A 63,319-nucleotide genomic window follows, 5' to 3' on the forward strand; every position below is an offset into this window, starting at 1 on the left:
GTGTTTGGGGCAGTAAGTGGATAAAGCCCCTCCGCATCAGTTATATCGTCCCCTTATGAAGCTCACAACACTCAGCCTTAGCATTACCAATAGAGGTAATTTTTAGAGTGAAGAATAAGTCTTATGTGTCATTTGCCACGTCCTTTCACTCACTTGCCCGCTCAAAATCCAAAAAAAAAAAACACTTTTTCTCTCCTCTATACCCCCATATCATATGATATACTTGTTTTTTAGGATTCTTCCACAAGAATTCAACAATGCCTACTCTCACATTCTCTTCTCTACCTTATATTCTCTCACTTCTTAAAACACCTAAAAATCTCCTATTGTTTATGGTCTTACTAAAGAAAAACGGTATATGAATTTAGAGCATCCACAAATAGAAGTTTTTAGAGGTTGATTTTGGGTGCTTTTTACATGTCATCAGTTTTTACCTACTGTCATATTGTGTACGTCATTTTTATAACTTGTTTTTAGACGAAGTTCTTGGGTAAAACTAGAAAAAATGAGAAGGAGGTGGACCTTTTGCAGGTGGTAGGAGAGGTGGGGGGGGGGGGTAAAATGCGGTGATGATATGACAATGTTTTTGAAATTCCTAATTTGATGTGTTGTTTGTGTGTTTAAAAAGATGATTTATTTAAGACATGTCAACTAACTAGGTGTGTTTTTAGTGTTTTTATATCTCCATTGTGGATGCTCTTAAATACATATTAAACAATTTAATTTTTAGGTGTTTATGTACATAACTAGGAAGATTCCCTACGCGTTGCGCCGGGCTGATGTTATTGACATGCGTACTAGTACAAGTTATCAAATTGTGCAGTGTATCTGCGAGTTGAGGTGAATTCGATGGGTGTCAGGTTACGAAACCAGTAATTACCCCCCCCCCCCCTCCCTCAAAAAAAAATTTGTTAACGCAAAAATATAACAACTTAAAATAACAAAACACGCGTTGAGGTTACGAACCGATGACGCTTCGGTTGATATCTTGTTACGACCCAAAAAATAAAGCAAACCATAAAATCATCCATTTTTAAATACAACAATTTACTATATTTATAATTTTTAAAAATGCGGCGAACAAAAAAACGCACGTTGCAGTTGCGAGCTTATACGAATTCGTTGATTGTGGAATCGAGGGACAAAAAAAGTGATAAGAAACCCACGCGTTGTGTTTGTGAACTAACATGAATTTAGCCGGAATTGACGCTTTCGAGACTAAATCGTACATAGAAAACCATGTGTTGTGGTGGTGAACCGACACAAGTTCGGTTGGTAATTAAAGCAATAAGTTAATTCGTTCACACTCAAAGTACAACAAATTAACATACTTACATAAAAAAAACACGACGAAAATAAAAAATATAGGCGTGTGCCTTGACCTGACGCGGGTTCGTCCAAAATCGCCGGACTAAAATAACTCATGGGAAAAAAACCTTGAGTTGCGACCGCGAGCTAACTCGATTTTGGCCTGAATCATTTGACAATATTAACGATGAAAAAATCCGTATTTTACGACAACAACCCGACACGAAATAAAAAATGTGAAACAAGCTAAAAATCAAATAAGATGTTTGGCGATCAATCACTTGATTGCGTCGCCAAACTTCTTAATTATAATATATAATAATAATAAAGCATATGTACGTAAGACATAAAAAAAATATATAATAAAAAACAAATTAAATGATATATAGTGGTTGCTAAAGAGCTACTATTGAACTCGTGATTCTTTTGTTTTTATAGAAAGCAATTATAAAGTTCTAGAAAAGGATGATGATTTGGTGATTACATTATTGTGACAGTAATAAGATTGAGTGAAGGTTATGGCATCTCACCTGTGCAAATAAAATGAGAAATCTATTAACTTATGTGTCCCACATTACAACATTTTTGGTCACAAGAAAAGTTAATATGTAAGGCTGAGGGGTGTGGAAACCCACGCGTTGTGTTTGTGATAAGAAACCCACGCGTTGTGTTTGTGAACTAACATGAATTTAGCCGGAATTGACGCTTTCGAGACTATAATGTAATCACCAAATCATTTATCACAAACACAACGCGTGGGTTTCTTATCACAAACACAACGCGTGGGTTTCCACACCCCTCAGCCTTACATATTAACTTTTCTTGTGACCAAAAATGTTGTAATGTGGGACACATAAGTTAATAGATTTCTCATTCTATTTGCACAGGTGAGATGCCATAACCTTCACTCAATCTGCCAACCCCTCATTTATTGCACACCACCATCAAACAACAAAAAAAAAAAAACCAATCACACACCACTTCAACTCAGCTTAACTCTAAAACACCCAAATGAAATCCATCATCTTTCTACTATTTTCTTTAATCTTTTTGCACACCCATATCAAATTATCATCTGGGGTTTCAGTTTTAGACACTAATTCAGTGAAAAAAGATGATCTTGACACAATTGAGAAGAATGTTTGGGCAGAAGATGATATGGAGTCTGAAACCAGTAGGAGAGTGTTGTTGATGAGGAAAAGGTATATAAGTTATGAGACTTTAAGGAGGGATGTTGTACCTTGTGGTACACCTGGCTCTTCATATTATAATTGTAGAAGGAATGGAGTTGCAAATCCTTATAATAGAGGATGCCAAATTATTACATTTTGTGCTAGAGATGCTATCAATTCATGATCTTGAATTGTGCATTTTGGTGATGAATGTATATATATATTTTAATTCATGTGTTTTGGGATTATAAAGCATTGTATCATCTTGCTTGTATATCCAATAAAGTTTGTTGTTAGCTTGTCTTGATCATGTTACTGTTAGAGATGTTATTTATTTTATTGTGCTCACTTTTTTGATGATTTGAATGTATGGTACATTGATGATTAAAAGAAAGTAGCTATCTAATGCGCTATGATGGAGATGTGTAATTAAGATGTCTATTTATCTATCGTCAAATCGTCTTGAAACATATAAAACTAATCCACTTTTAAGGCCGTGTGTAGTGAGCGAGATTTGGGCGACAAGTGGGCGAAATCGGAGGGGAACACCGCCCCCCCAGGCGATAAAGGGGCGAAATGGGGGGGGGGGGGGGCGAGAGGGTTTTGTCGCCTCCCAAGAGGAGAGGATTAATATTATATTAAAGGGTGTGTGTGTGATTTATATACATATATATGTGTGTTAATATGTGTGTGTGATATACACACACTAGTTTTGATCCCCCATATTACGGGGGTTGTTTTATATTATTTGTTTCTAATATTTATTTATTTTTTGAATTTTTAGCTTTTTTTATTGTATGAAAGTTAATAATATATTTATGGTTTGATGATAAATTGTTTCACAAATAAATGAGATGTTATAACCCGGTTTAAAAACTATATGAGTTTGATAAGACCAAATACCTGTTTCTTTTTTTACTACGAATTGTGTAAGGCCCCGAACCCGGTAGCCCTACTTTAGCGTCGGATTTACTCATAAACACAGTTCTTCAATCAGAGTTTATTAAAACTTTTCGCGGAATATAAAACATCAATCATTTGTTACAAAACGTTAAACCTTTTCTTTGATACCATAACACAAAACTTTATATTTAAAACATCTTTACTTCTTTCTTCAGATGCCAGCCGTTCAATCCATGACGTGTGTCATCCTCATGCTAACTCTGTAATCAGCTCACCTGCGTGCATACTAAAAGTCAGCTACGCTGAGTGAGTTCTAGTTAATCGAACGCCATACAATACATACACATACATACATATCCGTAGATACATATCCATACTTCACTAGTTACCCTTCTGTTCTACATACACACTTACTACCATACATACACACATATTTATAACCACTAACCTCAGTCTACCGAGAGTACGTTCATAGTCCGCCGTCTATACCTGTACTCAAGGTCGTGAACACGTAAAAGGTCCGCGGTCCTTACCTATGTTCACCCTTTATGGTACGTGCAAGGTCCGCAGTCCTTCCCTATACCATCCTACATCCACAACACGTACAAGGTCCACAGTCCTCCCCTATGTTGCAACCTAAACCATAGCACGTACGAGGTCCGCAGTCCTCCCCTATGCTACCACAATACAACTACAGCACGTATAAGGTCCACAGTCCTTTCCTATGCTGATGCCTATCTATAATACGTATGAGGTCCGCAGTCCTTAACTACGTTGTCGTCTATTATCTGTAACACGTATAAGGCCCACCGTCCCTATCTACGTTTACGTCTATCATCTACTTTACGTATAAGGCCCGCAGTCCTTAACTACGTTTACATCTATCATCTACTTTACGTATAAGGCCCGCAGTCCTTAACTACGCCATCACCAGCCGAGTCTATGTCCGACAAAAGCTAGAGGGATTTGCCATCCTAACTTACTATGTCGAACGTAGAACTCACATACCATTCGTGTACCTGCATACACCTACTTCACATATACAATAATTACATCATAGCATAAGAACACCCTAGGCGTTCTTTACATCATTCATTTAACAACCATACCTCTTGTCGATACGTGCAATATCCGAAGATCGTTCACGCCCCGACAAGTATTCATTTGTAATGTTCATGCATCTTCGATGTATAATATTCGTACCTTTATTTTTGACCTGACAGTACGCGCAATATCCGAAGATCGTTCGCGTACCGACAAGCAACCATTCATATCCATCACATATATCACATATGGCATACACTTATCACTTAGGATAAATGTATTAACAACACATCGAGTATGCACACAGCCCCGAAAACATAACACATAAATGGGGCTAGAAACTCACCTGAATACTGTTACGCTCTCCGTTAATAGTTATTCCCCTCTTGAGCTGCGCACGGCTAACTGTATAATATTTACACGTATCAATTAGCTACTACTACTTATGTTGCGTTTCTATCTTTATATGACCCACAACGAACGGGGGTCCGGGGGCAGCGCCCCTGGTAGCGGGGTTCTAGGGGCGGCAGCCCCTAGCGGGGTCCAAGGGGCAGAGCCCCTGGCTGGGGTTAAGCTGCCAGGTCAGCTTGGAAAAATTTTATTTTCGATAACTGCCTTAACACATTTTCCATTAGGTTTTTAATTTATTTTATAAACGAACTTCACTTCAGGCGAAGTTAAACCTTAGGCGAACTTGGAAACAGCTTGGTTCTGGCTTGATTCGGTCGAATAGGGACACGTTCGATCGAATAGGAACACGTTCGATCGAATAGGAACACGTTCGATCAAACAGGAACACGTTCGATCGAATACAACACGTTCGATCAAACAGGAACACGTTCGATCGAATACAACACTCATTCGATCGAATACAAAACTCATTCGATCGAATGAGTTGGAGACCATTCGGTTGCTTCCCTATTCGGTCGACTGGACTTGTTCGATCTACGCATTCGATCGAATGGACTGATTCGATCGACTGGTTCGATCGAATGAGTCTGATTCGACTCCTTCAAGCTGGGCGACGGAGAAACCCACGGGTTTTCCAGATTTTCCAGATTTTTGACCCAAAATCGAAGTTTTTGACATGGAAATGCTCGGGATTGAAAGGGCTATCGATTCCTAGTACTTTTAAACACAAAAGCTTGCATTTTGACACCAAAACAAGGCGGTTTTTGACCCGAAAACTCAAGTTACGAAAATGGGAGTTTTTGCTCGATTTGAGGTCGGAAATGGTTATGAAAACGGATGATTTTCGAGAGGGACTTACCAAAAACGATTAGGAACAAGATTGTGGACTCGGATTTGTGATTTGAGAACTTTCTCTCTCTAGCTTCTCTCTCTAGAAATGAGAGTGTTTGGGTGGGTGTAAGTGAAGGAAGATGGTGAAAATGGTGGAAGTGTCAAGAACTTTCGTTTATATACTACGGGTTTGGTTAGGCTCGGGTTGGCTTCCTACGGGTTGAGACAGGCCGAGTTCATAAAATAACTAAGCCCAAGACCCGTTCCTTACTCGACATTAAATAACTAAAACGTGAAATTACTAAACATAACTTTCTTTTATTTATCAATATAAAAATTTTAGGATGTTACAAATTGGTTTTTAATTATAAATAATATATATATTTTTTTAAATAAATAATATATTTATTTTTAGTATATCCCTACATTATAAGACTATTATATAAAATATTTGGTGAGATTAGTTTTTAATTTAATGAGATGTTATAACTCGTTTAAGAAATATATTGGTTTGATAAAATACCTGTGAATTCGGGTCAAATTATGAGAAACATCCATTTAAAAATCTAGCAAATCTGGTGACTCCAAAAAATGGGTGAGCGACCACATCATGACACCTAGGATTTTTGGGTTTTCGTTTATATAGATTATATATATATATATATATATATATATATATATATATATATATATATATATATATTGTAGCCCCTACACCATTACACCCCAAAAACAAATTTTCACCCTTTGCTGACTGGGCGTCACGTGTCGCAATTCGCCCCAATTACTACGCATAGCCTAAGAATATACAGGAGATGATAAAGTGGGTCATGTTTGTACATTTCAAAACATTTTTTTATAGTACATGAATATATATACGTAAATAAAACAATGTCGTATTTACGGCTATACAAGTAAAAAACTTGCCTTAGACATATGTATATTGTGATGCAAATGATGAAAAACATGGCATTCTACGGGTGCATGGTAGCATCAGTTGTACACACTGGGTTTGGAGAATGTATTTGATTCGTTTGCAAGGCTACTATATGATAGGTGATTAGTGATTACCAATACCCGATGATCACTCTTCGAGCGGTGGCTTCAAATAATTTGTGTGTCCATAATCACAAATAGGTACATATGTCTAAATAATGAATACAATGAATAATTCAGACGATCCCGCTTTGTGTAGCCATATGTAATGTCTCCATAGTAATAATGGAAAAATAGCAACGAGGGTGGGCCTTCTTGTCTCGCCCCTAAATTGGTTTGAAATTCCTTTATGGGAGTTACATTTATCGGAACCGGAGGCATTGTCGTCGATAAACATAATTGAACATAATCACACCATACACGCAAAAAACCCATTCGAGTTAACACTGAATTCAAAAGTTCTTAGTTTAAAGTGTCGAAAGCTTTCTCAAAATCCACCTTAAAAATCATGCCCCAACTTTTTGTCCATTTTACTAGGGGTGTTCAAACTATTATATCTGAAATTTTTGATAGTGAGTTTCAATACTCGAATCCGTAATTTCATATTCGGATTTTAAATTATGAGAAAATATTAATATTTGATAATTTTATAAAAAAATATTTAATTTTTAAATTTATTTAGGATATTTGTAAATTGTTCTGAAATTTCCGATTTATATTTATTTTCGTTATAATTTATAAAAAATATATCAGATACTTTAGATATTTAACATCCAAAACTTTTCAAAAATGTTTATCGAATTCGAAAAGTCAGACATCTAAAATTCGGATATCCGAATTTCGTATACCTTCGGTTCAAAATTCCGTATCAGGTTACGTTTCGGACTTATTTACATACGTCTACTATTCATCCACGAATGTAACTCAATGATTATTAACATACCGTCTAAAATATTTCAACTTTCCCCGAAAGCATATTCAACTTCACTTGTAACCGAGCTTATTACGTTGCTAGTTGTTAAGCCACTCAACTAGTATATAATGTAATTTATCCAATTCGGTTGGGACAAGGGGGTGCCGTGTTCCTAACATCACTTGATTGACCCATATCTAAATAGCCACAAATACAAACCCACCTCAGGTTGTACCTGATTTTATCTAAAAATACTTGATTTAATTACGACAGTATTTTCAATCTATACAATTTAATTCCCTAGAAAAAACCAACCAACGCGCTCCTTTCTCTCTTCACGAGTTGACGAGTTACCGTTTCTATCTGTCGAATCCCTTGTTTTAAAAGTACCCGATAAACTCGACAAGGCTTCCCGAATCCGCCCCGCGAACTATTTAGTGTCATTTCCCGCTACCAAACACCGCCCAAATAATAACAATAATAATAATAAACCCACCACCAGCAAGGCAGCAACCAGTAAAACCCCGCTTCTTCCATATTGCAGAAACCCTCGTTCAACCACCGTCACTTATCGCCGGCGTAATCGAACTCATTCGACCGATTTAAGCACTCATCATCATATCATATGTCAATTTTCAGTACATAACTAATCAGAAACAAGTAAACCAAACGGAAGGTTGTGAAAATGAGTACGGTAGATAAGATGCTAATTAAAGGTATCCGGAGCTTCGATCCGGAGAACCGCAACGTCATCACTTTCTACAAGCCGTTAACGCTCATCGTCGGTGCTAACGGTGCCGGCAAAACTGTAATCATTTTATTCTTCTTCTCATATTTGTTGTTTACTTATTTAGGTTTAGGTTTTTTAGGTTTTCTCTGATTATTATTGATTCATTAGGTTATAAGATGTTATACTGTATCTATTCAGTTTCATGATGCAGAGTGTTTTGGTTAGTTACTTCCTAGGGTTTATGGATCGAGAATTGGATTTTATTAATGAGAAATATGCTGCCACTGGTCCTACCTCCGTTAAATAAGTTAAAAAAACATTTAACTCTGTTACGTTTTTTCTGAATTTCAAACGGATGTTTTAGGGCTTTTGATCGGAAGGAGGATACGAGTCAAATGATGTAAAACTTACATTGAAAAGGCGCATCAGTTTGGGTGTTTAAACTTTGAATTAACAAACATTAAGTCGTTTGGAGCACCGTTTCTATGTAAGTTTTACATCAATTGACTTGTTTCCTCTTTCCGATCAAAAGCCCTAAGACGTCAGTTTGAGATTCAGAGAAATCTTATCGGAGTTAAGTGTTTTTTCTAAACGGAGGTCCAATGTAAATAAACAGTGTGAAAGGTGGGACTGGTGGTGACAGTTTTCTAAGGTGGGATTATTATCGGCCAACCTCAAAAAGTGGGGATTGATATATCCAGTTTTCCTTTATGGAATGTGATGCTAATCATGATTATTATGCTTAGGTTTTTCTTGATTATTGTTTAATACGGTTAGATGTTATACTGTTTTTATTCAGTTTCATGAGGCTAAATGTTTTGGTTATTTACTTGTTAGGGTTTTTGGAATGCGATGCTAATCATGATTATTTTGTTTTGTAGATTTTACATTTTAGCTGATTATGATTTGGTTTGGCTTACAGACTATTATTGAGTGCTTGAAGCTCTCATGTACTGGTGAATTGCCACCGAATGCTAGGTCTGGTCAGAGTTTTATTCATGATCCCAAGGTCTGTTCCTATCTAATTGTGTTTTGTATACACACACTATTGATTATAACTGGATTTCTTTGTGGTTTTTTCTAAGTTTATTTTCAAATGTTTGTGATGATTTGTGAGGTGCACTGATTGAGTGTCCCAGTTCCCCACTTTTTGGAGTTCCCTATTGAACTCACCCCTACATATAGTACTTCACATGACCGACAATAATTGCACACTCTTTACAGGTAGTCTGCTTGGTTATACAATCTCTAGAAATGTATCAGTGTATCTGAAATTTGGATTGTCTTAAACTTTTTGTTGAGTTTGTTTTCATTGATTTTAGACTTTTTGATCTTATAATAGCTTCGACAAAGTATTACCCAAGATCAAGAAGAATCAGAAAGATTAGGCAGTAAAATGCAGGATTTAGAACAAAATATCCAAAACGTGGATACCAAAATTCGTCAAACGGAAGCTACACTGAAGGAATTGCGTAAGCTTCAGGATAAGGTTGCCACGACGACAGCTGAAAGAAGCACTTTATTCCAGGAGAAAGAAAACCGTTATAAAGATTTAGAAGAAGAGAATGATGGTTTGTAACTTATGCACTTACTCTGGTTTGAGGTGGTGATTTTGACCCATTTGCTTAAAAATAGGCTGATTTGGGTTTATTTTATCTTCTCCAACGGTTCAAATGCGTGACTTAATTAGAAACAGGTCAAGTGAGTTGACCAGGTCAAAAGTCACCGAAAATGTTATCAAGTGCTTAGAACCTCTTTCATCGTTTTATCCAAAATATATAATTATATTTTAAACAATATAGGTTTATAATCTTGTTTGATATGCTGCAATAAAATTACTCATTCTAATTTGTTGTGCATCATGCCCAACCTGCCTAATTTGCCACCTCTAGTCTTAATTTTATTGGCAGTCCCTAATTGTCTCTTTTGGGAGTTCTTTATATTTTCTATGGCTGTTATACTTTTTGTGATTCCGAATAGATACCGATGAAGAATTAAGGGAATGGAACGCCAAGTTCAGTGACAGGATAGCGGTTCTACAAGATAAAATTAACAAATCAAAGAGAGAAATCATGGACATAGATACAAAAAGCTCTATGTCTCAGAATCAAATCAATGATTACATTGCTAAAGTCAGCAAGCTTCAGACTGAAGTTGAAGTATTTATACTTCTTAACACTGATTAATTTTTTTTTATATTCTGTATTTTGTTAGTAACTAGCACTTCTTTTTTGGCCTTAAGAGTTATATGGACTTAAAGAAGGAGAGAGATTTGACAATACAGGAGCTTTACAAGCAACACAATTTGGGGTATCTTCCAAAAGCTCCTTATAGCAATGAAATTGCGTCAAATCATATAAGTCGAATAAAGTCAAGATTGAATGATATTGAACGTGATCTGGTGGAGAAAAAGGTAATTTCTATTTATTTTCTTTGATGAATATACTTTTAAGTAGAAGCAGAATTTTTATCTAACGATATCCCTGAAACATGCATGTTTTACAGCATATCTGAGTTCTCAACTAAAAGACCCCAGTGCCATTTCTTGTGGCACCTGTTTGCTTTTATGCATAAATTTCATTCTGAAAACTTGAGGTGGCAACACGAGTCAACCTTGTTAGGATCAAGACAAGTAGCTTCTTTTCTAGAGGTTGAAATGCGTTGGCCTAGTTGACCCAAAACACATGTCAAAAGTTATTTTATATAAATGACTAGCATGACTTCAAGAGTTTTATTTTTCAATAACAATTCACTTATTTGAGTAAAATGTTTTAAGAAGTTCTATGAATTTAAAATACACTTTGGGCGATGCTAGTCTCGTTTTTTTTACTCTCTCTCTCTCTCTCTCTTTAATCTTAACCAGTTGCCTTATAAGAATTAAAACATAACCCCGTATCAAGTATTTACCTATCCGTAAGTAACCTGGTCAAAATTCCCACTTCTACTTGAAGCACTGTGGATCTCCATTTTCTACAACCAGTTAAATTGCTAGGTGTGCGGCTATCATTATATGGTTTTATCCTTTTCTAGTTGATATAAAACTAGGTGTTTTTGCTTTTAAATGTTAAGAAATGATTTGAAATCGGCCGGAATCGATGGTGTCTTGCATTGCGGTGGCACCCCACACGAATTCGGTTGGTATTGGGTTATTGAACCAAAAGTAAAAGCCAAAAAATAAGTGTAAAAAAAAACTAGCTGCGAACAAAAAAAACCCGCTTTGCGGCTGCGGGTTAACGCAAATTTGGCCAGAATCATTGGATGATATCGACGATAACAAAAAACCGCGCTTTGCGGCAGTGAATTGACACGAATTTGGTTGGTATTGACGGCATCAGCACTTAATCGTAAAAATAGAGTTTGGTTGTTATTGACGATACCGACAGTAAATTGTAGGCTAAAAAGAATTTAACATAAAAAACTGAAGTGTCAACATGAGATTGGTGCCACGCGGACCAATCAAAACCACCATGGAACCAACCAATGGCTTTTAATTATATATAGTAATGGATCTAATCATTTCTCAGAGATCCATGGATGGAGAGCTTAAGGTAGCATGGGATCTCTACACTGAGTCAAGAGACCGATGCAAAAATGTAGAGGCTGACAAGAGTGCTAAATCAAAAATAAAGGTTTGCGTGCAGAGATATACTCTTGAAGTGTTATTTATTCACCAGTATCTGAATTGCACTAAGTTTGTAACTTTATGCAGGTTGGCATAATAAGTCGGAAAAAAAGAAAAAGAAATCGAGCGTGATAATTTGGAGCTTGAAATTTCCGAGCACGATGCACGTCAGATTGATCAGAAAGAAAGGAAGTTGGTAATGCTCCTTATACCATGCAGTACCACTGTTCTTATTGTTTGCGACTTAATTTGAATCTGATCTTTTTCTGGACTTGGTAGGCTAGTGAATGTGAAAAATTGAGTAAGCTGCTTGTTGAAGGAGAATTTGATTCTAAAATACAGAAGAAGTCTACTGAAGTAGATGTTCTTGCAAGAAAAATTAAAGATCTTGGTCGTGAGAAAGATATCATAAATGCAGACTCCCACGAGAGAATTACACTAACTTATAAGAAAGATGAGCTGGAAAGCCTCAAGAAAAAACACAAAAAAATGCAAGTTGAAAATCTTATGTTCTTTATCTCTAGTACAAACTTTTAGCTTTTTCTAGTCCTTGTTCATTGCTAACGTCTTCATTTAAACTTTCAGAATGGATGAACACAAGAATAAAATAAGAGGTGTCTTGAAAGGGAGGCTGCCTCTTGACAAAGATCTGAAGAAAGAAGTCACTCAAGCTTTAAGGTTATGTCTCTTCTATGCAGGTTTTATTATAAACATCTTCATATTATATAACTTTAACATGCATGCATTTTTGTGAGCCAATTTTGGACACAATTATACAGCAAGCCCTCTTAAAACTCTGGTCATATTTGATTTCTGATAAATTTGTCTTGTCTTCTCTCTTTCTCTTTCTAAAAAAAATCTAAGTGGGTAGCGATCATAAGGATGACGTCATGGATTTGTAAAATAACGGGTTTTGTTATTTGAAGTAACCAAACAAGAGTATAATAGTTGATGTAAAGTAGTGCGGATAGGATTCCCTCAAGTGAGTAGTCTTTATTAAGCCTTGAGTTTTTTCATATGATGCGTGGCTATGGTTAATACTTTAGTTATCAGCTGATTTATGATGCTTTAATAAGATCAGTAGTTATATTTTTTTACCTCATTGAATGATAGTAGATTTATATTCTGATCATCACTTTTAGTGCAGCGCAATTACAACCGAGTTTGAGGATTTGAATTCAAAGTCCCGTGAAGCTGACAAAGATGTCAATGCGGTGCAACTAAAATTACAAGAAGTTAATAATAATTTGGCCAAACTTCAAAGGGATAAAGACTGTAAGCCTTTTTATAAGCTTCTACATTTTCTTCTGTTGAGTTGTGTTAAAAGACGAACTGTTAAATTTAACAAATAAGTACTTTAATATTCTTATTCTATCACCTTAAATGTTTCCAATTATATTGCAGCTAGGAGGAGGGTTATTGAATCAAAGCTTCAAACTCTAGATCCGCAGTCTGCCAACATTGACTGTTATATTAAAGTCTTCGATGCGGCTAAAGAAAAAAGAGATGTCCACAAAAGGTTATCTTATCTAGCCTTGCTCATTTGTTTCAACGTGCCAAAGGCAGTTGTGTAACATGTCAAAATGGGGGTTGGCTTGACTCATCAATACTTTTATGTTCGTTTTTTTCTTTCTATAGATGGTTAATGTATTGAAATATGACTACTCGAACTTACTTTCAAAACAATATCTGATTTTCAGTAAATGGATTTTGAAAGTTGAAAACATTTGAAGAACTCTTTGGGTAGGTTTTAACAATTTTGATAACTAAATTTTTACTAATGATCTGTTGGATATAAAATATAACCTGAATCGATCTATTTTAGGTATATATGCTGAAAACTTGTTGGGTTGGGTTGGGTTGACTTGACCATTAATGCCTTTTGTCTATTATTTTTTTTTGGATGTTATAGGTGATTAATGAATTAAATATGACTATAGAAACTGTACTATCAAACCAGTATTTAATCTGGTTCAACCTCAGTAACTAGTTTTGAAGATTGAAGCCATTTGTAGTAAGGTTGGGCTACAAAAATACTATAAAAACATGTCTAACTTCTTCTCTAAGTTGAAATAGATGGTTGACAACAATTCAAATAACACTTTGGTCGCTACTAACCCACTTCTGTATTAATGAACTTTCCGCCTTTGACTTGTAGATAACTTGAATTTACCCATGTTTAAGTGAATCAGTTGTAAATGTAACCTGAACCCATTTGACCAGTTTTTGATTTCACCTAACTTTTTACATTTGGCCTGTTGGAGATAAAATGTAACCTGAAACGACCCATATTCAAGCATGCCAGTTGAAACTTGCCAGGCTTGCTGTTGACTTGACCCTTCAATGCTTTTTTATTTTTGTTTTTATAGATTATTAATGTGTATACATGATTAAAAGTTCGATATTATCAGAGCAATATCTAGGTTGTTTCGTTAAGGGTGATTTTCAATTTGTTTCATAGAGCTTTTTTGTATTATGTTGCTAACTGAATTTACTTAACATTTGTGACAGCAAGTACAACATTGCTGATGGTATGCGACAGATGTTTGATCCTTTTGAAAGAGTTGCTCGTGCACATCATATATGCCCTTGTTGTGAACGTTCTTTTTCTGCTGAAGAAGAAGACGAATTTGTTAAAAAGGTTAATTTCATTACTTACATTGTCGACTATGTTAAATATAAATGATAACGTAGAAATTTTCCACCCAAGTATTAGTAGTTTTCTGTAAGGCCACCTAACTATCAAAGCAATATCTTCATTTATGCAGATTTTGGTGAAAAACTTGTTGAATAGCTGTAAAATGACAAAATGCCCTTCAACTTTAAAGCTTATGACACATATGTACAGTATCATTTATCTTAAATTATACATAAAATCTGGTCAAAACTCGGCCGAAATTGAAAAGTATAAATAAAATCTGGTATGTATGCATATATATATATATATATATAGGGTAAGGATCCTAAGAGAACCCTTTGCAAATAGAGAACTTTGAGAACCATTTTGGACCACTAAAAACACATTTAAAAAAATATTTAAAAAAATTATAAAACAAAAAATAATAAAAATTTTAAAAAAGTAAAAAAACCAAAATTCTTATATTTCATTCCGGTTTCAATAAAAAAATAAAAAAAATTCAAAAAATAATAAAAAAAACGTCGTATTATACACATATGTATAATTTTATATGATATTTAGTTACGTAATATACACATATGTACAGTATCATTTATCTTAAATTATACATATGTGTACAAAAAAAACATGTAAATATACATATATGTATATATTATACATATGTGTATATAATTTAGCTAAACCGAGTTTTTTTTTATGAAACCGGGATGATAAAATAAGAATTTTGGTTTTTTTACTTTTTTGATTTTTGTGTTTTTTTTATTTTATAATTTTTTTTATTTTTGTGTTTTTTATAGTCCAAAATGGTTCTCATAGTTCTCAATTTCAAAAAGGTTCTCTCATGATCCTGATCCAAAATTTTATGGTATTTTTTTGAAAAGAAAATACATCATTTGTTTGTTTTTTATATCATTATATCAACGGTTTATATCTTCTGCAAGTTACATTAAAATGTATTCTAACTTTTAGTTTTATGTTCCGAGGGTGTTGGAGAAATTGTTAGACGTTATTCGGACGGTGGGATAGAAACTAGTGATTAATCGGGTTGGAATTTATATGTAATTTTCAAATACACACAAACACACACACACATATATATACAGGATCAGGATCATAAGAGAACCTTTTTGAAATTGAGAACTATGAGAACCATTTTGGACCACAAAAAACCCAAAAATAAAAAAAATCATAAAATAAAAAAAAACACAAAAATCAAAAAAGTATAAAAACCAAAATTCTTATTTTATCATATCCCGGTTTCATAAAAAAAAACTCGGTTTAGCTAAATTATATACACATATGTATAATATATACATATATGTATATTTACATGTTTTTTTGTACACATGTGTATAATTTAAGATAAATGATACTATACATATGTGTATATTACGTAACTAAAGATCATATAAAATTATACATATGTGTATAATACGACGTTTTTTTTTATTTTTTTATTGAAACCGGAATGAAATATAAGAATTTTGGTTTTTTTTACTTTTTTAAAATTTTTATTATTTTTTGTTTTATGATTTTTTTAAATATTTTTTTAAATGTGTTTTTAGTGGTCCAAAATGGTTCTCAAAGTTCTCAATTTGCAAAAGGTTCTCTTAGGATCCTTACCCTACATTTTAATGTAACTTGCAGAAGATATAAACCGTTGATATAATGATATAAAAAACAAACAAATGATGTATTTTCTTTTCAGAAAAATACCATAAAAATTTTTAAATATGTTAAAACATAGATTTTATTTTTTTATTTTTATTTTTATTTTTTTATCATCCAGCTGTTTTGAGATGGCATCCACATCAAGTTTTAATGTTTTGACTAGTTATTGGAATTACAATTCTGCCTTTGTGTGATAGTAACATGCCAACGACCTATGCATTAATGCCACCCATGTAATGTAACCATCCTATTAATCTTTTCTTTATATACATTATTATTATTAAAAATTTGGTGTTTTAGACTTCTAAGAATTTAAGGCATCAACTTTTATTACTTGACCACTTCTAGCCAATGTCATATCCTTTCATTGGAGAAACCTAACGAGAACGATAAGTTTTAAAAGAGAGTGTTTATACTTTATACTATTTTATACAAATTCACATCGAGTGACTAGATGATGAATTTAAAAAATTATCGATGCGTATTTGGCATTAGGCTAATAACACGCAAAGAACTTAGAAATATATGATTTTTAATCAACCAAAATTTGCTCATACGTTAATATTTAAAATAAAATTACATCATAAAAACATGAAGTTTTTTCTCTTCAATTTAGAGCATGATATTATTATAAGCTTCTTTAATTCAGAAAAATATTATAACTTGTTACGTGATGATCAGAGTGTCTGGGTATTGTCTGTGACACCTTTATAGGTTTTCTAATAAAGAAGCTTTAGGATGCTACTTTTGGTGGTGTTCGTTCTTATCCAGAAGAAGCTTACACTAGGAAGTCAAGTATCAATTAGTTCTTTAAAGTGACAAATATGTTCCTATATTTTTTTATAGACAACTTATTATAAAACATTAAAAGACCTATTTGTTTAAACTTAAACTTGAAACTAAAGACTTTTAAAGTAGGGAACTTGTTTTATAAACAAAAACATATTTAACTACAAAACGACATTGATTTTACCTGCTCCACTTCAGTCACCTCATCACTCCTAAACGTGACAAAACCACATGCAATCATTCGGTATTTAACAAATTTAATTCTCCTTTTAAAATATCATGTTGCATATAAAGAGTACATATTAACCCCTTTCAAATCATATTTAACAAATTTAATTGTCCTTTAATTATATCTCTAAATCCTCACTTTATATTCATGTCTATCACCATACTTTCACTAACATGATTTTAGCACTTGTATCCAAACATTCCTAAAATTATATCTCCTATAAACCAAACACTACATATTAGGGATGGCAAAAAAGCATGTGCCCGACAGGTATACCCGAAACCCGAAATAAATGGGACGGGTATACCTGAAACCCGATGGGTATAGGCCGGGTATGGGATTAGGATTTCACGGGTACAGGCCGAGTATGGGATTAGATGATATCCGGCCCGATTACCCGAAAACACATACTTGTTTACCCGAACTATATACCCGAATTATATACCCGCAAAATTCTTTGTATTTCATAGGTTGTGAAGCATATATATAAAAAAAATTATATACAAATTATAATGATATTATTTATTTATTGTCATGCTATATATGGAGTGTATTATATTTAAATTTGTAATAATTGTTGTATAAATAAGATGTATAAAATAATTATAATGAATAAAAATATGTACTTGAAAGTCCCAACGGGTATACCCGATACCCGACAAATACCCGACAGGTAATGGGCCGGGTATGGAACACGGTTTTACAAACGGGTATGGGCATGGGATTACCGATACCCGGCCCGTTGCCATCCCTACTACATATGATAAGGTAGCATTATATTCTTAAATCAACCAAACCATAAGGTGTAATTAAAATTTCCAAAACACAAGAAATGACCCAAAAAAAACTCGTATACAAAAGACTTTAACGCTAATCAGTTCATAAAGTTCTTTACGAGACGTACAAAATCTATAATCTTGTGTTCAAATCACGAGAATAAACTTTGTTATTGACTTAAAAGCATATTGTACCTAGTACCGGTTATTTCTAGCATCACCAGAATTTTGGTTAGGGCCGCGATTAAACCCATCAGTACGAGGAGCACGTTCGGTGGCAAGACTCACACGAATGCTTCGGCCATTGAGTTCCTAAACAAGCAAGAAAAAAAGCATGAGATGTTAACGTTAAGTGTGATTTGAGTATCTTATTCAAAAAAAGATATAGAAAAGAAATCGGCATCAAGTTTTATAATTAAATGTAACTGTCTATCAGATTTCATTTCTAACCTGGCCATCCATTGCTTTCATAGCCTCGCTTGCGCACTCGTCACTTGTATAGTTCACAAAACCAAATCCCCTTGACCTCCCGGACTCTCGGTCTGTAATAACTCTTGCTGAATAGTAACAATACAGTATTAATACCAGAGTGAGCATGAGTAGATTTGAATCGATTATTGGCTAAAACAAAGCATATAACCGATTTTTTGGTTTTGAACTTTTCATACCCGGTCGGTTTAGGTCACAAGCAGTTCGGCTAATTCAGTTGTTAGAAAAGATGGTCCGGTTAATCCGGTAAACCATTAGTTAAGTCCAATTACTCATTTAACTAATAAATGAGAACAAATGACAACTGTTATGTTACTTTTATAAAAACAAAATTTTTCTAGCAATCACACATTCACATGAACAAAAGTTGATTATTTGTATCCGGTAAAAAAATCGGCTATTCATGCACAGATAGCCATAACAGAACCATAAAAATCAATTATCACAAAAACCATAACGAAAAAATATGTTTCTCCACTAGTTCAATTATTTCGATTATGATTCGGTTAAACAACTTTTCTGCTCACCTAAAATCAAGTACCAAGAACACCGATATCATAATATGAAAAATCTTAAAACAGAGACGCATCATACTTCAGGGTGCAAATGAGCCGAGCCACTCGCAAGCCGAGCTTTTTCGGATCGATTAAAACAGAGATGCATCATACTTCGGATCGATTAAAAGCTCGAAACAAGCCGAGCTTTTTCTAGCTCAAGCTGGGCCCGAGCCTCAAACAAAGCTCGTTTTTAGTTATCGAGCCTAGCTCAAGCCTAGTGCATTATTAAGTCTTACATCTTTTGGAATTCTATGTATTAATTTCACACTGCACTGCCAAGCTTAGGCCAGTACAAGGTTTTTCTTAAAATACATTATAATAATTAAAAACATATTTGACTTAATTGATAAACAATCCGAGCTGGAGCTTTAGAAAAAAAGCTAAAAATGAGCCAAGCTCGAGCTTATTCAGGCTCAGGCTCGGCTCATACACTTAAATTCTGCATATTAGACACCAAATATTAACGGTTCTCAGTTCTCACCTTCAACCACATCGCCAAATCCAGAAAACGCCTCCTTCAAGGAGTAGTCATCAGTCTGATAAGAAAGACCTGCAACATTCACCAGTCATCAAATTTCACAATCACATAAAGAAAAGCGATTCAGCGATCATTATCTGTAGAACAAGAACGTACCACCAACAAAAAGCTTTGATGACATGCATCGGATAGCATTGAACATCGATGGTGTCGTTACTTGCACATTTGATACTCCGTTTTGGGAGATACTTTGCCTCACGAGACTTCCGATCCTGCTGTGGAAAGCCATTATAACCGTTTGAATTTTAATAACCTGCAAATGAAAAGTGAATAATCAAATACAAATCAGATAATTAACAACTATAATCCGTACGGGGTACGGGTTGCAAGTTGTGGTTCAGTTCGATTTCCACCAATAATCATAACCGTAACCGCTAGCTTTGGTTAATCGGTTATGCAGCTCGGTTATGGTTTGGTTTCAGCTAATTTCGGTTAATTAACAAAGCCAAGTTTGATCCAATAACCCTGGCCATAAACGTCGGTTCGGTTATCGGTTAATTTAGACTAACAGTAACAGTTAAGGTTTGGTTAACACGGAACTAGATCATTACACATGCTCAACTATAACACAGTATACAAAACTTTATATAACAGTTAAGCTGCAATCAAATAAAGACGCAATTTGTACATGATCTAACATATGAAGATCAAAAATAATATAAATTTTATACCTTGGATATGATATAAGAGGATCCGGGTTTAAGCGGCTAGGGTTTATGGCACTCTACTTGTTGTTTATATGATAAACCAAAGAGCAAAGTCCCATTTTCGTCCATATAGTTTGATCATTTATGCAAGTTTCATCCAAGGTTTTTTTTTTTTTTTTTATCATCGAGGTTCAAGATTTTTGCCATTTTCATCCGATTCATTTTTCATTGTTAAGTCAGGGTTAAAATAGTCTTATTTTAGAGTCTTTGTTGTTTTATTAATTATTGTACTCCCAGTATCTCAAACCCTTTAATCGGTTGTAATTCTTAGATGTTACCGTCCACATGCCTTCCTCTTTATTTTCTCCGACCATCAAGAACCACCATACCACCCACCCAAAACTTTGGGGGGGGGGGGGGGAGCTTTTAAATTTGCTTATTTGTTTTTTTTTTTTTTTGAAGCTTTTGAATGAGCTTTGTCAAACATCTTTTGTTTTTTAACAAACAAATAAGCAAATAAATAAGTTTTAGAATCTCACACAAACACCCTCTTAATCACATAACACCAACAACCAACAACACCCGTAGTGGTTCAGCACCACCACCACCCCGCCATCTCCTCCCCCCTGCCTTACCATCATCACACGCTTCCAGCTTGATTTTTTTGATCGAAACACACATCACACACCACCATCACATCTTAAAGATTTGTTCTTCTCGGGCGAGGATGATAATTGAGTGGTGGCGATTGTAAGTTAGGTTGTCGATTTGGTGGCGTGGTTGTAAGATCAAATCTTCTCCAATAGTGGACGATAATCGTGAATTTGTCCAAGTATGGTTTGCATAATCTATTCATAAGACCTATATAAATAGTCAGTGCATTCATTAAACCAAACAGACATAACTAGAATAGTCGGTATAAAACGAGTTCGGATTGCATATTTAGGAATGTATTTCTCTTGGATCTCAAACGGTGATACTTATAGCGTAAATCGATTTTCAAATAAAAGCTTGAACCTTGAAGTTGATCAAACAAATCGTCTACCATTGGTAATGGATATCATGTGAGTTTGTCAAGCTTACGACAATCAATGCACATTCTAAAAGTTCCATATTTCTTTTTGACAAATGAGACCAGAGTTCCCCAAGGTGAGTAGCTTGGTACGATTAATCATGTGTCTAACAACTATTGCGGTTGATTAGATAGTTCTTGCATCTCGGACTATGCAATACGATAAGGTAATCGTGCAACATGCACCATATCAATTTGGGGTTATATTTGTCGAGTTAGCAGTAAGCCATGTAAGTCATCTATAAAGATTTCAGAGAATTCCAAGACAATTTCTATGTCCTTGAGTCGACACTCATCCGGCTTATTCTCGATGACATGAGCTAAGAGCGCACGGTAGCCTTTTCCCAAGTATTTGCGAACCTTCAAGCAAGTGACCATTCTTAGAGTTGTTCCTTCACCTTGGATGACTAGTGTTTCTCTATATGGAATCTATAACTTCATATGACATTGACTCTACGTGATTTCTAGATGACCAATCTTTACCTTCAATGGGTAGTAGATCTATTTAACACATAACACTACGTCGTAAAATATAACCCCTTATAATATTTAACACGCGATCGTACGAGTGATTTTCCGAAGAAACAAAAAGGAAGGGGACTAATACTCACGATAATATATATCGAGGGACTAAATTGTACAACGGCACAAAATATATATTCATCAAAAGCGGTTATTATTATTATTATTATTATTTTGTACCGTAACTATACCATAAAACATTAAAACCCTTTAAACCCTAATAATCGTATATTCGTACTTCTTCTTCTCCGTTGCTTCTCTCGCCGGCCATCCGCCGTCCGTCCGTCCGTCGAGTTAGGGTTAACCGGAAGCTCTACGTGATTGTCTCAGTAGGTTTCGATATTGTTATCATTATTATTATTTGTCAATTGGAATAAATTAATTTCTTAGTAGAAGCTGAGTAATCTGTTTTAAGTTACACATTGATTTCAACCGAAGTTAGTTAATAACTGGCCTTAATTTAGTTTGAATTTGTAAAATAATAAGGGGCAGATATGAATTTGGATTGTTTGGAACTAATTTGAGCTGAATTTGAAGCTATTGGATTTGGAAAACCCTAGTTTCGAGTTTTTGAAGTATAATTTGAGTATGTGGATGAATTAGGATGCAAATTGGAGGTGAATTTGTAGTCTGGTTCTGATTAGTTTGTAAAAGTGTAATGCCAGAGTTTAGGATTTGTTTTTTTGTTAATGATATGCAAAGTTTATAAAAATTGGTGCTCTTGTTGGTGACAGATATAATGGCGACACAGTCTCATGCTCAGGCGGTTAAGTCGTTGAACAGTGGAGCTGGAAGAAGACGTTTTGTGGTACGTTTTAACTCTGAACTTAATGTTTGATAACAATGTTACACTAGTTATTGGATATTACAGTTGGAACATATTGTTGCCAAACTTAAATGTACCAATGTGACACGTTTACATTGATCTATCCTTACAGTTCAAGACGTTCTCTCAAAGAATTGAAGAAATTGATGTTGATGTTTTTAGAAGTCTTGATCCCCTCAAGCAAGAACCCTCTGAAGGCTCATCTTTTTTTCGGGACTGCCTTGTTGAATGGAGGGTATGTTAGTCTTTTACTCAAGTTTTTAGATCACTTTTGGTATTGAGGGTGTGTTTGGGATTCTTTATTTTCCTCTCCTTATTACTTATCATGGTTGTATAAGTCCTTTTTGTGTTAATAAAGTGTTTGGAAAGACAAAAGGTCTTTTCCATTTCTTCTTATCAACAAGGCAAAAATAAGGGTTTTCAATAAGTTGGAGTTTGCTAACTTATCTCCTTATAGGATTAGAATACCCATTACACCCTTCCAAGTTTCATTTCACCCATTGCTAACTTATGTCCTTTTTGGTCATTTAAATCAATAAGTTAAACCAAATACTTTTTAAAAAATAACTTATTCTCTTATGTTAATCCAAACACTTTTTTGGAAACTTCTTATTAAAAAGTCATAAGACCTTTTTAACTTATCACAAAAAGGTCTTTTTACCTAAAATAAGGAATCCCAAACACCCCCTGAATTTGGTCTATAAGTTAATGTTTAAATTATTTGACACTTAGCCACTTACATTGGAGGGTACACGTCATGTTGACGTTACAAGTTGTGTATTATGCTTTGGAATCTTATACTAAAAGAGAATATTAACCTTTTACTATGCATCCAGGAGCTTAACACCGCTGAGGATTTTATATCGTTTTATGAGGAAATGCTGCCGTTGGTACAAACATTACCACAGATTATCCTACAAAAGAAGATTATACTTTCAAATCTTCTTTCTAGGTTGGATATGAAAGGGAGATTATCACTTGAACCTATTTTAAGGTATTATATCATTATTACTTTTATCTGGTTTGCATCTCTGTTCTTATATTGCATTGCTGCTACAAATAAGTGTAAATATAAATGCAACTGCACCACGTCCCAGTAACAATGAAAGCTCTACACCACTGTAACCGAACAGCCCAACCTATGTTTCTTGGTTTTTCCATTTGGCTTTTTTGAAAAAAAACCACACCTACTTTTTTTCTATCTCTGCATAGCTTACATTTGATAATCATAACTGTTTACGTGCAGGTTAATAGCAGCGCTATCTAGAGATATATTGGAGGACTTTATACCGTGAGTTTATAACGTTTTAACACCCAACTTTCTTTTATTGTTTTTATCGGGAAACCAACTACATTAGTATTTTTTCCGCCTTATACTTACTCTCTCATCTTGATTTTTTGCAGCTTTTTGCAGGCGGTTGCAGATTCCATGGTTTTGCTTCTCAGTAGTGGCGCTGACAGGGAGTCGGATATAATTGAGCAGGTCTAATAAACAGTAGTTGTTAGTTTTTTCTATTTCATACCCATATGTCTAATAACCAAAAATCTCAAAAGTTTTTATATGTGCAGATTTTTACATCCTGGTCATGCATTCTGATGTATCTACAGAAATATTTAACGAGAGATGTTGCCTATGTCCTGAAGTAAGTAACATGCATTTTGGCTGACTTTTTTTGGTGCAGTTTCATTTTTAATGTTGACCTAATCTGCGTATTAGCATTTCATGTTGAAAGTTTTCTCATTTTATTGCTCATTTTAATTTCTATTTTTATTTTTTAGAGTTACAATAAAGTTAAGGTTCTACCCGAAAGATTACATTCAGGAGTTTATGGCTGAGTCTGTTTCCTTCTTGTTGAGGAATGCACCTACGGACCAGATTAATAAAGGTACATTATAGATATGTAATATGGAACACGCCAAAGTTAATTTTGATTACTAATGTTTATCAAGTGTATCTTACTGTGATACTCTTGTGTGAATGCTGAATGGTAACTCAACCGGTGACATTTTTCACTTTCTTTGTTTGCTTTACTCAAAAAATAGTTTATGTTTTATAATTGGTTTACTTTATTGTTTGATCAATTGTACCTTTTAATTGAATGTTGCTTTTTATGGTATTTTTTACTTTACTTAAAACATTTTTGTGTTTTTTTTAAGTTATAAATGCTGTTAACATTAGTTAATTAAAATTTAAAATATTCAAATGTGTTTTTTGTAAGTTATAAATGCTTGTTAACATTTTTTAATTTAAATTTAATATATTAAAATATTAATTACACTGTTGGCTGTCTTTTTTCCTTCTGATTTTATACTAGAGCAAAATACGTTTTTAACTTCTAATTGGTGGTCACTTTTAGTTTATTGTGGTTTTTTAGGGTGTGGTTTATTGGAATTTTAATTGGTTTGTAAAGTTTATTTTATTGTAATGTTCTTATCTTTATATCTATTAGACTTCCATAATCAATTTCTTCAATGAAACCACAATGATTTTGAACACACTATTAGTTAATTGTTGTCAACACGTACATATATAATTTTGAACTTCAAAACTTACAGGTGTCAAGAAAGTAATGTCTGAAATAGTCACGGAACCTTCGGTAACTAGAAAATCTGGAGTGAGTGCTTTGTTATTTTATGTTATGAAAGGATTTTCATCGAAATTACACTCGAGAGCTGAGCAAGTGCTTAAGTTATTACTTGACAATGAAGTTATTGCAAATGGTGACAAAGACCCTGAAGGCAACTTCTTTTACCTAATTTATTTTGTGATCATTTTGGAAGCTTGTAGAACGTTCTTAACCATCTATCTGTCTGTTACAGGCTCGAATCCAGTTGTTGAAGTTGTGACCACAGTTTTTCAACGGTTATGTGAAGAGCTGCAGTCCTCGGAGTTGAAATTGTTGTTGCAACGTGAACAAAAGGAAATATATGAAGCTGTTTCTAATGGACACTCTCCCCATCTTACTTATCTTCTGTCCCTGTTTATTTCCACTCTGAAAACTGATAACATGCACAGGATAATAGGTAACATAAATCTTCTTTTTGTTATTATCATCTTTGTTGTAGCCTAATTACCTGTGTGTCATACTTGCAGCATAAGGTAAATAATCGTGTAGTAATAAAATATGGATAGGATTTATAACAATTCTTCTTAAAATTATATTTAGAAGTTATAAAACTTGTGTAGGTGCTAATTTCATTAGTTGATAATATAAGGTTAGTGTATTAAAAGTTTTGTTTTTTTATTATTCTTTTATGATTAGATATAAAAAAAATTAAATGCTAATAGTTAGCTAATTTTGAGTTAATACAAGGTATTGGTATTGAAGATAATTTTTAAATGATGCAACTTGTTTAACGAAATATTTCTTTTTGTTTTGTATATACGTGTGTGTGTGTATATATAAATAAAACATTAATACTTTTAAGTATTAAAGGGAAAATACCATAAGAAACCAACATACTTATTCTTTTTTCCCATAAAAGCCCCTCAACAATTTTTTTACACGTTAAATTCTTTGTATGTGTTAATTTGAACACGTTTGTGAATTTATTTTAAACAACTAACCACTAATTTCATATAAATCAAAGAGATCATCTTTAAATTACAAATGATAGGATGCAAGTATTTTTACAATATTGAGATTCCTTGTTTGATTTAGAAGTTTGGTATAAATACTGTGAATCACAGTTACGATTCTTACATCAATTTTATATTTCTACAATTTTATTTATCGATCTCGCATAATAATTCTTTTCATAGGATAATAGATTTGACCATGCTTAATTGATTGATGTGTGAGATCTAGTCCAAGGATTACATCATCATTAATTATATATATAGGGTTTCATATTCCATTAACATATATATGAATCTTACTGCTGCAGAGTTTGAACAAGTGTTTGAGCTGGTTAAGTTGCTTATCGAGGCGTTTATCAAACCTTCTAGCAAGCAGAGCATTGGGGAACAATCATCTGAGGTTATTGATAAAGTTTTGCAATTGATGCTTTGCATTGTTGATGGTCTTTATAGTTGCACGAATGTTGGAGCTCTTGCTGTAGTGTCGATGCAATGGGTTCCTGTATTTGAGATGAGGAATGAGAGGTATTTGGCTTTGTTATGTGAATCTGTTATATATATTTCTACCACTTGAATGGTTTTAACTTTGAATTTTACTGGTTGCAGTTTTATGAAATTTATTAAGGAATTATTATCCAGGGACACTTCCATAGTCCAGATTTTCAGAACCAGTATTACAAGGTAATAATGACATGGTTCTGCTGTCTTAACGGATTCTTGATATTATTTTACCTTGATTGATTGTTTGAATTAACTTTTAACATTTATAAATTTTCAGCGCGCTGACTGATTTGACAATGACTTTGGAGGATGAAGCTATGTATCTTCTTGTGAAGTTCTTCGAGAAACTACAATCTTTAAGTTTCTGTCTATTGGAAGGGAAATCCAAACAGGGGATGTCAAAAGTTTGCAACTTTCTCCAAGAAAACATTACTAGCTGGATTGAGAAGATTAATGATGCTGTACATAAGCATTCAACATGCGTGGAGTTTAAGGATACAGATCTAGCTCATATTTGGGGAACTATTAGCTGCTATTCATACATGACAGACTTCGAAGCTAATCCTCATGTACGTATGGAGTTTGTAGAAGCTCTTGACCGCCTTTTGATGGTCAACTCCGATATGATACTTTCAGCAACAATTGCAGCGTTGCCTAGAAGGGTTTGGGAAAGCCTCATTGGAGCTGGTTTGGCTTCTTATCAGAGATTGAACTCCAGCCAGACAGCTAAGCGTGATGAATTACCAGTGGATAAATTCTTGTATTTTGCTAAAAGATACAAGTGTTCTGTTCATATATTATCTGCAGTTGCTGATTTCTTGGATTCCTTTGACTTGTATGTTTTCAACTCTTTACCATTTTGGGTTCGTGCTGTAACTTCTGTGCTCTTATTTTGATTTCTTTTGATTGGTCAATGCAGGTCCACCACACAAGCAGATGGCATACATAAAAAGTATCCTACAGAGTTAGAGACAGGAAAAACCATTGACGCGTTTAATATTTTTTCTGAAAACTTATGCCATGCTGACAAACAGATTCGTCTTCTCACTCTACGAATTTTATGCCACTATGAGTCTTTAAATTCTGAGAACGATATGATAATTGATGATCACGGTGATAATGTGCGTACCCTTATCTTGCTTTAACCATATTATAATGAACAAGTTTCATTTTGGTTAATTTTTTGTTTTTCAATTACCCTCCTATTTCAGGTTCTCCATTCATTGCTTGCCATTGAAGCAACGTCTCTTTCTATAGCCACCAGCAGGAAAGTTGTTCAAATGTTATCAAAGATACAAATGGATATCTCAGCTAAAAGAATCCGTGACGCTTACATACCCCTTGTTTTTAATGCTGTTATTGGCGTATTTTATAACCGATTTAGTTATTTATGGAATCCAGCTATGGAATGCTTTGGTGTTATGGTTAATGATTATCATTTACTAGTGTGGGAAATGTGCATGAAGTTTTTAGATAAGTGTGTGTCTGACTTTGCTTCACATCGAGAACATTCTGATCAAGGAAACAGTGAATTTCATGGCAGTCAAGATGGTATGGCTTTTAGTTTCTCTTTTATTTGTTGTATTAATTCAGGTACAAAACAAGATTTTTGATACCTTGTATGTTAATTTCAGATTTGCTTGGTTGTTTTAACCAATTTGTTGGCTCTTCATGTGATGACATTCCAACCCCTACTGTTTTATCACTGCTGATCAAGTCATTACAAAAAGTATCAACTTTTGTGGAATCACGGTCTCGGCAAATTATACCTCTGTTTTTAAAGTTTTTGGGTTATGAGGTTGCTGATCTTTCAAGGTAAATCTTTTTGATTTATTACTTCGCTTTCTGGTGCTGATAGCGTTAATGATATACTAATACACCCGTTATTTTGTTTGTGATGTTACAGTGTGAGATCATTTAATTTGAAAGCTTGTAAAGGGAAAGTATGGAAGGATGTTCTTGGAGATTGGCTAAACTTGCTGAAGCTGATGCGCAATTCAAAGGCCTTCTATCTGAGTCAGTTTCTGAAGGAGGTTTTACAATACAGGTAGTAATAGAAGCTAAGGATATGTAGTATTTTATTATAATATGATGGTTTAAAGCTATTAGATTAAAGTGTTAAATGTGTTTTTAGGCTGATTGATGAGAATGATTCTGAGGCGCAGTTGAAGGTTCTTGATTGTCTGTTGAATTGGAAAGATGAGTTTCTAGTCCCATATGCTCAGAATCTGAGAAATTTGGTCAGCCCCAAGACCCTAAGGGACGAACTTACAAGATGGAGTTTATCTAGGGATTCTCATTTAGTTAGTGAACAACACCGAGACAGCCTTGTGCCACTTGTCATTCGGCTTCTTGTCCCCAAAGTTAGGAATTTGAAAACACTTGCTTCTCGAAAGGTTTGTTTTGTCCACCAATTTAACGGGAGAATAACCTTTTTCATAACTCCACTCTATATGAAAACTACTTTACATGCAAGCTAAGTATCTATCTGGTATCGTTTAAACAAACTGTGGCCAAAAACTTACCAAATGATAAAAAAGACTAATTTAAACCTTTTAAGTCGTTGTCACCTTACCTAATGTATTTCTGTGTTCTCAAAAGTTTTAAGGGGAGTTTTGCCAGTCGTCCAGATTTGGCTCATTTTTGGTGTAAATGAAACGAGATACGTTCTTGATTGGCTTTTATAGTTGTTTCATCATATGAGTGATTTGGTGAAAAAAGTTGTGTAAAAGTGTTGCCTTTTGCATCAATTTTATAATTTCCTTATTGTTCTTTAGAACCACACATAACTAGTGTTACTGTTTTTTTCAGGCTGCAAGCGTGCATCACAGGAAAGCAATTATTGCATTCTTAGCTGAGCTTGATATCAATGAGCTCCCTCTGTTTTTTGCTTTATTAATAAAGCCGTTACAAATTGGTTCAACGGGTGTCGATGATGTGAGCGAGTTGATTTGGAGTTCACCTAAAACTCCTGCTAGTTTTGATTCTTCAGCTGTTTTGAGACATTTTACCATGGATAACATCAAGTCATTATCTTCAAAGAAAATCTATGGGTTTCTACATGTGACAGAAGACATTCTTGGAGTTTTTGACGAGTCACGCATTAAACCTGTTCTTGATACATTAATGGGAAGTATTGTTCGCATATTAGCTAGCTGTGCATCAAGTAATGATGAAGAAGATGATGTGGCAGATAAACAATCCATGGTAATATTGTTGTGTGTGTAGATTTTTTTATCCATCATACAGTTTCGACCCCTTTACTTATAAAACTATATATATGTAAAACACTTCATAGTTTGTATACATATCTTGTAGTGTTACTTGTTACATATCCTGATAGCTGTTTGTTTTTGAGTTGCAGGCAAGCTTGCCTCCAAAACAGTTAAAAGATTTGAGATCTTTATGTCTAAAAATTATATCTTTGGTTCTGAGTAAATTCGAGGATCATGATTTCAGTGTGGATTTCTGGGACATCTTTTTTTCAGCGTTAAAACCATTAATTGATGGTTTCAAGCAAGAAGGTGCCAGCAGTGAGAAGCCAAGCTCATTGTTTGTTTGTTTCCTTGCTATGAGTAAAAGCCACAAACTTGTCTCCCAATTTCACAGGGCGAATAATCTTGTTCCAGATATATTCTCGATATTAACAGTCGCAACAGCTTCGGAAGCCATTATATCATGTGTTCTTAGATTCATCGAGAATCTTCTTAATCTTGACATGGAGGTGTCAAATCATGATTCTAATGTCAAAGGAATTCTACTTCCTAATATCGATACCCTTGTCTGCTGCTTGCATCACCTATTTACAAGCAAAAATACCAGCAGGTATTTATTTATTTGTAAAAGTTTTGGACATATATACCCCTTTTCCAAGGTTCAAAATTTATTGTGTGAATTGCTCATATAGGAAATCTCTCAAACCTTCTGGAGGGAAAGAGCTTAACATTTTTAAATTATTCCCAAAGTATATTGAAGACCCGTCACTCGGGAACAAATTTGTTGACATTTTGCTTCCGTCTCTAACCAAGAAACCTCACGATTGGGGTTAGTATATTGTTTTTCTGTTGGCGTTGTTGTAATATGCCCTTTGTATAACTATATGATTTGCATATAACCTATCATGTTTTACACAGATTCGTGTATCGAGACTTTGCATGTTATTCAGAACATGGTACCAAAGTCGGGAAGTGAAGGCAGTTTAAGAATGTTGAATGCTATCTCTCCACTTCTTATTCATGCCACCTTAGATGCCCGGTTGGCGATTTGTGGCATCTTTGATCTCCTTGCTGAAAGTGACCCTTCCTTGGTCCACTTGGTAATACTGATCTTTAAGCTTTGATCATATTACTACTTTTTTTAAGAAAATCTTAACATTTTGACTTTTATATATTTATTCATAAGCATGGTTTTTTTGCAGGCGAAACTTCTACGAGAATTAAATGCTACATCTACCATGGAGATAGACGTTCTTGATTATGATGTCATAATTGGTGCTTATGAGAAAATAAATATGGATTTCTTCTGCAGTGTAGGACAGGAGCAAACATTAATCGTCTTGTCACATTGTGTACATGACATGTCATCCAATGACTTAGTTTTGAGGAACAGTGCATATAGACTTATGCTTCTGTTTCTTGAATTCTGTCAAAAGATCATTTCTGGTGATATGAAATCGAGTGTCGGTTGTTGGACTGAATCATCCATTCAGAATACAATAAACAACTTCTTTTTAAAGTACATGGGGGGTGCTATGAACAGTGGAACTTCTGTTATTAAGGTGACAATTCAGTTTATTGTTTTTATTTTGCCATTAATACATGTTTCTGGAAGATATATGATTTATTTTCTTAAGTTAATTTTGTAGGTTTGGTTGGATTTACTACGGGAGATGGTGGTGAGGCTTCCTAATGTGTGTAAACTTGAATCATATGGTGCCCTCTGCCATGTAGATGCAGAACAGGATTTCTTTACCAATATTGTTCACCTACAGGTTCACTTGTTGATACATAATTACATAACTTATCGTTTATTCCTTTATTTTGTTGCTGATAGAAAACATAAGAGTTTTACGTTTTGTTTATATTTGGCTTTCGTGAGTACAGAAGTATAGGAGAGCGAGGGCATTGATGCGCTTCTGCAGTGTTGTCCATGATCACCAATTATCAGAGGTAATTTTTTATTTGGTCAATGATGAATGGGGTCAATATAGCCACGTTAGAAAGAAAACAAGTCAAAATGGTTAAGTGGGCGTATTTTTAATCTCAAATCTTTATATTTTTTCAATCATGTACAAATTAATGTTCCCATCTTACTGAAACCTTTAAAGGTAAGCTTTCAAAATGTGAACAGATAAAATTTGAAGAGCATGTCTTTTTTTCACAAAATAGAACTAAGAGTAAATATGTATGTTGTAATAACTAAAATAATAAAAATATGTTTTTTTTAGGAGAAAGTTTGCAAAATTTGCAAGGTCAAGTAACATTGCTGAATTTTTAAATAATTTGACTAAATAAAATAAAATAAATAGTGATCATTAACGCTATCTACTAACTCTTGGTGAAATATAATAAGAGATGTGGACAAAAGGTATTTTTCGGGTTCCAAACTGTATAGACCCATACCAAATGACATTTTGACCTTCTACTTACCCTTGCTGTTATATTGACCGTTCAGGTTATTACAAATAAAGTGTTTCTCCCGCTGTTTTTCAATATGCTGCTTGAAGTGAAAGATGGAAAAGGAGAGCATCTTAGAAACGCTTGCATTGAAGCCATTGCGTCTATTTCTGGTTCTATGAGTTGGAAACAATATTATGCACTCTTGAACAAATGCTTCAAAGAAGTCAAACTTAGACCCGACAAACAAAAGTTCTTTTTGAGACTCATTTCCACGATTCTTGACCACTTCCAATTTAAAGAAGTCAAAGTTGAAAATCCAACCGTCTTGGTCAAATGTACAACAACAGATAAATATTCTGATATACAAACTTCTCTTCACAAAAGCATCCTGCCAAAAGTACAAAAGTTGTTGAGTCTGGATACCGATAATGTCAACGTGAACGTGAGCCTTGTTGCACTCAAGTTGCTAAAATTACTTCCTGGAAACGTGCTAGAGCTTCAACTTCCAACTATAATTCACCGCGTTTCAAACTTTTTGAAAAATCGTCTCGATAGTGTTCGTGATGAAGCACGGTCTGCTCTTGTTGCTTGTTTGAAAGAATTAGGGTTTGAATATTTCCAGTTTATTCTCAAAGTGTTGAGATCGACTTTAAAAAGAGGATTTGAGCTTCACGTGCTTGGATATACAGTCAATTTTATTCTAACAAAGTGTTTGTTGGGTACCGGTTCTGGGAAGTTGGATTATTGTTTAGAAGATATTCTCTCTGTAGTGGAAAATGATGTTCTTGGTGATGTTTCTGAAGAAAAAGAAGTTGATAAAATTGCTTCAAAAATGAAGGAGACCCGAAAAACTAAATCATTTGAGACCTTTCAGTTAGTTGCTGAAAACGTCACGTTTAAAACCCACGCCTCGAAGCTAATGTCATTCATTACACGTCATCTGCAGAAACAGTTAACCCCAAAGTTGAAATCAAAGTTACAAACTATGTTACATCATATGACTTTGGGTATCGACCGTAACCCAACCGCAAGCCAGCAAGATATTCTTATTTTCATCTATGGCCTCATTGAAGATGGTTTGAACGGAAATGGTGATGCCAGCATTACAGGAAGTCATTCTCGCTCACATTGTTCACATCTAATTACAGTATTTGCTCTTGGAGTTTTGCATAGCCGAATAAAGAAAATGAAAATTAAACAAAACCAAGAGCAAGCAATGTCATACTTGGACCCTTTTGTTGGATTATTATGTGGTTGCTTGAGCTCCAAGTTTGAAGACACCATATCTTCATCTCTTACGTGTCTTTCACTTCTTGTGCAAATTCCATTACCGTCCCTGAAGTCTCAAGCGGATAATATTAAAACTGCACTCTTTGTTATCCTACATGGTTCAGTTAATGCAAGCACTCCCTTGGCTGAATCTTCTATTCGGTTATTAACGGTTCTTTTAAAAAGCACAAGTATTACACTTTCATCTGATCAAATGCATATGCTTCTACAGTTCCCGCTTTTTGTTGATCTTGAAAGAAACCCGACTTTTATTGCACTTTCTTTGTTGAAAGCAATCGTGAGCCGTAAAGTTGTGGTTCCCGAGATTTATGATCTTGCTAAAATAGTTGCAGAGTTAATGGTAACAAGTCAAGTGGAAGGAGTACGCAATAAATGCAGTAGGATATTTTTACAGTTTTTGCTCGATTATTCCATCTCACAAAAACGGTTGCAACAGCATCTTGATTTCTTGCTTGCCAATCTAAGGTAACAATTGGTCCTGTAAATGCTAGTTTTTTGTGTTAAGCTTTATTATTTCGGGTAATACCTTACAAAATCAACTCAGTTTCTGATTTTGCAAGAAAGTCCTTCAACTGAAATGCTCATATATTATGTGCTGCATTAACATGTCAGTTATTGGTAATTGCTTGTTACTTGCAAAGTCAGCACCTGTGAAATAATTGATAAATGTTGGTTATTTATAGGGGTGTGCATGGGTCGTTTTGGGGCTCAAACCGAATCTAAAAACTGAAGTGTTGTTTTTTGAGTGTTTGAAAACTGTTCGGTTTTGGCTTTTTCCGGTTTTCAGTTTAAAGTTTGTTTGTTTCTGTTTTTTCACTTGGTCTTGAAATTCTTGGGTTGATAAAAGAAAATTGGCTCAAAATAACGAATTTGGGCTTAAATCTTTCTGTTGGTTAATAATAATAAAATTGGGCTAAATTATTTGGGATACACTATTTATTAAATTCTTATAAAATACTTGAAATTCAAAATTAAAAATGAAAACTTGCATTTTTGGTTTGGTTCGTTTTTTCGGTTTTTATTACATGCACAACCGAAACGAACTGAAAAGTTAAGTTTTTACGAAAACATTAAACCAAATCGCCAGTTCATGTTTCGGCTTAGTTATTTTGTTCTGTTTTTTTCAGTTTCATGCACACCCCTAGTTATTTGCACATAGGCTTGCACAGTCAGCATGTGCATGTGTACAGTTGATTAAAGAGTATGTGCGCCATTCCATGTTAACTCTTGTTGATGTGGATAAGTTTGCATCCTGAGAGTTGGTTTGTTAGGGTTAGGAAAAGAGCTTACATGGCATCCATGTCGGTAAAAAAGCCATTTTTTGTTGCATACCGTTGTTAGGGTTAGGAAAAGAGCTTCCATGGCATCCATGTAAGTAAAAAAGCCGTTTCTTTACTAAAATGATAAATTATATTTGTTGTAGATATGAGCACCCTACTGGAAGAGTAGCAGCGGTTGATATGCTTGGTGTTATTATTCAAAAGTTTCCACCCCAAGTTGTGGATGAGCAATCACAAACTGTATTCCTCCAACTGGTTGTTTGTTTAGCAAATGATTCCGAGAAAAAAGTCAAAACTTCTACTGTGAAAGCTTTAAAGATTCTGATTGGTCGTGTGGGGTCACAAAGTCTCCACTCTATTTTAGAGTACACAATGTCTTGGTATTCTGGAGAGAAACAGGGTTTATGGAGTGCTGCAGCACATGTATGATTATTAATTTATTTGATTATTATTTAAATTGTTGTGAATAATTTATTTGATGGTTACAAAATATCTTATACAGGTATTAGCACTGTCAGCAGAAGTAATGAAGAAAGGTTTTGCAAAGCATATAGATGCTGTTTTTCCTGTAATGAGACGCATACTTTTATCTGCGGTCAACATTTTCAAAAATGGTCAAACGGATCTTTCTGGTGAAATAGCAATTCCTTTATGGAAGGAAGCTTATTATTCACTGGTTCTTTTTGAGAAGATGTTGCTTGAATTTCCTGATTTGTTATTTGGAGAACATTATGAGGTACTTTATACATTTACTTATGCACTCGATTTGTGTTTAGTTGCATTGCAAGTTTGGTCCCCATATTTAAAAAATTGCAAACATAGGGGGTGTTTTGGATTCCTTATTTTACTAACTTTTCATTATGTTAATAAGTTACAAAAGTGTAACTTATGGAACTTTTCCTCTCACAATATAAGCAATCCCAAACACCTTATTACTTCTCAAAAAGTTTATAAGTTACAAGTTGGTGAAAATAAGCAATCCCAAACACCCCCTTAGTTCAGACATTTGTGAGAGGATTGCAAGTTTAGTCTCCACCGTTAATTCCAGATAGCTTTTAACGGAAAACTGATGTCATGTGCCATTCATGTGAGGATAATAGTGTTTTTTTCAAATTCAGAATCCTAATAAAATTCTCTTTTAAACTCTAGAATTCCTAAGATCGACTTCATCACCTTCGTCAGTGCAGAATCGAAGGTTCAGTACTTCAGTGCATAATCGAGGTGATGAAGTCGACGTGAGTATTTTATTAAGGTTTGATGCTTGACATCACTTTTCCGTTAAAAACGAATGGTGGGAACTAAATGTCTAACCCTCTCACAAGTGTTTAGACTAAGTTTGCAGTATATAAAACCTGGGGACCGCACTTGCAAAATGGTTAAACCACAGGGACCGTTTGTGAAATTTTCTCTGTTTTATATTTTCATTTTGTTTACAGGACATGTGGGAAATAATTTCTGAATTCTTGCTGCATCCACATATTTGGTTGCGAAACATTTCAAACCGTCTTATAGAGTTGTACTTCAAAAATTCAAAGACAGCTGCGGGCAGTTTCTTGCTGAGACCAAGCAGACTGTTTTTTCTAGCAGCTTCTTTCTGTTCTCAGTTGACAGCATCATTAACTGGAGATGAAAGCAAGCGTCTTATCGAAAATATTGTATTTGCAATTTTTCGGTTACATTCAATGTTAGGGCAACAAAATGAACCTCAGGTTTTCTGGTCAACCCTAGAACAAAAAGATGAAGAGATTCTTTTGAGAGGTTTTGTGATTCTTGATTCAAGGAAAGGAAGAAGTATGTTTGCATCTCTTGCATCGGGGCTTAATGGTCATGTTGACATTGAAAGCTGTGAGAAGCATTGGTATTTGCTAATTTCTTCTTTGATTAAAACAATGGGGAAGATTGCACTTGATGTGGTGGAAGATGATCAGGTTTGTAATTGTATATGCTTTTTTATAGATTGCATTGCACTTTTTTATATTTTATATATTGCTTGAGCTCAATAGGTGAAGCTCGTGCTTAAGATCCCTTTTTATACAACCCAAGTTAACCTCTTATGACCCGTTTGAATTGTTTGACCCATCAGCCTTGTCTTCTCTGGGGGTTTATATTGCTGACAGTTGTTTGTAAACTATTGCAGATGGAAGTCGTCTTTAATATATTTAAAGAAATATCACCAGAAATCCTTGATAAAAATGAAGTTATGGAAAAGGTTGACCAGAAAGACGGTCAAACTCTTGTTTATCATATTCTGCTTCCTTTATACAAAATCTGTGAGGGATTTACTGGGAAAGTTCTCTCCGGTAAGTTCTCAGCATCTAATATAATCAGATTCCGCTTTTATATTTTTAGTTTTTTTTTTTTCTCTTCCTTTACCCTTACGAGTGTTGCATTCGTTTGTGTTCAGATAAAGCGAAGCAACATGCAGAAATGGTGCGTGATAGCATCAAAAAGGACGTAATCGGGGATCTGAAGTATGTTCAAGTTTGTCATTTGATTGGTAAAAATCTAAAGGCGAAAAGAGAGAAAAGGAAACAAGGGGTAAAGATAATGGCGGTTGTGAATCCAGAGAGAAATGCAAAGAGAAAGCTTAGAATTGCTGAAAAACATAAAATGAACAAAAAGAGGAAAATAATGTCTATGAAGTTTGGAAGAAGATGGTAGGTAGATATGACCTATTTATCACCCAATTTTGTTAGTGTAACAAATTGTTTTATTGCATATCAACATATGAATATTGTAAAAATTATTATTATTATAATATTTGCTCTTAGTTATATTAAGTTTACTAATATCATTCAGTTGACAAAGTTTAAGTTGGTGCGTTTGGTTCGTTTGTAATTAACTTTTGATATGAAATTGTGACGATTATCTAAAGATGAGCTCGTTACCGACCAGTGCCGATCCCGAACAATCCCAAGTTTTTCAAATACTTGTCACAGGCAAAAGTTTGGTAAATACCGGTACCAATCCTGAATGTTCCGATCCTGTTTTTTTTTAAAACTTGGTACCGGTAATGGTTTGAGTACTAGTACCTGGTATTAGAATGAATATGAAGTGTGTTGAAATATGAACAAATTTTGGATATGAATAGACTCTAGGGATTGATGATTATGCTATCTATATATATATATATATATAACCCTCATATGAAGAGAATACAAAACAATTACAATTATCAAGTTTAACTCCTGGTATTATTTGCTCATCCCTACGTGTATCTATTATAAAACTAAATTTTTTTGTCTTATTTGGTTATCATGCTTATCAATTATGCTAAAGAACTTGGCAAAGTTGCATCTTCGAAGCTGAGAAACCAGTTAACCACTTTAAACTAGAGCCGAAGATAACCTCTCATGTCATGATGTCATGACAGAATTTGCATAGTTCTTCGGCATGGTTTCTAAGCTTTGGCGTGAACTATTGGAGCTTCGGCATGGTTTCTTTTAGCATTGCCGCTGATTTATATTCTTTTAGTTTTTCAATAATATCATTTTCTTCTCTCTATTTATATAATTTAACTAAGTTATTGTTTCTCTAAATTTTCTTTTGGATTAATTTCATATATACCCTTACAAACATTACAAATATCATATATACCCAAGCAAAACTTAAAATATCATATATACCCTTACAAAGTAACTAAAATATCATATATGCCCTTATTAACACAATTAAAGTATCATATATGCCCCTATTAATTAATAATAGTTTATTAAATGGCCATTTCATTGTTATTTTTCAAAACAATTTAACTTCTATATATGCTCATTTTAACGAATAGACCATACTACCCTTTTCTATTACATAATGTGTTTATACCCTATGTTATTATTTTAATTTTAATCAACTTTTCTCACCTTTAACAACAACCAAATCGTCTCTCGTCACTTCTTCAAAATTGCAAACTATTCAAAGATTTATCACATCGAATGGTCTACATTATAAGCATTTTATAGCATCTAATCAAACTAGAGGTTATATGGTCATTTTTAATGAATTGGGTATATATGATATATTAATAACTTTTCAAGGGCATATATGATATTTTTAGTTTTGGATGGTTATATATGATATTTTCAATATTTGTAAGGGTATCTATGAAATTGCCCCTTTTCTTTTTGATTCAAGAATATCTCTGTTTCTATTTATATCATACTACGCACGTACACTTATTTTAATTTACTATATTGTTATTATTACATATTCACATAATTAAGGAGCTAATGTGCTGAATAGTTACCTCTATATATAGAGAATTATTATTATTCTCTACTTTTTTTATTTTAGAGTACAAAGAATTAGATGTGAAAGCTACATAAATAAAAAACTATGCTTTATATCATAGTTTAGAAATCTGTTAAATGTTAACCCTTTAGTTTTGATCGTACTTTCCTCCTTTATAATTTTTTCTAGCTCAAATCTAATATTGTCAATATCCACTTAAAGTTTCATAAGTGAAAATCGAACCGGAGAACCCAAGCTTCTTACCATCAGGGCATAAGTGAGGGATTCCACCTCCGTGGTTGATACTCTATATAATGGTTAATTGAGTTATAATTAGTTTTTTTTGTCAGTTGTATATAAACTCTTAGAAAAGTAAGATGTTACGTAAGGTTTTCCAATATGGATGTTTCGTAACACGCTAATATCTTATGCTTATGCATTGATATGTTCTTTTATTTCTTTTTGTTTATCCATATTATTTTCTTGATAGTTACGAATGAACATGATGATATGTTGTTTTATGTGATATTAGTCCGCATGCGATTATGATCTTTAGTAGCTTACGATCACTCGTGATCCTAGTGAAACAAAAAGACTAAGCATGTAATATATCTACCTATACTATTAAAACAATAGAGTTTGTGTCAACATAGCCTATTCCTATTGGTCTATTCTTCATCTTTTCATTTATATCTACCACTTCTCTATTTTTCATCTTAATAAAATAATTCTAAAATAAAATAAAATACCAGACAACCATTTGTATTAAATTTGTATTCAATTATATTAATTCTAATATGTTATTTTGCATTCATTATAAGGAAAGTATTTGACCATAATAACCCAAATCAGTTAGGTATGTTTTAATGTATGTTTTATTTAATACAAATACTTTTTATTAAATAAACCAGGTTTAAGGTATGTTTTTTTTATTTTTTGAAATTCAGATAATAATACACTTATGTTAACATTAATTTTGTTACACCCCGTATTTTCTTTTATTTATTTACACCGTATGAAATTAAAACAATATAATATTAACAATAATTTTGTTAGTGTATATGTATATAGCGTTGATGTATTCATAAACATGTTGACTTTTAAATGTATATAACATCTCAATAACATGTCAATGATTTTGTTATCTTATCCATACTATATAATAAATAAAGGTTCTTAATGCCACATGACATCACATAAGATAGCTTCTTATAAAATTTTCCCACTCTCTTATTAAATGCATTTCCCTTTTTATTAATATTTTTATATTTAACTCTTTTTTTCTTCTTGATAAATTATTTTCTCTATTTAATAATTATTTTTTAATTTAAAAATTTAATACAAACATAGATATATTATTTAGTTTTATATAAATATGTTGTATTAGTTATTAATATTAAGCTTTTATAAGTAACAAATTTTCACGTTGATTTAGATAAAATAATTAATTTCAAATAAAGATATTTTAACTTTATGTTTGTTTTGCAATGAAGAATAATAAAAGCTAAAGTCAATCACTATAGATAGTTTGATTTGTTTTTGAGATAAGGGTAAGTGACGTGTTTCATTATATAAAGTTGAAATAAAAAACAAAACGAGACTACTAATTTTGATATGTAGGTTAAAATTACAAATATTAAAAAATATTGAGAGATTATTAATTTTCAACAACTTTTTATTTTCGTATTGTGTAATATGTAATTTACTCTACCATGTGCTATATCTTTATATCATTTGACATATTAAATTGTGTTATTATCTAAACAAATTTATTTATTATACACATGAGTGATCCTTACAAAAGTTTCTCATTTCTCTCATGTTAAATATATATTTCTTTTTCTTATTAATAGTTTTATATTTTATCTTTTTTTTTTATTTCAATCTATTATTATTGAGTGAACTGCGGTTTTCGTCTCTATGGTTTGTCGAAATCTGCGGTTTTAGTCCAATAGTTTTCCCTCATCTCTCTCACATTAACTACATTTCTCTTTTTAATATTTCATTTTCAATTTTTTATAATTCCATCATATTTTAAAATAATTAATACCATCATAAATATGTTAGTTTGTTTAATATATAATGTATTGCATTAGTTATTAATATTAGATTTTTATAAGTAACCAATACGAAACGGGTGAGTTTCTTTAACTGATTAAAGTATCAAACATTGTTCATGTTAAAACAGTTTAAGATTAAAATGAGTTTTAGTCCACGAGTTGGTTTAAAAAGTTGTCATTTACAACTAAGTTTTGATATAGAAAATAACAAAGAAATAATTTATGAATTATGAATTTTCTAACAACTTTTTATTTCCAAATTGCGTAATATGTAATTTTTACTGTATAATATACAAATATGTGATACATTTTTTTGTATTTCACATTATGTTATATATTTAAAAATTTTGCTTATTCTAACCCCTAACCTAGTATCTTACTATATCAACTAGTTTCTAAATAAGACTCTTGTAGTTGGTAGTTTTTAAATGAGAACAGCCAAGTAGATACACACATTTTAATATGATATTTATAACGTAGACTTTGTTGGTTATTTAGTTATTTTCTTTGTTTACTTTTATGTTGTTGACTCATTTATTAGCATTGTATTTGAGTACTTAGTTACTTGGAGTTTTGATTCATGATTAGGTTTGTGTAAAAATATGGCATTTTTAGTTTAAATGCGGATTGCAATCACCGACCACAAGCAAGCCTTTGTCGATTGCGAGGAAAGCTCAAAGCAAATTCTTAGTCACACGATTCATATACGTTCAGTGTGTAATCGTTTACATGAGCCATGGAATAAACCTCTCAATCCTAGTATAATTCTTATGGTTAACATGGGGCACCCCTTAACCAAAACCATCTCTAGATTCCAACACTTTCCGCGGTCACCACAAAAATTCTAGGTCAGACAGCTAATGCCGATTTCTAACCATTAAGTGTGAGTTGGTTTACACAAGCGAGTTGTTTCAAACCGAATCTAAAGATTTGAAGCTCAAACCGGCCACCATGTTTCAGCCTGGAGAGTTTCAACAGTGTATGAACACGGAACAGCAATATTACAAGTTGCCACTTGATGGCCATAACCGCATACAGGTTGCGGTTGCAGTTGCCGACTAACTCACACCCCTTCAACCGCGTGCACCAGATACCTACAATATATTAAAAAAAATACAAAAAAATAATTCACATAAATCCCAACAATGAATAACTGCATTACTCCAAACAACATATCAATTCAGAAACAGCAGCATCTAAGTCAAGAAGTTCAAAACACAACATGAAAGAAAAAACACAGTGGATAACGAAACAAAAGAAATTCAAAGTCAACCTCAAATAAACATAGTCAACTCGGGCCGACTGTAAACGTTATCGCCTTCATCCTCAAGCACAGGATACGCCGCCACAAGTGCATCTTGAGCACCAATATAAAGCGAGTTATAAATCTTCCAATAAACTTCTCGAACCTTCCTTGCCGGATGAAACAAACCCTGCAAACAGTAATTAAGCACCACAGCAGCACCCAACGCCACCCGCATCCCTTCAATCGCTTCCATAACCGCATTAATGACATGGGGTGATGTCTCAAAAATATTGGGCCACACATAGTTCAACAAGTGGACCAACGCGTCCTCGCACCCAAGCCCAGCCACACCCAAAGCCATGTGCTTAACCGCTGAGGCTGCGGTCTGTCTGTGAACCAGGTCCCGGTCCATAAGTGCGTCTTCAAGTAATGGAGTCACCGCATATATGTAATCCTTACCCATCTCACCAATATACTCGAACAGAAACGATAAAGATTTCAAAACACCATTTTGCACATTTAACTCCGGCACACGATACTCGTTCATCAACGCGGGTAAAACCGTGAATGGTGAGCATGTTTCCGCAACAATGGCTATAGCGACAGTCGTGCAAACACGGTTTTGTCTTTCTTGGACTTTAAGGTTGTTTAAAAGGGTGGCTAAGACATCTTGTGGCCCAATGGCTTTAGCTATGTAACCGAACGTGTTAACAGCGGCTCGCCGAATCCCTTTTTTGTGGGCTTTGAGCATTTCAAGGAGCTCGAAACAGATTCGCATCCATTCACGAGCGGGGACAAACTCGGCACCACGATCAGCAATACGGCCCACCAAGTCAATGCAGTTTTCTTGAACCTTTTCGTGTCGATTTTTCAAAATTGGCGTCAAACGTGGAAGCAAGTCTTTTATTGGTGGAGTCATTTTGGTCATACCGATAACATTCACGATTGCTTTCAAAGCACCCAGAATTGAACCAAGAACCTCGGGATATTCTTCTCCTAAATATTCATATAAAACGACACCGAGATGCCCCATGAGTTGTTCTTCTTGGCATTGTTTCATAACCACTGCGATTCTTGAAATCAGATCTGCAGCTTGTTGTCTTACTTTTGCACTTTTGTTGTTTAACCGCCATTTTATGGTACCACATATTTGTGGAAGGTACGGTTTTACCCTTTGACCAAGAGAGTTGACCACTGCACCGAACCCGTTAAGCATAACGTTTGCATCGTCGCTGGTCTGTTCTTGGAAGGCGTACAGAATACCATCGATTAAAAGCTCTTCTAAACGGGAATCAATATCTGATGCGCCTAAATTTGCTACAACCTTTTCAATTGTTTCCATCACCATTCTTCTATACGGTTCACTTTCATCTTTCAAATCTTCAACGATTCTTGCTACAATATCAGGAACACCGACTTTGTTTGCAATCTCAACCGTTGTTTCAACAAGCTGCTTATAATTTCTTCGATCCAACGCCATTCTTCTAACCCAAAAGTTCCTGAAAAACTCTGGAAGAATGTCACTTCGAATGTAATCAGCTTCAACACCTTCAGTGCTCACACACTGTTTCACCACTTTCAACACAATCTTCTTCATTTCTTCATCAGGAGATTGAAACTCACGAATCAAAATAACCATGACTTCTTTTGTGTAGTAACTAGCGTAAATGGCATCCATTAATGGAATAATAAAACCGATTGCTTTCAAGAAAGCAGCCAAAACCTTCCCACGGTGGGACCGAATACCTTTCCATAAAGGCTTAAGAACCGAATCAAAGCTTTCAATACCATACGGAGCAGCTGCCTCAGCAAGTGCAGCCAGTGACAAGGCGGTAATGGTTCTAACCTTTTGATTCTCATCATTGAGCCCGTGTTCTATAATCTCGACAAGTGATCGTAAATGAGGAAGAACCGCACAACCAATTAAAATAGCGATTTGTTGAACAATTTTAATTCCCGTGTGTCTAGCTTGCCATGACTTCTTACTTTGACAAACAGCTTTCAGGAAAGGTAATAAAGCAGGGATTCCAAGTGCTGACGCAACAACACTAAAAGCTCTTGCGGTTGTGTTTCTAACATACTCATCAATGTTATCAATATCGGGTCGCATTGCAGCTATCATAGTTGCTAATCCAGCTGCTTTGCTGAGATTGGATATGATTTCTCTGCCTTCCACACGAGCATAATAATCTTCATCAATCAATAAAGGTTCTATCACAACAAGAATTTTATGAACATAAGGTCGAACAAGCTCGTCTAGCTTGTAAAGAACTCGGTCAATGACTTTAACCAACAAGTGTCTCTCTTGATCTTCTAAAGTTGGCTGCATAAGTAATGGAAGAATACGATTGAATAATGGACCAGCACCAAATTCACGGGCTTTGTCGGTTAACTGTCTCAAAGCAGTCTTCCTCTGTGGTGGGGTCCCGTTCTTGACCTTGAGCAACAGTTTCATGATCTTTCTCTCTTTTTGTTCATCTGGTGATAACTCTTCTTCATCTTCTTCATTTAACAAGGCACCAAAGTACTGGTAATCTTCTGGTTTCATGAATGGAAGTCCACCAGGCATTTCTTTTGGAACATCAAACTGTTGACCTCGGTTTTCTTCAGGGATGGCGTATAGAGGCGTTCCCAAAGGAGTTGGTGTAGCAAGAAGCTTTCTTGCAGGAGTTCTAATGGGAATATAAGAGGCAGGTGGTTCCAAAATCTTGTACCCTTCTTGTGGAAACATTGAATCAAGTTCTTCATCAGTTAGTGGGCGGTTCCTATCCTCAATATCTTTCTCCCATCTCAGTAGATTATATTGTTCTGGTGTGATGGCCCCACGAAGGTTTATAGCACCAGGGGTCGGAGTGGCTAGCTCGACCCCACCAACAGGTGTCACACCAGGTGTATAACCGGCTGCAGGTGTTGCACCGCCAGGTGTGGCACTTCCCATGGTGGCCGGTGTTTCATCCCACCTTGATCTTTGACGTTTTGGTGTCGGGGTAGCAAGGCCAGACAGCTTTGGTGTAGCATCCCATGTCATACCAGCTGGAGTAGCGCCAGGTGTCACTCCACCAGCTGGTGTGGCGTCTGAGTCAGCTAACCGACCAGGTGTAGGCGTTTCATCCCACCTGTTTTTCCTTGACATTGAAGGACTTGCATCACCAATTCTACCAGGTGTTGGGGTTGCATCCCATCTTCCAATCGCGGGAGCTGAATCAGGCATATCCCAATCAGAACCAGTTTTAGCTTTCTTTGAGCCTGAATCATCTTGAGACTGATCCCATCGGTTCCTTCTTTTCTGAGCAGGCTGTGAAGCAACTGCTTCCTTCTCTTTCCCAGCTGCCTTATTCTCCTCTTCTTCCTTCTTCCTCCTAGCAATCACTTTCAAAGTCTCCTCTTTCTCTCTTTTCAATGCAGCTTCCCTCATAACATCAGCATAAGTTCTTGTTTCAGGTTTAGGAGTTTTATCACCACCAGCAAAAGCATCATGTCTTTCTGGAGAAATAACCTGATTCAACCTCCTCCTTCTGTAATCATCTTCTCTATCAATAATCCTTTGTGACTTCTTAAACCCAAGAGCCTCATCATCAGCGCCCCTAGGCATATCATTCAAAAGAGATTTAGGAGCAGTGTAAGAAGCTAACTTCCTAGCAACCTCATTATCCATAGCATCGGCATTATCTTCATCATCATTAGCAGGAATCTCCCTGTTATAATCCTGAAATCTATTACTTCCATCATAAAGATCAGTATCAAAGGTAATAGCGTTCGGAGCTAGTGCTGCCTCCATTTTCTTCCTTTCTTCCTGTGTCTTTGCAATCTCCAAATCCACCGAATCCATATTTCCAAATCTACAAAATTGAACCAACAAACAACATTAGTACGGCATATATCAATTAAAATCCAAAATAGCTCAAAATCATCAGATAATCCACACAAACATACACAAAACACGCCATAAACCTAGCACAGACTAAAATCCAAAAATGCCTCAAAATCAACAAATAATACACACAAACATATACGAAAATAAACTGTAAACCTAGCACAAACTAAAATCCAAATATACCTCAAAATCGACAAATAATCCACATAAACATACACGAAACTAAACCGTAAACCTAGCACAAAGTAGCCTAAATCAGTTACCGATCAATTATCATCCAATATACCTCAAAATTGACAGATAACCCACATAAACATACACAAAACTAAACCATAAACCTAGCATAAACTAGCCTAAATCAGTTACCGATCAATTATCGTCCATTATACCTCAAAATCAACAAATAATTCACATAAACATACACAAAACTAAACCGTAAACCTATCATAAATTAGCCTAAATCAGTTACAGATCAATTATCATCCAGAATACCTCAAAATAGACAAATAATCCACATATCCATACACAAAACAAAACCGTAAACCTAGCACAGACTAGCCTAAATCATCCAATAAAATCAAAAGCACTAAAACAGCAACGAAACCCTAAATATCTTTCTGGAAAGAATAAACCGACATGATTAAATGCCTAAGTACAAAAACCACTATATCATGTAAACCGTAATCAAAAGAGCTCGTAAACAGTATGAATCGTTCGCAACGAACATATACAAATCGCGTAAAACCGTACGTAAAACGACTAATAACACGCGTAGAGATTGTTATGAATACATAAAACGATTACACTAATTATTATTATTATCAGAGATGAATAAACTTATTGCTGAAGAAAACGAAGCAGAAAGAAACTTACTAGGGTTTGATCGAATCCCACGAGTGTGTGGATGCGAATGAATAAGAGAAAATTGGGGATTTTATTTTGTATAGTATAGTTAGGGCGGTTCAGGATTGACCGGATAAATACGAGTCGGGTCAGCATTCTAGAAACCCAAATAACTACCAAACTAGTCCTTCAACTATTTAAAGTCTGGTTTTCGGGTTATTCCGTCTCGATCTGGTTTGTTTTTGGCTTATAGATGAGTCGGGCTACTTGAGATCGAATCAATAAAAACCTAGAAACGAGCTGAGTCTTATGGATCCTAAGCCGAGTTTGAGCCATGTATAAAGCTCGTTTAGTTATTGACGTTTATTCTCGTTGAGCCTTATGTATTTATTATAAAACTCTTTTGGACTTCTATGTATTAATTTAACACTGCACAACCGAGCTTGAGTCAAGATCTGGCTCGATTAAGGTTGATAAAGTGGGTATTCTTACCCATTCATAATCACAAAAGCACAGAAATTAAGAAGTTACCAGCATCAGCTCTCAAGTAAAGAAACTTATAAGTTTGAAGCTTCGTCACAACAGCTTCTGAATCTAAAAGCTTAGTGGCATCTTGATACAATAGCGCTACAAATCTACAATAAACCTAAGATTCAACTATACAGACATAAGTCAAAAGTCTATTGAAAAATAACTACGCAGACTAAAAAATAGATTACACCTTTCATGAAAAGGGGATAATTTACCTGCACATGTCAAGCTAGGGAGATGGCTCTTTACCACATTCAAAAATCAGGTTGACCTGAGGAAGCTCTCGCCTCGCCTATAAAAGGAGTCATATGCACTTGTTATTACTCATTCCATTTTCTCTCTCTTTTTTCTCTATACTCTATTAACTCTAAAACACGTCTCATATTTATCACCTCTTGATCCGGTATCTTACTCACACATCGGTGGCTAATCACATGAGACCCCCTCGTGCAGTGAGACTCGGGGATAATTAGAAAAACCCAAATAAAAACCTCAATAGTATTTATGTAGTGGGAAATTGTGAGTAACCCTCCACTTTTCTACATATTTGTCTTATTATAAACGTATGGTTGAAAACTCATGCATCCATATGCTAAAAAGAACGGGCATCATGCTCGGGTTTGGATTATCGGCTTGGTAGTTAGGCATCCTTAACATGTGCATGTATGTGATCTTGCTCAGTTCAACATTAACATCGTTCGGGTAGTTGGGGTCGGTTGAGTCAGTTAGGTGGTGATCGGTTGAGTCAGTTTGCTTGGATGCAAATTGGCTACAAACAAACCTTGAGGGGTTGAATGGATTCATATTGTTTTTTTTTCTGTGAAGAATTGTTGTAGAGAATGAGAAATAGTTGTTGCATTTTTAAAAAATGAGATAGATTGAGTTTAAATAAGATTTTGGTTTTAATATAATATATGATTTTTATTTTTTTATTAATATAGCTCTTTTTTGAAAAATGTGCAACCCACCGGTTGGGCAGGGACAACGCTTGGTACACCGTACGCATGGTCTAAATACAGAGATTATATAGAATCCATAATTTAGACTGATTCAGAAAAACTTTTGATAACCCGACCCGTGTACAAGTTGTATCACTGATTCAGAAGCTGGGCGAGATTTTTGCTTCCAGAAGAGGTTGTGGTCATGAGCCATGACACGTGAGGGGGACATTGTTCTTTTGTTACAACAGAAAGATTACTAGACTTGAAATAGACTTTTATCACTCTAAGCCCATCTGTAGAAACATTGTGCGAGTTGAAAACGGCAACACATAGTCTTATAAATATACATATACGATTTTAAATGAGCTTCTGCTATAGTTGCTTGTACAAATGTGTTATGACTTAAGTAACATATAGGAAAGACCATCATAGCTCATAGTAAATATTTAATCAACAAATAATTCCAGTCAACTTCAGCTGCATCTTTTAGCTATCTGATTTCTCTTTGAACATCAACTTCATCACTCACAAGGTATTGAATCTAGCTAGCTATGTTGTTCCTATTTTCTTTTCTCCTAAATCTTCAAAATGTCTTCTAAAGGTTTGTGCATTTCTTTTATCCATGCTAATTTGCGGTTCGTTTTTAAACTGTTTGGCGGTAACGAGTCATACAAGTTGTATGTTCTGGATTGGGTTATAACAGCTAGTGGTAATTTTACATGGGTTGATATAGGCCTATTCACTGAAAAGTAGAAAAAAAAAGACATTTTGTAAGCATGGATTATTTAGAAATTACCTAAAATTTGAGTTGAATCGATTATATGTTGTTAACTACGATGGCAAACTTCTTTTAATTATCCATCTTGTAAGCTTACACATGCTATATATCATCTAATGGACATACCAGTTAAGCTTATGGTTGTTCCCCAGTTTATGAAAATAACATTTAAGATGTTTGTTTCAGATCGTGCGGTGAACCAAAATTTGAGTGATTTAAATTATCATATTTTTGGAGTGTGTTACAGGCATGGTCTGCATGGAGGATCTCAGGTATTTCTTGAAGCCCTTTCAAGTTTATGATTTCATTAATTTAAGTATATTTATATATGGGTTGCAACTATTTCTCCGTCTAGGACGCTAATTACTGCCGGGATCATATCCATACTGCTTTATAAGAGGAACTGAATATTATGAAGAAAAAAATTGGTCAAAGTGGTTGTCAACGACAGTGTAGAGGTCAGTTGGAAGAATGCCCTCACTAATAGCAGGTCGGTTGGAAGAAAGCCTTCACTAATTGCTTTCAGAAGGTAGATGATGAACATAATAGTACCGCGGCTTTTGGTATGGTTCAAAATGAGTTGGATAGATTGACACTGGAACACCTTTATCAAAGTTGTGTATTATTAAGATATAGTTAATGAGTCAAATGGTGCAATTTTCTCTCTGTTTGTACGAAAACAAGATGACATTAATTGAGAATGCTAAACAACATTGTTAGCCCTGTTCAAAACAACATTGTTTAATTGAGAATGCTAAAGTTCAATATATTCATGGTACTTCAAGAGGGCTACGTGGTACGAGTTCTAGCACTACTACAAATTTCGCAATACATGAAAAAAGTGCCAATATAAAGTCTTCAACACACATATCTACTAGTGGCCTCATTCGTAATACATGAAAAAAAGCGATAAACAAACAAAAGAAAATAAAGGCTTCAACACCCCTGTCAACTAAGATTTTTAAACTAATTTTAATTTATTCTAACTCATCCAACACCATTTTTTTTAATCCGTGTTAAAAATGTTGGACGCGCATACTCTGTTTATAAGGCCAATCAGCATGGATACCGGTCCACCGCATATGTGGTCATCAAGGCCATTAGCGAACACCGATTTCTCGTCTTTATCTCTACAAAAAGTTTACACCTTCTACTCAAACTTTTCTTCTTTTTCTTCATCTCTCAAAAACTTTTTACAATGACGAGAAACAACTCACAAACCCGTTCGACATTGTTTTTCTTATTATTGTTTCTTTTCACCCCGTGTCTACATTTCTAGTTTTATAATAGAGTAAATTGCGATTTTCGTCACTCTGATTTGTCCAAATTTGTGGTAGTCATCTCAATCGGCATATCCTGGTAAACACCTTGTTTCCAAAAGCTTTAAACTGGACAAAACCATAAATAAAAAAGAAACACAAAGTCACAAACCTGCTTCAATTTACAGTTTTCAAACCGTTTTTGTCGATAGGCTCTTTAATTTAAACAACTTAAGAGGCTGCACTTCTATGAAATATCTTTGTAAATAAAAAGTTGTGTTATACATTACAATAACAATATTATCAAAGTTTTAATATAAATTTTTAAATGATAACTATTTAGTAAGCTGGAATGGATTAAAAGGTCTGCCGATTTGACTTTTATAAGTCAAAGTCAGTAAAACTTTATAACCCTTTTGTATTTTGGTACATTCATGCCATTACTAACCTTTATTAATATGAATGAATACAAGAAAAATTGCAAGAAAGAAACAAACACAAGGTAAACATACACGAGGGAAAGGAAGTCAAATTACCTTTAATGAATTTGGAGAACTTAGCCACTCAACATTTCTCTACAATTTAGATAAAACCTGCAATCAAAATACAATAATGCAAATATATTCATTATGAAACCAAATTGCATCACAATGTAAAAAAACCATTGACCACCCTCGCCTTCCAAGGAGGCCTTTATTAGTTTGTCAACTTCATCAGAAACTTTAGCCTCCACAAGGCAAAACTCTCCTTTCAATTCTTCGGATCTAAGTGAAAATCACCAAACATACAAACACATGTTCACAATGTTTAGTTCTCATAAACTTGTAGGAAAATTGGTGTATAAAATTTACATGTATGTTGCTGGTATAGGAGAGATTAGGGTCTCAACAAACGTGCATGCTTCCCAACATTGAGCCAAGTCTTTAGCTATAGTACACGAGTTCATGTTGAGGTTGGAAACAACAAGCTGCGACCCAATCTGAAACAGAAGCTTTCTGTTGTCTGAAACAAACAATGGAACTGGAACCCGAACCGAAAATAGATCCAGATCCGTTGCAGGATCAGCTAGATAATAGATTGAAGCTATCTTGGTCCACGATTCGCATACCCCATATATCTTATATAGCCAGAAATATGTATGATGACCAATACTAGAATGATCACAAACCATACATAATTGACCATTTAACGTCCCTAATGTTAATTCCTTTTCACCGTTAGCATCAAACGGTTGTGAAATATCTGCAAATGCCTCCTTTTCCAGGTCAAACTCAATGATATCCCATGATAATTTTGATCCAGAGGTTTTAGGTTTTGGCTAAGGCGCAATAAAGGGCCCATTACAGTATAATGGAACCGAAAACCTGTAGGACATACACTAGCATTACTCCACCTTCCTTTTCTTAGTGCGTATACCGTTACCAAATTAGTTGGTTTTTCATCCTTAACCTCAAAAGTGCACGATCGCCCACAAGCATGGGTCAACGGATCTGACCATATTTGGCTCAACCCAACAAAGGCTCAAGGTAAGTTGTGGCCTCCGTTGGGTTCTCAACCAACAATTTGTATAACTTGACTTGGTTGGTGGGTGGATCGTTAATTTTAGATGAAAGAAGGCAACGGCGAGTAAGTCTAGGGGTGAAAGATAAAGACACGAAAAAGAAACTATGTTTCCATTCACGACAGTTGGCATTTTATAATAACGAGGATGATTTTCCCTTGACTGGCGTTCAAAGATAAACCAATCGATAATGGAAACCATGAGATAATGCTAATTTATAAATAACTAATGATGTTTCATTGTTTGACCTGAAAGAGTACTTACTGTAGAGCTACTGTTCAAATTAAAGCATATAAACAAACTTTAAATTTTCATTAAGACCGATTACAATACAAATGCGGACGAAAGAAAATTGCTTTGCATAAAAGTAAATTACGTGAAATGAAATAAGAAAACATGAATACTGAAATAAACAAAATAAAAATAGAGCATGTGCTGGTTGAGGATTTCTGTTAAACAAATGTCCCTTAAAACATATTTTGGGACACTCAGGTGAGCCCGTTTGTCTCCCAGTGTACAATAGTCGAAGTAGTGCGTGTTGCCGGGATTAACTTAGCACCCAAACTATACTTGAAACGAGGGTGACTAGTTATACTTTGTCACACCTCACGGCGGAACATGTCAGGGTGCGATTAAAATAAACAAATTTAAACATTCAAAATGTGTGTTATGATCATGGTTTTTGTGCTTCAAATGCAAATTTGAACTAAATGTTTGAGTCGTACGACATGCTTGTTTGTGTGAACTCAAGTACTCTACACATGTGTATGTGTTTGTAGTGAACATATTTTGTTACGATGATATTTGGAGAGGTTAAAAACAAAACATGTGTATGTTTTGAGGAAGTTAAAAAAATGTTCATCCTAAAGTTAGCGTGTTCATCCGGATTATCACATGTTCATATTTGTTTGTTCATAGGCAAGTGTCATCAAAATCATCGTATGTTTTCGATAGCATAATGTTATAGACAAGTTTGTCGACATACACGTGTTTCATTTTCTTTTCTATATATACAATACTTGTAATCTTATTTCAAATATTTAGTAATCGGAATATTACTCTGTCTCTGTCTCTGTTTAGAGTGTACGTAATATGCTCGGGTCTAGGTAACAAGTAAAATATGGATTAGTGAGAAAGGCCTAGACGGATCTTTATATCAGCAAAATGTCTATAAACCTGTAAAACACCGTAATTTAGATGACTATGGTCAGGTTTTGTCAAATTCGATATAAAATTTAGACAAAACTGTTAACTACATTTTAATAAACAATAAAGAAATAAATCAACCAAGTTGGACGTGTCGTATGATTAGCCGATTTTTATTGGTCTGACAGTTCAGTTTGACGGTTTGAATCATATTTCTTTTATTTGTGTTTTTATAATAATTAGTTTACTTTAATCATTTAAAAATTATAATGGGCTATGGTTGTTCGTTATTATTTATTTATATGTATATATATGTTTTGAAATTGAAATCAGAAAAAGACAAGTGAGAGTAAGATCGAAGGCATGATTGGGTGACTGATAGCTGAGGGGCCGCCGTTAGGTGGAGGGTCTCCGGTCAAGACCCCTCCCTCACTCTCATTTATGCATGCTTAGTAACTTTTACATATCACTTCATTTATTTAACAAATTTATAAATACATGCACTAAAATAATTTAAATCATTTAACTAAATTAAATCCTTTTTCTGTATCATTTAATTAAATAGCTATATACTATTAAATAAAATATAATAAATTGTTTTATGCAGGTTTCTTTTTAATGTTTTAAACTAATGAAGCTGGTTAAATCATTGTATTTTCCAGCTAAGTTCTTAAGCTAAAAAATAGTATTTGAACTAAAAAGTATTTTAAATAAACTTAAAATATTAATAAATAGTATTTTTTTAGTTTTTATTTTTAATAAATCCTTATGAAAAGATCATTCACTTTATATAATTTTGTGTGTAATTTTCGAGAATATTGTTATTATAAGCAGCACTGTGCGATACAATTAGTATTCTCATTTTTCTTGTAAGAGTTATAAGAATGTTCATACAATAATATTTATTATTAAAACTTATTAATTATGAAAATGTATTTGTCTCACGGAAATTTGGTATTCAACAATGCTTATTGTTATGCTTTGGGAATAACACCCATGAAGCATCGTCTGAAAATATGAGGCTTGTATGCACTAATACATCTTTTGTATAACTAATAGAAGATGTCACACATATTTTGTGTAACCAATATATTTTTTGTATATGACTTAGGGTGGCTGCCTCATGCGTCTTTTGTAACAAACAATACAAATTTTGTATTTGACATTAACTTGTATTGTCAATTAGTAAAGTTTTGTTATTAACCAAAATAGTAAAAAAAAAAAAAAGAAGAAGATATCTAGCATTTGTAAAAAAAAAAAACTAAACAAAACAAATAAACCCTTGGGCTGTAAAGTGCGGGGTAAAAAAATTAGTTTACTTTAAAATTTACAGCTTACTAATTAAATTTCAAACAACAAATATATGTTTGTCTGATAATTGTTTTGTTATTCTAATCTACTAATTCTTGTACAATATATTTTTTTTCTTCCACAATTGACACATTTAAAAATTTTAAGTAGGCGTGAATTACAAATTTTGAGTTCATATTTAATTGTAAAAAAAGCTTTATGTGGTCTTAATAAGTATATACTAAAGTTGGTGCATATTTGACGTTAAAAATAGATCAAAAAAATTAACTCTTTCAAACTTTAAATCCTAACTTTGGTATGTGTGCGTGTGATAAGAAGTTGGATAAAATTTTATATTTTTGATAAGTGTGGGCTTCTCGGATACATGGCATAGGCCAGTCGTCCCGCCCTCCCTTGGTTCGGCCTTGAATAAAAGGTGAGTGAGTTATGTTAAAAAAATAAAAAAAATGAATAAATGGTATTTTAAAATTAACATACTAAATCATTAAGTAAGTGTACAGTTTTATATTATTATTTAATAACTCATTTAAGTTCCAACTTTTGCAAACATCGTCACACTATTTGACGTTTGTCGTTAACAAAAAACTATTGAATGCACATTTTTAATAAATTTTCGTATAAACACTAATATCAAACATTAATCACTTAAATTATTAGTTTAAGTCAATTAATTTTACTAACCTTTTATCTTTATATTTTGCAATACTTATGATTGTTACAATTAAATTTAAATAAAAATACATCCAAAAATTAAGTAATATTAAGAAAAACTAAATAAATACAAACACTTTTGCTTTAATTATCATTAATGGTCCTATTATTACAATTTAAAAGTTTTTTAAAAAATAATTAGGAAAAAACTGATACCACTAAGAGCATTCCCATCCCATTCCCCATCCCCATCTCTATAATTACACTAAAAAACACTACATTTCTCTCTCATGTTCAATTAAATAATATTTTTTATACCTTTATCATTACAGTTTTCTCTTTCCTCTACTCACAACCAATTCAACAAATATAAAAAAATAAATAGGGGTAAACAATGTTCCCCAAATTTACAAAAAATCACTACATTTTTCTCTCCACTCTATAATTTACACTCACAACCACTCAAAACCTCACCCTATAATTTACATTCTCTGCTCACATAAATTTAAAGGATGTGATATGAATGCTCTAATGCCGTTGTTGCTATACCATGATGAATCTATTTTACTACTATCAATTGTGAATCTATTTTATTAATGTTATGCCGAATCATTACAAATCACCACATGTTATTTTATATTTTATACTTTATGTTATGTTATTCAACTTTTTTTGCGTGTGTTAATATTTTATTTTATTTTTCTATACAAAATAAAGTTAGAAAATGATGTTGAAAGATTGATTTGACACGAGAAGGATAAAAATGAAAACAGAAGGAAAAGTTATTTTAAAAATAAGAAGTAAAAAATAAAAATTTACTTAAAAAAATTCATTTTAATAAAGTTATGTAAAATGAAACGAAAGATAACAAAACATTTTCTGAGAATATAATACTAGAAGAAAAAAATATATAAAAATGAAATGTTGACTTTAGATAAAAAGCTAGTGTAAAAAAGAAACCCTTTTATTAAAAACCAAAAAATAAAAAATATATATAACTTTTATAAAGATGTAGTGAGAACAACTTGATATGATATTAATAACCCAATAGAAGAAAATAAAATACTGCAATAATGTTTAAAAATCCAAATAATTAATTTATCTTTCAATAACATTAATTAATAACAATAACAATAAATAATATAAAAAATAGCAGTAGAAAATTCTAAAAATAATAAATACATCTTTCAAGCATTAAATAACAAAACAATATTATAAAATAATTAAATTAAATGAAACAAAGTTAAAAAAACAAACATTATAAAACGTTAAAACCCAAACCAGAAGTCAGTCTCTGCAAACCATCTCTTTCACACACACCTCTCACATACCAACATCATTCCGACCATATTACAACCAACCATTCACCGTCGTTATAACAATAACAACCCACAGAAAACCACACCAACCATTTCATGGGCAAGTACATAAAGAGTAGGAAGTCCAAGTCTTCTTCAAAGGAACCATCTTTAATGCAAGTTCCATCACTCGGTGGCGTGCTTACTCGTGCTAAAACCCTAGCTCTGCAAAAGGCTGCCGTTGGCTCGTACATTCAGCTACGCAGTCGGCGGCTCGTGAAGCCGAATTCGCCCAAGAAGCAGCAAAAGGAGAGCTGTGGTCCGACAAACCCTAATAATAAGCTGCGAGTGGCTAATTCGGATAATTTGAAGCCTGTTGAGAAATTGAGTGATGATGAAGGTTCAATTGGGGAAAATGTATTGGAGATTGAAGCAAGAGGAAGGTATTTTTTTATTTTTTGTCATAATTTGTTAATTTTTTATACAAATTAGGGCTTTTTTAACATTTTTTTTATTAATTGCCTATCCTGAATTCATTATTATTATTTTTTTGCTTAATGGATTGCATTAATTAGGGTTTTCTTGATTAAAAGATCATTTTTTTAATTTATTTTATAATCATGCTTATCTTTGGTTAAGAAGTCATGTAACATCAACATTTCAACAAATTTATGAGAAAATTGAATGTGTGAAGTTTTGAGTTATGAACTGATAAACATGCCTAAAAAGTCATACTTTTTTTTTATTATTTTTTTTGCTCTCATAAATTCATTTTGATTAGTTTGCAATTAATAATTTGCTATTTTTTTATACAAATTGGCAAATTAGGATTTTTCTACCTTCTTCCTGCTATGAAATTTCATTATCAGAGGTAAGTGCTGTTTATTTATTTATTTATTTATTTTACCAAATCTTCTGCCAGATTTTGATTCTTAAATCAGTTTCTTTAATCCTAATAGAAGAATTTTCTAATAAATGCTTGTCATGAATTTTATATTTAATTTTTTGCTCAATGGAATACAAAAGTTACTGTTTCTTGATTAAAAGATCAGTTTTTTTATTAATCATGCTATCTTTGGTTAAAAAGCCATAAAACATCAACATTTCATAATTTTTTTGGAAAAAAAAATGTGTATAGCTTTTACATAAGAATTGATAAACATGCCTAAAAGGTTATTTATAAAGGGCTTTTCAGCTCTCTGTCATCCTCTGTTTGTTTCCAGTCTCTGCTTAAAGGAAAAGAAAGTGAAGTAATTAAAAGTTATCCTTTTTTTCATTATTATTACTCCCCGTGTGTTTAAAAAGTTCTGGATTTTCATGGAAGAAATGACATCTGTTTTCTTAGTACATCAACTCTGTTTTCTGTGTTCATTGAGTGCTTCAATCATTGCTCCATTATTAAGAATAAAAATCATATTCAGCATGAATTTAGGGTTCATGTAGGTACAAGTTTCTGAATTTTCTGATATTTGATTGTTTCTTATGCTGCAATCTTTATTGATCTTGAATTAGTGTTAAGTAATCATGTTTTTGATTACTTAATAGGAAAAATGTTGTTAAGATTGGTTGCATAACATTATTAGTCTTGATTTATGTTACTTTATTACCATTGAACCTTCTAATTTGTCTGTTTGCTTTGATTAATTGTGCTGTGAAACTTGCAATTTGGCTTACTTTAAGAACTTATGTGAATGATCTAACATCATTAGATTATTGGTTTTCATCTATAAAGGTATTCATTGGTTTCTTTTTGTATAGTATAAATTTTGGTTCTTTATTGTCATATTTTGAATTATATATATGGTTATAGTTTGAATTTGCTTATCTCATATCTTGTGAAAAATTTGCCTGTGTTGTCTGTAATGTAACAAAAAACCTCTTTGGAACTTGTTATTCTCAGAATATTATTCCTTTCTTGTGATGCTTGTTTGTCTCTAAAAGGAAAAAAACATTCTACCAACTATTTAACCTTCGATTGTGCTATTGTCTGCATGTGATATTCTTGTTGTGTCATTACATATTAATTTAACTTTGTCTTTAAATGTTCTGAGGATCTTGTTTTAACTACTTCCTTTTTCTTAATTCTGGTTCTTAATGAATAAGTGTTTTATAATGACTAAACTTTGTAATAATGGCTGCATTGTGATTATAGGACTACTTGAGAGACCACACCGTGCAGTTTGATTAGAGACCCTGATGCCATCAAGATTCCCAGTTCGTCCACAAAGTCAAAGAAGCCTGTCGAAACCAATCAACGAGTGCAAAATACAACATACATGCAAATCCCAACAGGTAGTGAAATGGACGAGTTCTTTACCGGCCCAGAAAAGCTGCAGCAACAGCTCTTTATTGAAAAGTATGTTTACTTCTTAATCTTAAAGTTGGCAATATGGGATGGTCGGGTGGATTAATCAACGGGTCAAAATGGGTTCAGGTCAAAACGTGTAATTTTTAGCTCGTTAGTCTGATTTGGTGATCACAAACACTTTGTCCAGAATTATATTTTTTATAAATAACCCATGATTTATATGAATACAAAAACTATATTTTGTACATGTTATGAAATACACTTTGTGCGAATTCTGTCCCAGTTTCTTTCTTTAGATATTTGAAATTTTTTCATAAATATCACTACTTCCCCACTTGGTCAATTCTTGTGTACATCTAAAGCATTAAAGATGGGTTCTTGTCATGTTTGAGTCATCATGTGGACTTTTTGTATCGTTTGGGTCATTATGAACTGTAAAAGTTTTTGTCGCATTTCAGTTATCATTAAATGCCTATTTGACTTGAATTGACCCGTTCGTAAGTAAATGGGTCGAAATCGTTATCTCTATATTTTTCCTAGCTTATTTATTTTATTTTTGGTAATTTTCTAGGTACAACTTTGATCCTGTGAATGACAAACCGCTTCCTGGACGTTACGAATGGGTGAAACTTGATGATACCAAGAAGAGTAGTTAATTAACCGCTAATCAGGTTTCATTCCGGTTTAGCACAATTGAAGATATGGGTAGTGTTAGATTTATTTAGATTTTAATCTTTATGTGAGGACAGTAGAGTCATTCTTAAGCTCCCTTTATTCTTGTTTTCTTTGTAAAGAAAGAAGCGGGACCCACCAAACCCGGGTGCAAAATGTAGATTAGAAGATCTGTAACATAAGAAAAAAGAGCTTCTAACAGTAACAGATCATCTACTAATAATTTTGATAATAATAATAATAACAATAATGATGATGTTGATGTTAATGATGATGATGATTGTTATCATCTTGTTTAATGGAGGGATCCAATGACTTTAGAGAATAATGTTTGTCCTTGTGATAATTTATATCTTGTACTGTTGAAAACTTTGAAAGATCCCTTTTTTCCTGATAAAATTTGACCTTTTTTCCAACCTTTTTTATCTTGTTATTATGGATTTATATCATTAAATTCATGTGCATACAAAAAACACAGAACACAATGCATCTTGAAGCACTGTTTGTGTTTATATGTGACCTACCAGGCCGGGGGTGGTGGGGTGACTGACTTTCCTGATGGGAAGAATCTTGTTTTCTCAATTATTGTGTCAGACTGTACTTTTTATTATAATTATTATCTTTGTATTTTTTTTCATTTTATCTTCTGAAGCTTATCCACCATATGCATGTTTGCTTGCACATAACTTCCTATATTCCAAGTTTTATCTTCTTTTGAACAATAATATGGATTCAAAAGTAGAATGATGAGATAATATGTACAAATAATAAGTATGTGTAACATGTCATTTTTTTTGTGTAGGGGTCCTTTGTTTTGTTAGGGTTGGGGATGAATTGTTGTCTTGTTTATTTGTCAGCTTCCTTGAATTTGAATTACTTTTTGACATTAGGGTTTTTTGAATGTTTATTTCACTCATTTTAAGATGCTAGTGGGGACATGTAACCATGATCTATTGCCTCCCACTAGTGATGTGTGATTTTGACATTATTCTCCCCATTCCAAGATGCCTCTCTCTTCAACTGATCTTATCATACTAAAGGGTATGATGGTCAATTTTGTTGTGGTTCTATTGTCATTTTCTTCATGTTATAGTAGTCATAGGCTCATAGCACAAACATGAGCTTGGCTTGTGTTTCAATTATTGCTAAGTTTTATTGTATAATATAATGTACAATATTATTATAGTATGGCCAGAAGACATATATCTTCACAAACATACATGTGAGATATTGTATGATGGTGTTGCAAGACCAACCACTCCAGCGTAATATTAATCTTAACATTAATCTTGAAAGTCTTCACCTTTATTCTTACCTAAAACAAAATACTTGTGAAACATGAATACATAATAACAGTGTTTATTGTAGAATATTTGGTGAAGGCTAGGGGTGTAAATGAGTTGGTTGATCTCAAGCTAGTCTAAATAAACTCCAGCTAAGTTCATCTAACTTAAGGAAGCTCGAGTTTGAGTTTGACTCGCTTTGAGGTATATGTCTAACTCTTATTGTTGATTCGTTATGATAATAGAAGTATCAAACTATTACTAGGTTAGAAACTTGTATATTACATGGCTTAAATAAAAAATGTTAAATACTAAGTAATCAAGATTTAGGAATTATAAATGATATTTTGAGATAAAATATGATTGAACTTGCGTATAAGTATTTTAAGTTAAAATATTTAAAAAATTTAAATAAGAGAAACGGAAAAATTGTAACATGTGGCAGTGTGGCACAACCGGCTATTTATTTATTAGGTATAGATCATATAGATCATATATAGTTCCACTTCTATATATGCAATTCATTAGGAATATATCGTATAAATCATATATAGTTCGACTTCTATCTTTTAAACAATAGACTAATAGTCCTGTATATTTTTTAAACAATAGTTCTTGAAGTTGCCTAGCGAATCTAGTCGTCAACTTCAGTGCATGATGTTCGGGTTTGAACTTTATTAAGTTATTCTTAGCTCACGCTCGAGCTTGAACTCATATAAAACATATAAGTTAGATATTTATAAAAGTCTTCTTAAAAAATAGCATAGTTGTAACTTGTTGAACATTTGATCTCATCACAAACTTTTGGTAGCATGGACACTATCAAAATTTGTTGATTGGTTTTCTTAATGGTGCAACATAAACCATTTAATGTTACTCCTGTATTTACCACATCATATTTACTAAGCGACATCCGAAATGAGTTAAAAGGCGCATAACGTTAAGGTATTTAAAAGTTTTCCGAGCACCTAAAGGGTCAGAAGTTGAAAATGTCAAAAAGTTATTAAAGACGAAGATTCTCAAATGACACGATTGTAATTTGTTTATCTTATTTTCCGTAGTTCTATTATTTATCTAAGTATGCTTTTAATTAATATCATGCATGTAAAGTTTCAAAATTACTATTATGCAATGTTTTCATTCTCAAATTATATAAACGATTATGTATAAAAACAAAAGTATTTTTTTAATGATGTGCCAATTTTCACATGGTGTAGAAAGTGAAATCAAGTTTTCCTTTTGTGGTTTTAGTGAAAACCATGTGGAAAGAAAGTCACCTATGTGATAGTTTCCGCACCCCATTTTCACATGACAACACCCCTTGGGCAAACACACATGTTACCCTATCCCTACGAGTTACGGCATTTGTAACCATTACCCATTCATGATGTCTAAATTATCTTTGTGGTTATCAGTCTAGTTTGATATCGGTTTGGGCTAAACGCATCCTTTTATACTTGTTATACCCTCTCAAAACATCAAATCACCTTTTATTTATTTAATTATAGTTGTCCTTTTGTTTTGTCTTATATTAATTTGTTAAAATCTTTAGAATGAAGTATGTGGTTAGTTTATTTGGTTTACATGTATCACATATTTCATACTTATTTTTTTCTTTTTTTCCTGGGAATTAGACCTTTAGTTTAGTGAGTTTTTAAAAAGTAACACATTTACAAAAAAGTACAACCTCATATGTTGTGGTCTAGGTCTAAGGTGTTACTTTATTTTTGTAAACCATTTGATTAAAGGTGTAAATTTCAAGTAAAAAAATGTATCATATCCATAATGCGTGTAAATCAGACTACATGTAATTCATTCAAACTATTATTTAAAAAATGCAACATTATAGCAATATATAATAAAAAAAATACTATCTATTTTTATCATTGAGAAACTAAAACGTTTTTTTTTATTATTTATTTATTTATTTTTGCCAAAGTTAACATTTCATATCTCATAATTTTTATTTTTTTTATCTTTTAAGTTCTTGTACTGAATATGTTTTGTAGCATTTATTTAGTTTAATTTGTACGAATTTTTTTAATTTAATTTAATTTAAAATTTATTTATTTATTTATGTGGCGCTTTTTATGATAACTATCACTATAATTATAATGCTTTTCTAGTATATTTGTCAACATAATGCTCCTAAAATAAATAATTCCCATGTTTTTTAGCATTACGAGCTTAGAAAATAGGGCCCCATATTTGTCAACATGGGCTTTCAAAGTCCATTATCATCTGTGTTTATAAACATGGTCTGGGCTCTCACTTTCTTGTTCTCATCTCCAACTTTTATCAATTATCATAATTCATAACCCATTATCAACTGTCCACACGTTAAAATGTGTTAGGAAAATGGTTGTTTTTTTATTAAAAATAATAATATATACTCTCTTTATCCGTATGAGAAATTGTAGTACAAAACCTTATGCAAAAC

At 33.5% G+C, this 63,319-nt stretch overlaps 3 protein-coding genes and 2 pseudogenes across 5 annotated transcripts; 3 read left to right on the plus strand and 2 right to left on the minus strand.

The window, feature by feature from the left end:
* The first annotated feature begins 9,441 nt into the window (after window positions 1–9,441).
* LOC143620258 (DNA repair protein RAD50-like) lies at window positions 9,442–14,678 on the plus strand (annotated as a pseudogene). Its single transcript, XR_013151312.1, has 11 exons — window positions 9,442–9,504; window positions 9,591–9,819; window positions 10,229–10,407; window positions 10,491–10,661; window positions 11,773–11,877; window positions 11,958–12,066; window positions 12,150–12,361; window positions 12,456–12,548; window positions 13,018–13,145; window positions 13,275–13,389; window positions 14,382–14,678. The product of XR_013151312.1 is annotated as a DNA repair protein RAD50-like (transcript).
* Window positions 14,679–18,034: 3,356 nt separating this feature from the next.
* LOC143620182 (glycine-rich RNA-binding protein 4, mitochondrial-like) lies at window positions 18,035–19,806 on the minus strand. The gene is made up of 4 exons (XM_077091920.1): window positions 19,654–19,806; window positions 19,501–19,569; window positions 18,424–18,530; window positions 18,035–18,285 (listed from the first exon to the last, which is right to left on the minus strand). The coding sequence occupies exons 1-4, from the start codon at window positions 19,784–19,786 to the stop codon at window positions 18,169–18,171; spliced, it is 426 nt and encodes a 141-aa protein (XP_076948035.1). The 5' UTR covers window positions 19,787–19,806; the 3' UTR covers window positions 18,035–18,168.
* A 2,174-nt stretch (window positions 19,807–21,980) lies between these two features.
* On the plus strand, window positions 21,981–37,565 carry LOC143620358 (uncharacterized). Its single transcript, XM_077092064.1, has 30 exons — window positions 21,981–22,127; window positions 22,533–22,606; window positions 22,737–22,859; window positions 23,461–23,618; window positions 23,871–23,915; window positions 24,029–24,107; window positions 24,194–24,267; window positions 24,404–24,510; window positions 25,181–25,648; window positions 26,513–26,729; window positions 26,811–26,885; window positions 26,983–27,540; window positions 27,625–27,826; window positions 27,917–28,256; window positions 28,340–28,520; window positions 28,612–28,752; window positions 28,840–29,101; window positions 29,517–29,912; window positions 30,070–30,530; window positions 30,613–30,749; window positions 30,839–31,020; window positions 31,123–31,482; window positions 31,570–31,695; window positions 31,808–31,873; window positions 32,379–34,078; window positions 35,037–35,316; window positions 35,396–35,629; window positions 36,330–36,821; window positions 37,031–37,193; window positions 37,298–37,565. Exons 2-30 carry the CDS (start codon window positions 22,538–22,540, stop codon window positions 37,552–37,554), a joined length of 7,953 nt encoding a protein of 2,650 aa, XP_076948179.1. The 5' UTR covers window positions 21,981–22,127; window positions 22,533–22,537; the 3' UTR covers window positions 37,555–37,565.
* A 4,550-nt stretch (window positions 37,566–42,115) lies between these two features.
* On the minus strand, window positions 42,116–47,215 carry LOC143620359 (uncharacterized). Its single transcript, XM_077092065.1, has 3 exons — window positions 47,171–47,215; window positions 42,451–46,262; window positions 42,116–42,271 (listed from the first exon to the last, which is right to left on the minus strand). Exon 2 carries the CDS (start codon window positions 46,250–46,252, stop codon window positions 42,452–42,454), a length of 3,801 nt encoding a protein of 1,266 aa, XP_076948180.1. The 5' UTR covers window positions 46,253–46,262; window positions 47,171–47,215; the 3' UTR covers window positions 42,116–42,271; window position 42,451.
* A 9,347-nt stretch (window positions 47,216–56,562) lies between these two features.
* On the plus strand, window positions 56,563–59,908 carry LOC143620183 (cyclin-dependent kinase inhibitor 4-like; annotated as a pseudogene). Its single transcript, XR_013151301.1, has 3 exons — window positions 56,563–57,059; window positions 58,769–58,972; window positions 59,496–59,908. The product of XR_013151301.1 is annotated as a cyclin-dependent kinase inhibitor 4-like (transcript).
* Window positions 59,909–63,319: the final 3,411 nt, after the last annotated feature.

The sequence above is a fragment of the Bidens hawaiensis genome, unplaced genomic scaffold (genome assembly GCF_021521415.1).
Source record: "Bidens hawaiensis isolate Kalapana, Puna unplaced genomic scaffold, B.hawaiensis_p1.1 tig00002553_1, whole genome shotgun sequence".
NCBI classification, from domain to species: domain Eukaryota; kingdom Viridiplantae; phylum Streptophyta; class Magnoliopsida; order Asterales; family Asteraceae; genus Bidens; species Bidens hawaiensis.

Excerpts from the sequence above, each read along its gene's own strand:
- LOC143620358 (XM_077092064.1), top strand. The coding sequence starts at position 22,538 with ATGGCGACACAGTCTCATGCTCAGGCGGTTAAGTCGTTGAACAGTGGA. Across the intron at positions 27,541-27,624 it reads TTCTTGGATTCCTTTGACTT|GTCCACCACACAAGCAGATG; the intron begins GTATGTTTTCAA and ends TGGTCAATGCAG. Across the intron at positions 30,750-30,838 it reads CAAGAAACCTCACGATTGGG|ATTCGTGTATCGAGACTTTG; the intron begins GTTAGTATATTG and ends TGTTTTACACAG.
- LOC143620182 (XM_077091920.1), bottom strand. The coding sequence starts at position 19,786 with ATGGCTTTCCACAGCAGGATCGGAAGTCTCGTGAGGCAAAGTATCTCC. Across the intron at positions 19,570-19,653 it reads ATCAAAGCTTTTTGTTGGTG|GTCTTTCTTATCAGACTGAT; the intron begins GTACGTTCTTGT and ends TGAATGTTGCAG. Across the intron at positions 18,286-18,423 it reads TGAAAGCAATGGATGGCCAG|GAACTCAATGGCCGAAGCAT; the intron begins GTTAGAAATGAA and ends TTGCTTGTTTAG.
- LOC143620359 (XM_077092065.1), bottom strand. The coding sequence starts at position 46,252 with ATGGATTCGGTGGATTTGGAGATTGCAAAGACACAGGAAGAAAGGAAG.